Raw genomic sequence first — 72089 nt, 5'->3', positions numbered from 1 at the left:
ATTTTGTGTTGTTTTGTTGAGCGCTCAGCCCGGCCAGAGATAGACTGCGTGAGAACTAAGAACATGTGCAACATTTTCGTTTTCATGAAATCTAAATCCCGAAAGCGTTTGGCGCACTATTCCGTTCCGATGACGGGTCGTCGTCGGTTGATTCATGCATACAGCATAAAGGGAGTTGGAAAAAAGAAGCCTAGAAGACCGACTCGCATAACCTTCGTCAGGTTTGAAGCTGGTGGGCGCTGGTGGTGAAGAGTGGAGGAGTAAAGCAATTCTTACATATTAGCAGTTACTGAACCGAACGGGTGTTCTCTGACGTGGCCTAGATGCATTCTCCGTTGTTGTCGCAGTGACAAACCGGTGCTGGAGTTTGAATTTTCCCATAACCGCTCAAGAACACCCGCTGGCTGGCTGACTGTGCGGCTCTTGCATATGTGCTGCGGATAATGGATTTTTTTCAAGCATTTTCTTCTTTACGCTCGATCCTGGATCAATTGTAATCCTGAACGATTGCCCGGGGTGAGGGTAATTGCGAGGTTTGTTTTTATTGATATGCTGAAGGATTTAGGCCATATGATGCATGCAAGTTATTGGAACTAATTGTTTTCTTCTGTTGGTAGTTAGTCATGCAAACACGGTTATGTGTAATATATTACTGATTTTATATATTAATTAAAATATTTCGAAAAATGCTGTTACCGTATTCAAGCTGAATTAAAGATCAGGTCAAACCACTACTGTTAGCAACCTGTCTTCACTCCATTCGGAAATCTTCTTGGTTTATTGGTTTATATATTATGGGAATATCTACAGGTATTTATAAATCTACAGCCATCTAACTGGTAAACCTATTAGTTCCTGGCTGGCCCAGAACAAGAAAGAAGGTGGAGTACGGAACAGACCTTGGTAATCAGTCTTAGTGCTCCAATTTAAAGATTGTTGCCCAATTTTCTGCTCAGTTCAAATGCCGAAATCTAGGGGAAGAAAAAACCGAAAAAAAAATTAAATATGAATAGATGGGCATTGACATGTGTAAAGGATTGAAAATGCGAATGAGTTCATTTTCTCATACAGTGGACCCCCGTTCGTTTGAACGATACCTCATGCAAACTATCGGGGTTAGTTTTTAATTTGAACAACTGGTAACCCTAAATATATTGAAACTTGTATGAACTGCCCGCCCTGCTCTGTGTTATTGTTTCGGTGGTTTGATTTAGTTGGCATTTGCATGCATCGAATATTTTATTCTCCGATCAAATTTCTATCGTAATCGTTGGGAAACGAAATGTGAAACTGATTAAACACGCTAGATCAGTACAAACAAATCGTGTTTATGTGCATTGTCTGTAAAAGCAAATAATGCCATGTTGACAATGACATTTGAACCATTTGCAATTTGCACGTCGTGCAAACCAGCGGGGCTCAAATTAAAAACTGTTCAGATTAAAAACGGTCAAACGAACGGGGGTTCACGGTATAAATTTATACTAATTTCGAACTAATTTGGTGCATCTGGAACCACGGTGCTTCCCTAGACCGTTATTATAAAAAAAAGCTAAATGGAATCGGACCTCACCAGTCGATTCGTGAGGTTGTACTGCATCTCTGGTGAAATTTTCAAAATCCTCCCGCGGTGTAAATTTGAGTTACGCCCTTTTAAGTTTGTATTGTTTTGTTCTTTTCTATATGGAACTAACTAACATTAATAGTAGTCGAATTTCTACGTTTAACATATTAGATGTTTAATAAAATGCATCCTTTAAACGCCCTTTAAACTTTCAAACAAGAGTTACCAGCAGCTGTAAAGATCATGGAATGTTGTACCTGAAATGTGTAGAGCACTTTCTACAGGGTTTTTCGTGAACTGGTGGTTTAACACGTGGTTTGCAATGAGTGTTTCGTCGTTTTTACAGCGTTTTTAATACTTACGGCACTTAAAAGGGCGTAACTCAAATTTCTACCGATTTTGAAAATTTCACCAAAGATGCAATACAACCTCACAAATCGATTGGTAAGGTCCGATTTTATGGAACATTTTTTATAATAAAACGGCCGCACTGTTATAATAAACGGAGCACTGTGGGGATCGCTCATGCAATCAAAAAAGACTAGCGCTGGAAAAATCATCATTTTTCCCATCTTCAAGTATATTTATGGCGCTGGTTTTGTACTATTTCTTCAATTCAATCTCGTTTCCTTAATGTCTGAGTTTTTCTGCATATAATTAATTAGATTTGCAAACATTATCCTTTGTTTCTATTAACCACGTAAATATTATAAAAATAAAGGGCGTTGATTAAGTAAGTTAAATGTCATTTACGAATATTTACGAACCGTAGGTAAGAAAATGCAATTCTTGCACGCATTACGTTCTTGCGAAATTTACTGTTAAATAAGGATTTTGATAACTGATATTTAAAATTGTATTCAGTTTAATTATAAATGTTCCCGAGAAATTAAAAACCACTTTATGTTCCAGTAGAAAGCTCGATCTTCCCGCTAGGTGAATAATTAAAGTTTGCACCTTTGCCACATTCAGTAAATTTTTCTTAGCAGTTCAGATTTAATGTAAAGTGAGGAAATGCTCAATGCCTGCCCACTAAAAACCTCATTGCTCTAGGCACGAAATCTGCCTGGGATTGCTAGGCGACTACTCCGCGCGCGCGCCGGCGGTGTGTGTGTGTGTGTGTGTCCTTACTTTCTTCGTCCTTTTCACACTCTCCCGGCATTACCGGCAAGTATTGCTTCGGGAGGAGGATGTGCTCTGGTGGTTTATTGTTACCTATCGAGACTGGTGGCCGGCCGTGGCATCTCGCTTCGCACCGCGGCAAAACTTCGATAATCGAAGACCACGTGCTGTGTCCTCTGCATTTCGGATAGACTGGAGCCGTGGCGTGCCCGCACCGGTGTCTGTCGCCAGCATTTCCACCTCTTTCAGTAACTCATCGGTCACCGATTACTTGATGTCATCGGCAAAGCCGACGATTACCGCACTTCTGGGCAGCTTCAAAGTCAATACACCATTGTATGTCCCGTACCAGAGTGTAGGCCCGAGGATGGAGCCTTGCGGAACTCCCGACGTAATGTTCATCGTCTTGCTCCCCTTGTTGGTCTTGTAGACAAGCACCCGGTTCCGGAAATAACTCTTCAGAATTCTACATAGATATCCCGGGACCTGCATTCTATACAGCAACTCGACAATGACCTCCCAGCTAGCACTGTTAAAGGCGTTTTTTACGTCAATCGTTACAACGGCGCGAAAATGATCTACTCTTCGCTTCTGTTTGGACGACTTCACGGCACGCTCAAATACTGTCCGGATAGCATCCACCGTGGAGAAATCCGGAACCCAAACTGCATCTTCGACAGATCGTCTTCACAGTCCGTGTACCTCGTCAGTCTGTTCAGGATAATCCTCTCCAGGAGTATCTCGCATGTATCTAGTAGACATATTGGCCTATATGACGCCGAAATTCCTGCGGGCTTTCCTGACTTCGGTAACAGCACTAGTTTCTGAAGCTTCCTTTGGTCCGGAAAGTGACCATCTTCTAAGCATTTTTGCATCATTGTCCTGAACATGCCCGAGAATGATTGTATTGCAGTTTTCAGGCTCACGTTAGGGATTCCATTCGGCTTGGGCACTTGCTTGATTTTTGGCCGTCTAGCCACTGGTACTAGTTTCTACGAGACTTCTAACTCCCTCTCCTCTACACTGTACTGTGTTGGTGACTATATCGTACGCTCGTGCATCGGGAAGTCCCTCCATGATAGCCTTCTGTGCCTGGCTGTCTCAGGTTCTAGCTCTGTGCATTATAACCGGATTCTGCCGGCCAATGGTATATTTAATCGCTTGGTGATCACTGTAGGTATAACCTTCACAAACCCTTCAGTTCATGTTCGGCATCAAATATGGGCTACCAAAGGTGACGTCGATGATAGGTACGTGGCTGTCCTTTCGAAAAGTACCTTCGTTGAACAGTGCAACTTCCAGCTTAGCCAGGGCTTCCTACAGGTTCTGCCTTCTGGCGTTAGACCACAGACCACAGCCCAAGCGTCGAAGTCTCCTCCAATAATAATTGGCTTTCGCCCGACGAGTTCCTCGGTCAACGCATCCAGCATCTGGTGGAACTGCCATGTGGTCCATCTTGAGGGTGCATAATAGCTACATATGAAGCACCCGTTGATTTTGACAATCACGAAACTTTCGTTTGAGCTCGAAACTACCACCTCGATGTGGAGCTTCTCCATTACATGTATCGTAGTTCGCAGCTATTGCTGCTCTATCGGCTACCCGGTTACCGTTAATGGATGCAACTCGGCACGACTCTGTAATTATTGCGATGTTACACAACGGTTCCGTTGTCGACAGGCACAATAGGTGCTGTGCTGTGTCACAATCATTGAGATTGATCTGGGTCACTTTCATCACTGCCTGCCCGCCTTCGCCTTTTGATATGCTGGGTATTGGAAGCCTCCCGTCATGTGGTTATTTCCCTCTCTGTTTTGCAGAGTATGCACCCCGAAAGCTTTGCGCAGTCGCTTGTAAAATGGCCTTTCTTACCATGTTTCCGGCACGATTTAGACCTGTCCGGTCCATCACAGGCTCATCTCCAGTTGGGGGTTTGGTGTTTTGGATTTTTCCGGTAAGTGTTTTCATTCTCTTGGGTTCTTCACTCGTGTAGCTATCTCCCCTCGTGGTTCGTAGTTACCTTGTTGTGATCCCATGGTTATCTGTGCAAGCAATGATGCCATGCTAGCGTTGATTCGGATCCTTCATGGGGACCCGAGCCAGACCCAGAATCCAGATCGGTACAAGTCAGGAATTGTCATCTGAGCCTGCTACAACAACAACAACAACAACAACAACAACAACAACAACAACAACAACAACAACAACAACAACAACAACAACAACAACAACAACAACAACAACAACAACAACAACAACAACAACAACAACAACAACAACAACAACAACAACAACAACAACAACAACAACAACAACAACAACAGCAACAACAACAACAACAACAACAGCAGCAACAACAACACAAACAACAACAACAACAACAACAACAACAACAACAACAACAACAACAACAACAACAACAACAACAACAACAACAACAACAACAACAACAACAACAACAACAACAATATTCAACAGAGCCCACTGTCAAACCCCGCCGCATCCTATCAGCATCTTTGGCTCGAGCAGCACGTTCCGCATCCTAGGCAAAGTCCCTAACTCGCAAAAGACCACGAGGGGGGGGGGGGTAACCGTCAAGCCCCTGAACTCTTGCCCTTGCTGCAGAGAATCTGCTGAGCACTTGGAGCCCTTTGAATATGACAAAGAGAATCTGCTGAGCACTTGGAGTAAATAGGGTACGGGAGGGTATTCCTATCACGCTTCTAATTTCAGCATACATTACCTTTTTTGGCTACACTTTCCCAAATAAACACTTTGCCTCTAAATAACAATACTGAAACGAATGTAGCACTCAGGGTTTAATGTGTTATAACTATTTTTATAAAAATGTAAGTAATTTGCTAAATTTTACCACTGTTTTTCCACTAGCACGTAACCAGGCTGAAAAAACCAGCAGCAATCGCTTACGCGTATCCGCTCTTGATGATGGTTTGGAAAACACACAATTCTGATCACGTTTACTTTTTCTAGAAACTAAACAGCTGTGAATATGCTATCACAGAACAATTCTACTTCTTTTTATCACGGAAGAACACAAAAATTCCCCTCTGATATGAAAATATAAATCAATTCTCATTCACTAGCCATTAGCAGCATTTTGTTTTTAATTCCAGCATATGGTGCGTTGTTTACACTACTACCAATATGTAAGGCCTGAAATGCTTCTATCGTGTTGACATAGCTAGTATTTGAGTGACAACCGGCGCTAATGTATATGAACGATTCAATGATACACTAGCGCCAGCAGCAAGCTGTTGTCACTACAAAACTAATTATCTTCAATGATCCCGAAATGTAGGCAATAGCGACACGTTATCCATCGATCTCTCTTTTGATCGCTGAATTTAGCCGCAGCGACTTCATCATTTCTCGCGACTATAACTCAAATTCAGTAGCGTTTTATTAAGACCCAAATACACGCCGATATTCAGTAAATATTATTCTATCAACTGGTATAAAAATCTTGTCTCGAATAAATATAGTTTCAACGTAATTCCTGAATATTGTTCAGGCTACCGCTCAATGGGTTGGAAATACCCTCCCGTACCCTACATAGAAATTTGAGCTCTAATTCAAACTACTACGCAACCAAAAATGTGCTTTTTGTGCAATTTGGATAGCCTGTGCACACGGTATAACGAATATATGCATAGATTTTTGTAAACAATTGTATTTGTCTTTACCAAATCTTCAAAAGCAAATCTTATTGATGACGAACTGCCGCTGAACAAGCAAATTTGCTTCTGTAAAATTTGTCTAAATGGATGTACATATACAGGCAAGAAGTGAAAGATTCATCTCGTGCCAAAACCCAAAGTACTTGTGGATATATTCTTTTGAAAAATCGAAATAAAATGTGAATCGTGGTTACGTATGACGGGGTGACTCCGTCACCGTATTAAGATTTCATTAAATTTCGGTTATTCTTAAATTCATTTCTGAATTATCCTTCTTTTTTTGCAGGGCGCACCCTTACTCCGATGAAAAACCAGTTGTCGATCAAGAACCACGAATAGTACGATGACTTGTACGCTGCGCACAAGCCGAACAAGTTCCAACGAACCACGAAACCGACAACCGACCGACCTGCAATCCGACCGGCCCGGCAAGTCACGACTTCAGGAAATCCAACAACAATCAACCGTCGTAGTTAGTTATTTATGGAACGTGAATTTACAGGACTGCCGCGTGCTCTCTCATATCAGCCAGCACGTATCACAGCACAGCCTCCGCACAATGCGCCGTTAGTTGATCTGCTATAGGTGTCGGACCGGTCCGGATCGACGCTCTAAAGTGGCGTTTGACGTTTTGTGGGGCGAGGGAGGGACTTTACGGAAGAAATTGAAAGTTCTGGCAGGGACTGACTGACTGACACTGGCTAGCGATGTAAATTTTCGTCTCATTTCGAGCCGTGGTAGGGAGGGAAGGTGCGAAGGTTGACGAGATTTCAATCTGCCAACTTCTCGAACCGTGACAGGTTCCAACGTGACGCGACAAAGTGATCGCCAGTGAAGTAGCCACTTGGCCGGTGCGGTGGTGGTGGTGGTGCTGATCGGAATTCACCCGATCATAGAAGTTAGATACAGTTGAGTGTTCCTTCATTGCGGGCTGTTTCCTCGAGTAGATTGATACGGCACTGTAATGAATGTTGTATTGTCTGGTGTACTTCTGGCCAGCCAGTGGTGGTGCCACCTTCGGTGGAAAATTTATCCGAACTCCGGACAGTCACTGTCTAGTCCGCGCTGTTTTACAATTCATTGCACGGTTGTTGTTTCTTTTTTTCGGTACACTCAGGTGAAGAAGTTTTTCTTGTCTCTTCACCTCTTGGATGGATGAAACTCGAGACAAGTTGTTTTGAATTGGAAATTGTTCTTGGTTGTGGTTGGAAGAAATTTACGTGACTGTATTCTGTACATCGTATTCCGGGGGCGCGTAAGGGAGAAGTTTTGACGCAATCAGCGTTTGCTAGAAGTTTACTGGCCATAATTTCTGAAAATTATTTCTCATGACATTCTTATAAAGCCAATTTCAAGATAGTAGGATGCCGTACATCCCACTGCTCGGGAACTGCCACCAGCTTTTCCGCGCCGAATTTCACTCTCAAGTGGCCCTCGTTCGGGCGAGCGACCACCAGAAAATGAAGTGTCTCTCATTACAAACGGCATACAGAGCCGAGGGGAAAACTATCTCATAAGCTGTTTTCATTACCGTCAGCCGTGGTGTTTGCCAACCGTGGTCCTACTTTGTCTGATGGCGGTTGAAAACACAGAGAGCGCACAATCAACAAATAATCCAATTGATCACTCCTGCTGGGTGACTTTCGACCGACCGACCGACCAGCAAAAGGGGGAAAGCGATCACGCACGATTTCCAGATTTTCCCCCTGCTAGGTTGACGTTGCGCTTGCTCTGCACCAGCCATCAGGGTGAAAATATATATTCTCACCGCGTGATTCATTGAAAAATTTCTTCCCGCTGCAGCACGCACTGCTGGAGGGCATCAACACTTGGCAGTTGATGATGACGCTGGTGCTGGCGATGGCGGTGACGGCATACCGTCAGCCAACACGCAAAGGGAAATTCTTGCAATAGTAACTTCCTCATCAAGGCAACGGACAACAACATACGGTTGGCTGTGGGAGCATTACGGGTGGAAGGAAAGCACTGCGGCACCGTTGTCATCGAGTTCGCCGAGGGAGGTCACTTGATTACGACAACGAACCGTGTAGTACTGAAAACTGGGATGCCCGCATATTATCATAAATCTATTAGGGTGTCAATCAAAACGGACTACAATGGCTACAAGCTGGAACCATTCCGGGTTTGCACGTTCCGTACGATGATTTCATTTATTGGGAAATGGTAAATTTCAAAGTTAAAATAGACGTTTAGACTAATTAGGATAATACAGTCGAACAAAGAAAATTCAAACGCAAGAAAACCTCCAACCAGATGGACATCCAGAAACGAAAAGAAAAACACAACCTCTCATTAACGCCTGATTGCTTGGCAGCTACTGTTTCGAAGCTGTCCGAGTAGCTTTTAGCTACTCGAAAAAACTTTTCGGCTTCCGCAGACCGTATGGCGTTGTGGCTTCTTCCACGGAACGGAAGACCTCAAGCGACTGACCGTCGTTCGCCAATCCTTTGTCTGTTCGTATCCTTTCCATACATGGTAAACTAATTGTGGCGACGCACAACATAAAATTGGGCATTTATTTTTTTTTTTTTTTGGCAAACTGCAAAACGTCTTGCAATTGGACAGAACAATTTGAACATCACGCATGTTTGTACGATCCCGGGGCTGACAGTTGAAATGTCTATGTTTTCGTAACAAACGAAAAACGTTTAATTAAGCGCTCTGCTACATACGCTCGTTTCGCATCTTTCTTCAGGTTTTTGGTAAGAACTAAACAGAATACCGTGCAGGAATCTTCTTAGAATCGAAATTATTGTGTCACGCTTCTTTTTCAAGCGAAAGCACTATCATTAGCGATGTTGTGTTAAAGAAGAAATTAACATGAATTTTGCCCTACAATAATAATGCGCACTAAAGGAAGAAAAACATATTGCAAGTCATCTTTTCAATCCGTAAAGTAATATTTTTCGGTCATTCGGAGAATCTACTTGTATCATTTTGTGGGATTTAAGGGTAATATTGAAATAATTATTATACCATTTTGTTTATCTATGCTGAATAGCATTAACTGAGAAACGTACGGCTACGTGCCCCACGTTCACTGTAAAATCGAGGGTAAAACAAAATAATTTCTGTAACCCAGAAGACCGTAGATTTTTATTAAGTCGGCTATCATTTTTGTGGGTAAAACATTTCTAGTTTCAAGTTCAATTTCAAGTCAAGTTAAAAATTAAATTACAAGTTTAGTTTCAGTAGCCTAAGCTCAATTTTAATTCTAATTTCATGCCCAATTTTAACACCGAATTCAAGTCGAATTTTTAGTCTACTTTCAAGTCCATTCCAAATACAATTCAATTCCTACTCTATGTTCAACATTTCAACATTGATTTGACTTTTATCGTTAAACGATAAAATTAGCAGGATGAGACATTTTTTCTTAATCCCAAGTTATGGTGGTTTCCTGAATAGAGGTTTGCCGTTAAAAATTTTTTTGTTATTAAATGTTCGGTTTTGGTTCGGCTGTTCGGCTCTTTCTTTCTTTAATAAAGCCTCTTTTTTACGAGTAGGGAAATCTGCTAAGCACCTTAGAAGATACGGTACTATCAGACACCTGAGAAGACAGCTCAGGGAGTGGGGTTAGGTATCCCGACCCCTTCAATGGAGCTTGAGAATCCAGATCCACTAAAACCCTACTCGAGTCTCCAGCCTCAATCCCCTCTGGCACCATTTTATCGGTATTACTTCAGGGAGGGGCTATTGTGCTTAACGCACCCTTTCAGATAACTACTGGACTATGGTAGTTAGGCTGTTTATTCGCCGTTGATTTGGTTTTGTAGCTCAAGTACTATCCGGGTTGCGGCCGCATTGACCGCTCCCCAGACGTCCGAGCTGGAACACATCCTTTGGACTAAGTTATCTGGAGTAGTGTCCGGTCCGCTCACTGCCATCATGTTGCTTCTCGCGCCCACGAAATGAGGGCATATGAAGAAAGCATGTTCTGCAGTTTCCTCAACTTCCACGCATTCGGGACACGCGGGGAACTCCGCATGCCCAAACTTGTGCAAATACTGTCTAAAACAACTATGCCCTGACAGAATCTGTATCAGGTGGAAGTTGACTTCGCCGTGGCGCCTGTTGACCCACCCGGATAGTTCCGGGATAAGTCGATGTGTCCACCGGCCTTTTGTGGAATTAGACCATGCCCGCTGCCATGTGGTCATCGAGGCCGATCTTGTGGTACTCCATATGCCTCTAGTTCCACGTTGGTTGAAGCACTCTACGTCCTCGCTGATGATGATGCCAATAGGAATCATACCCGGTAAGACGCAGATTGCGTCGTGTGAAACTGTGCAATACGCACTCGTCACTTTCAAGCACATGAGACGATAGGTGCTTTCTAGCTTCGCTAGATAGCTTTTGGTACCTAACGCCGATGACTACACCGGCCCGCCATACCTGAGTATGTACTGGACCACGTTGGCTAATAGCCTTCGCTTGCTGCCATATACCGCAGAGCTATTAGACATCATACGAGACAATGCCGAAATAGCTGTGGAAGCCTTCTTGCAGGCATAGTCGACGTGGCTCCCGAACTTGAGCTTCTCGTCGACCATGGCCTCCAGGAGTTTTAAGGACCGCATTGACGAAATAGTGCAGTCTCCGACGCTAATATCTGCTTGTTGCATCGGCTTGCAGTTGTCCGCCACGATAACCTCCGTTTTATGATGCGCTAGCTCCAGTTTCCTGGATCGCATCCAATCTTCGACAATATTTATAGAGTGGACAGCCGTCAACTCAACTTCTCTGATAGATTCACCGTAGACTTCCGAGGTGATGTCGTCCGCAAAGCCGACAATTACCACCCCTACCGGGAACTTTAGCTACAACACCTCGTCATACATGACGTTCCACAGCACCGGGCCCAGTATGGAACCTTGCGGAACCCCTGCGGTGATTGGAACACACTTCTGACCCGCACTTCCTCCGTGTAGCAGCATAGCACACGATTCTGGAAATAATTTTCCAGAATCCTGTACACTCTTGGCTGTCGCAGTGACAGACAAGATGGCATCCACCGTAGATTTGCCTTTTCGGAAGACGAATTGGTTGCTTGATAGACCGTATGTACCTTCAGTGTACTGTACGAGTCTGTTAAGGACAACCCTCTCCAGCACCTTGCCGGCAGTATCGATCAGACAGATCGGCCTATATGACGTGGGGACACCCGGAGGTTTTCCCGCCTTCGCTAATAGGACCAGGTTCTGTCGCTTCCATCTGTCCGGGAAGTAGCCAGCTGCCAGGCATCTACTCATTACAGGCCCGAATAATTCGGAAGCCTCTAGAATAGCCGCTTTAATGGCCATATGCGGGATTCCGTCTGGCCCCGGTGCATTGCTCACCTTTAGAGATTTAGCGATCTCAATGAGTTCGTAACCGTCACTTCCTTCCCGACCTCTAATCGCTCCGCCGTCGCCCACGTTACTTTGGATGTTTGGCTGGGACGCCGACCATCCTACTCTATGGTCTGAGATACTGGAACGTCGGCTGTGGAACGACTCAGCGGCCTGAGGCCAGGGCCTTGGCTCGTGGCGCGGAAAGAGGCCCTCGATGATCCGCTCCATCATCTCTGGCGATTGCTCTGCGAGCTCCATCACGCCCTTGGTCTTTGCCATTACGATCTTGTAGGCATCACCCCACGGGTTCGCATTGGCACTAGCACATAACCTTTCAAAGCAGGCTCGTTTACTAACTTTTATCCTACTCTAAAGCGCTGCGCATGCAGCAACAAGTGCTACTCGACATTCAGCTCTTTGCATAATTCTCCTCGCACGAAAGCACGCTTCGTGGAGTTCCGCAATTTCATCTGTCCACCAGTAAGCCGGTGACCTGCCATACCTAGGTCGACCTTTCCTAGGCATGATAGCTTCACACGCTCGCGACAGTACCTCAATCAAATGATCAGCGTTCGGATCTGGCATATCGCGATCACCGCACTCTCTTCGGATCGCTTCCACAAATACTTCGGGATTGAAGTATGATGTCTTCCATCCACGGGTGGTTGGAGTGTCGGCTCTACTCGCCGCCTACCGCCTCGTGATCTGACCGCATGATGATCACTGTGAGTGTAGCCATTGTCTACCCTCCAGTCTCCTATCAGACCAGGACTGCCGAAAGTCACGTCGATGATAGGCTCCGTACTGTTCCTACTGAAGGCACTTGTGGTGCCGTCGTTGACCAGATCTACGTTAAGCCTGCTTGGCACTTTGGGCCTCCTGTTGTGTGCTTAGCGTCCCGTTGGCCGATACATATGAGGGCATTTGGGCGGCCCAGTACAATCTCTCGCTATATGGCTCGTACCGCCACATCTCCTACACAGGTTGCTTCGGTCTGGCCCCTTACGGCTCCAGGACTTGTGCCCTCTCTCAAAGCACTGGAAGCAGGCCTCCGGCGGCTGGAACATGCTCATACGACCCATCCATCTTCAGCTTAGCCACTTTCAAGGCTGCATTTCCGTCTACCAGTGGAAGTCTTATAGTTGCTACCTGGGTTCCCGCCGGTGTCTTGCGCAGATGAATTGCCTCGGTAGTCACCACCACGTTACATTGCTCCTTGAGAGCTCGTGCTAGTTCGCCCGGATCAGTGATCTCGTCCAGGTTTTTAAGCTGGAGAGTCATCTCGGGCGTTATCTGTACGCTATCGCCAAGGACCTTTTCTGCTAGCACTTTGTAAGCAGAACCCTTTTCAGTAGCATTCTTTTTGAACTCAAGGATCATGTCGCCTGTGCGAGAGCGGCGGATACTTCGCACATCCGCGCCAAGACACTTCAACTGATTATCCCCTCTCATGGCCTTTGAAACTTCCGAATATTTCGGCCTCTCAGTTTTGAGGATGAGGGCATCGCCTTTGCTCCTCTTTTTTCTGGCCACTTTCGGTGGAGCTCAATACTCCTCTTTCTTCCTGGCCTTCTTCTTTTTCACCAACTTCCACTGGTTGTCGGATGCTAACAGCGTCTTGTTACCCTCAGTGGGTTCTTCGGTTGGCTTACGACCGTTTGCTATCAGGCACTTCTTCGGACCCGTGGGGATTTCTTTCCCTGGGGACTGCCTTGCGCGTTTGGTGGATGCCTTGTTGACGTTGGACTGCTCCGTAGTCGCGAGGGCCACGGTGTGGTCAGTCATTGACAGGCAGGCATCCGTTTGCGCAGACCTCGATTCAAACGTCTTCTCGGTCTCTTTCTTTGTTACTTTTACTCGCGCTGCGAGTTCGCTATGCTCCTGCCTATGCTATGTGCCTGCGCTATGCTATGTGCTGCGACCTGCCACGAACTCGATAATGGATTCGAGTTGATGAGACGCCGCTACCACTCTTGGTAACATGTCTCTCTTTCCTGCCACTGCTTTTATTAGCGACGGGCCGTTCATTACTGTGTCCGGCGTAGATGCGGTTGGAGCGACAGGTGTGCCGTTTCCCTTTTCGCTTACGCTGGCGCTTCTACTCGTATCCATCGGCGGAGATCTCTGGATACTACCTCTTGCGAACGGATTATCTAATCCGTCCGCGCTCACTGAAGTTAATGTTTTATTATTGATTACTCATATAGAATCCCACGAGTTGAGGGGAAAGAAGAGTCCGCCGCATCAGAGCCACTCATGATGCGGTAAGGGGTGATTACTGTGGAGAGCGCTCTGGTACTCCTCAGGCTCCGTTTGAGGCTGAGTATTTATAGAACCCGCATGGGTCGCACGACACCTTGGATTAGGGGTTTATCCATTCACGTTTTTACTTTTAGCCAGGGATAACAGATTATAAAACCATCCTCGTTTGGGGGCTTTGGACCCTCTGCTCTGCTGGAACTCCATAACCTTGATACCACTGTGAAACCACCTTTGAGATGTGCTTCGGATCTCCATCTTATTGGAATATATATCTGCGCCTCACCTAAAGCTTTTGTGCAGACGCTGGAAGTTTTGGTTTCAAAATGTCCAAATAAACCTCCTTGGTCATGGTCACTACTTCTTCGAACTTTCACCGATTCACAGCCATTTTCTATAACAGACTTCCATAATCAGACCCAAATAGCATTACTTTTGTTTCGTCTGATCAAATCACCTTATTCCAGTCATCACTGGTTCATGAAATATGGTCCTGGACCCACTTCAATCTTTTTTTACCTTTGTTATACTATATAACAAAGGTTTAGAAATTGGTCGAAAAACACGAAGTTGATCTAAGGCCCGGAGGGCCGAGTCACATATACCAATCGATAGGGTTCGACGAATTGAGCAATGTCTGTGTGTGTGTGTGTGTGCGCTGCTTATTTTCTATCGCTTATTTCTCGGAGATGGCTGAACCGATTCGTCTGCTATTACTTTCATTTGATAGGTATTATTACCTAGTATATCACTTTAAAAATTGTTTCGTGATCCGACTATTAGTTTCAAAGTTATAAGCAAAAATGTGAAAATTACGTGACACGATTTTCTCCGGAACTACATGACCGATTTCATCGATCTTAATACCAAATGGAAGCTCTTACTATCGCTAAACTTCACACTAATTTTTATTGAAAACAAACAAGTGGTTTAAAAGTTAGCCTTAAAAAACCAGTTTTGACAAGGTTCAAATGATCGCCTGTTTCTCAGAGATGGCCCAACCGATTTACCCGCTACTAGTTTCATTTGGCAGATAATATAGCCGGATAGATCACTATTGAATTGTTTAATTTGAATGTTTAATTTGAAAGTTATGAGTATTTGAATACACCACACCAAAATTGACAATAATTTATAATGATTTTAACCAAGAAAAATAACTTAATTTCAATTATTTTAATATCAAACGGGAGGTTTTCACACTACGAATATATATGCAAAATTTCATAAGAATTGGTTTTGCCGGTCAAAAGATATTAACCCTCGAACACTAGCACCAACTTTTATAACACAGTTACTCGCGCGCACAATAGCCCAAAACCAAAGAAAACGTGCGCACTAGAGCTTTGACTAGGAAAACTTGGTTTTAAGTTTATCAAACCTTTGGAAGAGTTTCTTAAAATTGAAAGCTCTATCGTCTGGTAGAATCTGAATTTTGATTAATCCCCCTAAAAGTGAAATAAAAAAATATTTTCCATTAGTTTCAATATGACACATTGATGTGTTCTGCAAAGTTTTAGAGCATATTATCACAAGAAATTTTGCCGAGGATAGTAACCTTCTATCTCTTCAACGAAGAGATCTTATTTATTGTATATAAGTTTGTAAAATCAGTTTTTCAATTTTAGCTCTTTTTGTAATTGTTTTATGACTTTTTCAAGTATTACAAAGTTGTATAAATAATAAAAAACTTTGCTGAACATAGTATAGCTCTATGTTTGCTTGTTTACGAACTGTAGAACTTTGATTTTAAAAAATACCCTGATTTTGACCCCGAATTACTCAACTACCAACAGACGGATACATTTTACATTTGCTGGTGGTTTTGCTGCATACAGACACCATTTTTCCATATGAAGAAACGAGAGAAAATTCCAGTTGGGACCAATTGCGGTACACCTCACATGCTACTTGCTTCGTTTCTGTGATGACGGGTTATGCTAATCTATTTTCCTAACAATTTAAAGTATTAATGCATTGAATAATTCTGACATTTTGCTCATAACAAGTTGATTGAAGAATATACGTTAGTATATACGTAATACACGATTTGTAACTTTATAACGATATGGCATTCAAAAACGTACACATGGTGTACAAAATACAACAACGTGAGTAACGTGAGTGAGTAATAAAAATTGATAAAATTTATTCGAGAAAACTTTATTGTTGTGAATCAAATAGAATGGCAATACAGGAAATTATGCATAGTTCAAACCTATAAACTAGACCTTTACTACGCAATGTATATGTTAAAGAATAATATTTCATCTTACAACTTACTTTTTCTTGCACTTACCCTCATTAGCAACAACTTGCACAGCAATTTCATGAGAAAAGGAACTATCAAAATTTATAAGTGCTTCTATTTGGTTCAAATTTTGTAAACTTATTCAATTTCCAAAAATTTCATGTAAACCAACCGTGTCGATTTCTATCTCAAATAGCAAGTAAGACCGTATAACAAAGGTTCCTTTCACCACTAGGTGGATTAAATCAGGTTTTTTCTTTTGATATTTGTTGCGGACAATCATGGCTTCTTAAGTACTATTGTGCCCTTAAGACCTTTCTTATGAAAACCATTTCGTACGGATTGTGATGTCAGATGAATGGAAAACTCGCTTTCAATCTTTTCACAATTTTCGGAGCTGGTAGTCCCCGGTCCAGCTCCGCCTTCATCGCAATAGATCTGTCAATTTGGCCAGTTATCTTTGAAGGACGCCCGATCGCTGGTGAGATAGGACGACGCATTTTGTACATCTGCACAATCCTAGCGACCGTATCTTTGTGAAGCTGGACAAAGTCGGCAATATTACGTTTTATGATGTTCAATAATCAAATTTCGGATGCTGATCGAAAGTCGTGCAATTTGTGAGCATTTTGCAACAAAAAACTTTCAATTGTAAACACGAAACTGAAATTTTGAGCGAGAAAACTTCAAGAGCACTAAATGACAGCTAGCCACATCAATGTTTACATTCGAGAACAGAGATGCCAATGTTCCTGATTTTTCAGGATTATCCAGATTTTTTGGTGTATCTCCTGATATCCTGACCAGTCGCTCTTTTATCCTGATTTTGGAAAAAAATCCTGATTTTTCCTGATTTTTATACATTTGAACTAAAAACCTGTAGAAACTTAACCCTCATTTCTCTTCTCTCCAGCGTTATGCTCTTGAGGAGTCTATCTCTATTTTTCTATAACTCTTTACTTTGTGGCCACTTCCGTTTTGCTGAGGAAAATGAACCCTGCGAAGATGAAACTGGAAACGTCAATGCCGTCTTAACTCACGATTACTCGCGATGTTGTATTATGTACAACACCTGTGGAACGTTAACTTTAACTCGGTATATCTCGAAACTCTGGCAATAAAGAAAATCACTGTTTTCAGCCAGGTTCATCTGCAAGTTTCATAAGTTTTTTGCCATGTGGCGTTAGTATTCAAGTGAATTTCGTTCTGTTTTATCTTGCCGATGTTGGCGCGAGTAACGCAAGGTTAAGGACGTACATTTTCATTCCAAATTTGCGTGTAATTGCAACTGTGATAGATAGTCAATGCATAAGCAGCAATGTGAGAGAATTTTTAGAATGAAAATTTGTACATATTGCTTTCCTAAAAATATTGAAACATAAATCCTGAATTATCCTGATTTTTATTTCCTTTGCATCCTGAGTTCTGAAAAAAAATGTTGGCATCTCTGTTCGAGAAAGTTGCAGAATACACACTAAAACTTTACAGAGTTTACACACTTAAATCATAGTATCCGTTTGGGGGTGGATAAACTTTTTTTTCGATATTTTTACCCTTTTTCATAATTCATCACTTAAAATCTCAAGAAAAGATTAATCGTTTGTTTGAGAAACCTCTCAAGCGCCATTTGACATGAGTCAGTCAACACAGACAGACTGTGTTGAATCCTCGGGGATTCCTTTGGTTGGGGTTGAAAATATTTCGAGAAAATCAGTTTTTAGTTGTTCTCTTCCAATTGTGTCAAAAGCACATGTGGGGTTTCTCGAACAAACGATTCAGATATGTAACCTCGTGCTAGCCAGCAGAAATCCCTGGTAGGGAGATAGGTCAAAGATATTTACAGGGGTGTCTGATGTAATCCCTCTGCATCAAACACCTATACTTACTTCAGTAGGGAGGTCCCCGTGTCACTCGCTGACAACTATCAAGGTGAAGCAACAGGAAGTGGAATCTCACGACAATATGAATCTCACAGACGCTTCTGAATATTCCCGATTTGTGAACCTAGACAGATAGAGGATTGTTGACTCCTTTTATGAGTCCGACTAGCGAAAAGCAAACGAGGTGTAAAATCTATCAATTTCAAGGCTGCACTCAGATATGACTAACTATCTTGTAACTTTAACATTGTACAATTTATTCTACAAGGTACCATTTTGAGCTCATTTTGGTTTGTGACTTAACTAATTTACTTGCGGTTTTGGGCATTGATGGTGGTATACTTCCGGAACGCTGCTCCAATAAGACAATGGCTGTCGTAGCCACCGCCGATGACTACTCTGGTCGCTGAATGATGGATGCACTGGACAAAGCGTGCACAAGATGGCTGATACACGGCATGACGAGGCATGCCTAAGATGGCAGATGCACTAGACGGGACCAAGTGTGCACTGGTTTAAAGAGGCACTGGTCACAGCATGCACTAGATGACGGATGCACAGGTCCAAGTAGGCACTAGAGGACTGGCGCACTGGATGACGGAGGCACTAATCGACGGATGCACCGGTTGAAAGAGGCACCGGCCTATTGTACACGTGTTCCTGGATCTGGTCGGTGCTACGACGAATAATTGACACGTTGAACGCAGCCGACAGTTGGGCCGGCCTTCACTGATTATCGAAGACAGTTGAAGCGGTTTTCACGGAAAACCCGCCAAACGGAACGCAACCCGGGGTAGTAGCAGTTGCTAGCAGTGGTAAGCCAGGATAACCACCGCCGCGACTCGCTGCGTTCGATTGAAGCCACTCACGTCACCAGTTAGTGATGAATTTAGCGTATCACCAAAGACCATTCACCAGCTCGTTACTGGCCGTCCACAAGATGATTAGATACCGGTGTGCGTCCGGGTTGTCCACTGTGCCCATGGAAATCTCGAAAAAGATCAATAATACAAAAGAAAAAGGTCCGCTGGACCTGTCCAGCGCTATTAGTTTCATTTAGTGTCACTAGTTTTACCACCTTTAGCCCATTCCGCATATCAACGTTACTTATAAGTATTACAATGGAGTTACCTTTTTCTAACACAATAGTTATTTTAACACGAAACAATAACAGGATTGTCCATATTCAAAGATGATAATTCTCTTTTCAGCCCTTTTGATCTGGCTAAACAATAAACAAAGCATTAACTATTCTCCGCCATCACTCAATAGTCATTATTACTGACCGTACTAATCACTTTCCTAAGCACTCTATTAATAGCTTGTTTCAGGCTTAATTCTTACTTAGTCACGCTTTAATCACACTTTTAGGCTTAGTGTGCAACTTATCTGTAAGCAAACTCTAATTAATCGAAATTCCACCTATTTAAATTAAACTTTTACCACTTTACGAACACGGCGCGCACTTCTATCATCTGTCCTAGCTTCTGACAGATCAAAAAGATTCATACTGTGCGTCGAGTATTTATGGGCTAACTTGGCGGAAGTCGTGAGACGAGACACTATCAACCCGAGTATCGTCGAGAGCGATACTTTGTCTACCTCCACTTCGTAAAACTTCTCTAGCGTAATTCTCAGACGAATATGATCTGCGATTTCTCCCTCACACCCACTATTGTAAGTTTGATGTCTGCATGAAAGTGAGATTACTCGGTGAGTGACTTCTCATTTTAGTACAACTTAGATGATCATCACTCACCGAGTCCATCTAACACCAGGGAAGGACTTAGGGAAATCGACGGAAAATTCCCGCTTAGCACTTAGTGGCAATTCACGTTAATATTGTGGCGGACGCCATAACTTAAATTTGTAACCAACTGGTTACAGATATAAACGCCGTATTTTCAGTGGCAATGTGATAAATAAACATAAATAAATAAATCTGGGTAGAAATTTAATAAATTTGGCTCAAATTCTTTTTAAAGTGACCTGTTTACAACCTGTAAATTTCGCAGTTGCGCATTTTGTTGTGGCCAAATTAGCTGAAATTTTTGTATAATACTCGAGTTCTTCATTTCATGTCGGATTATCACGGGATCCTGCCTGATAATAAAGATCGATCGCTAGGTCAAGCCCTTTCGTTTGCTGGTGGCGATAAATTCATGATGAGAGTGTTTATATTGAACATTCTTTCAGTTTAGCCACAACTAGATTCTGGATTTTAATTTGTTACAAGTTCTATTATTTAAACTGAAACTGATGAGTTATGAATAAAGTTTTCCATAAAATATGAAAACCATTACGATTTGTCTGAGCCATTTGAGCTAGAATAGCACCCTTCTCGAGATGGCTTTCTTGTCTCGCACCATTAAGTTTATTCTGTCGCTGACTAATCCTAAAAAATGCCCCCAAACTCGTTGCGCGCCAGAAAGTCTCAACAGAAACTCTGAAGCACTGAATCACCAGCACCATCGGGGATGGATCGGGAAGAGAAGATCGCGTCTACTGCCTTGCCTGTGACAAGCAATCTCGAGCGATATAAATGACTAACGAAACGGCTAATTAAGTACATCCTGTGTTCCCACCTTTCGTGGCACGATCGAACGGGCGAACGATCGGCAATCGCTATATAAATTATCGCGTCGTTCTCGAGTGAATAGGACACCTACGGCAGCAATAAGCAACAAGAACATGATCGCTGTGACGTGGTGGCGTGGCGTGGCGTGGCGTGGCGTGGTGCCTATCCATCGCGTAAAACGATCAACCCGCCGATCTCGAATATGATTCATCTTAGAGTCAGCGAAACGGGTAATTTCTTTGCGCGCCTCTCCTAGGCCGTCCTGACGGACGACGACGCAAGTCGGGTCGGTCCGGGACTTTTTTTTTCTGATGGTGGTAGGACTGACTGGTAGGACCGAAACAATCGTGTAGGTTTCGTTGTTGGTTGTTTTCTTTTTTTTACCACTATTACTCAGTCATGGCACGTGTCTTTGTTTTGATTATGATCGTTGCAATATTCCTGGACTCGATTGAGTTATACTTTACAAAACGTGTTGTTTGCTTTTACGGGACTTCGTAATGAGATATATACCTCCTTAGTAGATTCTTCATCGTGCCGTCCGATCGCAGATCGCACGCCCAAGCTGACTCATTTCTCTTGTCAGCTATAAAAGAAAAATTATTCTTTTTGTTTGTTGACTTAGGCCGTAAAGTGAATTTGCTGATAACTAACGCATTTGACATTGAAGATCTATGTTCTGGTTTTCACTCATAGTTTACAGTTGATGTTTGTTTTGAGAAACCTCTATTACCAAACAGGACGCAGAAAAATAAACGATTTTTTAAAAGAGCACAATATTTTGTACTCGATGTCACCACGCAGAGCAAAATTTTTCCTACTAGGGGAGATGCCAAACTAGGAACCCGCACAGTTTTGATAGCCCACATATTTAAACGATCGTTACGGTACTCATGTTTCTCATATACAACTGAAATAAAACCATAATTTCTACTTCCCCTAATTTATAATAACTGGTGGAATCACCTCTCCGAGCAAATACACCCAAGGGGTGCTGGGAAAATGCATCTCAACGCTGGTAGGGTGGAAACCATCCGCCGGGTGTCCACGTGTGTGACACGAGAAACCACCGCATAAACCAACAATCAGCAAAAAGTGCAACTTTCTAAATTGCGCCTTAGAACAGCCATCAAAATACTGCAAAACACCGGATCGGCTCGCGAACAACGAACGGACGACGGTGTCAAAAACCTGTTCGAGCAAAGCTCACACACCCTCGCGATACACCGTCGTCCAACCCGACGAAACGACAATCCATCCATTTAGTAAACAACTCGGGTTCACATGTGTACAAATCAAAAAAAAAGCAACGTCAGAACAGCGAACTGAAGAAGAACTTTTGAAAATCACACCCGTGTCGGTCACCGCCGCTGCCGCCGCTGCCGCCGTGGCCGCGGCCACCAGGCCATCCACCGTCATCGCTCGCCAGGCAGCAAGCAAGCAAGCAAGCAATAGATGGCCATTATTCTGGCATCCAGCGAAAGAATCTTTGTCATTCAGCCGATAATGTTCACATCATGTTGTGCATCGGTAAATAGGAATATTTAACTGGCTGGCATATAATGTGTGTAATTTAAATTGTTAATGAAATTCACTTGAGACACGCTTCGCCTTACTAATCAACTCGGCACCGACCACGGGTAAGCTGGACGAACCGACGACGATGAGTGGTTTATCGGCTTCAACCGACCGACCCGACCGACCGACCGACAGGTATTCTTGCTTGGCTCTAGAACAGGATGTAGCCATAGGCCGTCCAAGACGCTGCTGATGGGTTCTCCTCGCACAACAATCAACTCAGCCGTTCGTTGGCTGTTTGTTTATTCTGGAGATGATGATGATACTACAAATGCTAAATTGAAAGGTGAGTTGACGGTTTGCCCGGTCTCAGTGCATCTACGGATGCTCCAGCACACACAATCGGAAAAGAAACGAAAAATAACCGATATTTTTCAAACGCTTTCTACCACTATTCCCACAATGTAAATCATCACCCCTTGTTGAAACAATGTACCCGCAGAAAGTAACATTTAGCAAAAAAAACGTTCAAAACCACCCCATCTATCCAATTAGGAGCGATTACCGGTGTTGGGGTGTTAATAAACCTCTCACAACCCTCCTCGTGCTGTACTCGAGTCACCCGCTTGCCTATGCCGTCATCAATTGATGACCCGAACCGAACCGAATCGGAGCGTGTGACCCCTATCTACCGGTATGCTGTTCCCTGAGAATCGTTCCCTAGTGAAGTGGGATAATAAAATTGCAACTATTTTTGGTTCTCTCGCGCTTTACTAAAATTCTCTTCATTAATCTAAGGGCTCGAATTTAGGGCCAACAGAAGTGGGAAACTGATAAAATCGGTTATTTTTGTTTCCGGAAAATTATTCAAAATCAGCAATTTTAAACTTCCGTTACCTTGTACTATCGAGGATTACTGTTAAAAGTTAAACTTGAAAAGACTAACTCGAAATTATTGCGACACAGTAAATTTACTATCAATTCTCTTCTATTTATCGGATCAGAATCAAATGTGTAGGACCGACTTATACAAGATAACAAGTATTAAGTTTAAATTTACGCAAATTGGATTTGTCTTGAATAAACATTGTCTTAAGGTGAAATTAGTCGTCATCGATTCTGCTAATTTCAAAAGCAGTTTTTTTGTTTGAACCAAAAATTCTGATTATGAAAATATATTCGCAATGTTCAGATTGGCAAGAAGAATGCAGTATACACATTTTTATAAACAAAATCCCGCTTTTAGTCCGAAAAACTGTTTCCGAATTAGGCTTTTCGACGAAAAGTTAATGACTGCTAGTTTCCCGTTAATGCCATTCATAAGAGTTTGTACCTACAGTCATTATCCGGTACGTTTTGCTCATTTTTCCCACTTCCGTGGTTAACGTGTCCTTGTATTTTTCACTTTCTCCTTAGTCTTTCTGAGTTCCTATTTTTTCAACAGGTTTCAATCCGCCGAATTTCAGAGCAGTTCGGTAGGTTCATGCCATTGGGAACAAAATATGTACATCGAATTAGTTTAATTCCATTTCAACACGCTTTTAGAATAGTGACATGTCACTAAATCCAGCCAAAATAGTAGTTTTCCATTGTGGTGCGCCAGGAATGGTTCGATCACTTTGACTCAATTTTGATTCATTTGACAGTACCGTCTTAGCCAAGCAAAATTTGGCAAAGTGATGTATGGAGTATTTGTAGAACTAATTATTGTCTACAATTTTGCTGAACAAGGATTTATTGTATCTTTTATAGTTACGGCGCTACAATGTTAGTAACTTATTAGTGACTAAATGAACGTTCATTTAGTTACTAAAGAGGTACACTAGCAATGTAGCACCATAACCACATAAGATACAGCAAAACTTTATTCAGCAAAATTGTAAATAATAGCTAGTTCTACAAATGTCCCATACATCAATTTGTCCAGTTTTGCTCGGTTGAGACGGTAATGTCTAATGAAAGAAAATTGAGTCAAAGTGATCGAACCATCCCTGGTGATGCCCTAAAAAAAGCAACAAAAAAATCTTTTTCGAGGCACTCAGTTTTGCAATTTTCACTATTGATGATACATTGTATGACGAAAATTGCACTGCGCTTGCCACAGCTGCAGTACAGTGCAGATAGCCTGCCAAATGAAGCATTTCGATGCGAATTTCAACATTTTCTACTTTTTTAAACGATCATCCTTTTCAAACTTATCTTTCCGTTACTTATATGCATGTGATCCATCTTTTTCTTGACTATTTGGACACCGCTATTTGAAACGCCGACATTCTTGACAACATCACGTGTTGAAATATTGGAATTCTGGATAAAATTAACCCTCGGCCTTTTCCTCTGTCTTCCTGCCACCTACTCCACCTAACTCCGACACTCACTGGACGCCTTCCTTGGCAATTTGGCTCTTCACTTTGAGACTTTGACAATCGCCACCATTCGAAAGCATAACGCCTATCGCTAGGCAACAAGTGTGGCGGCCGTACTTACTAGCCGTTACGGGTTAGAGAACGAAACCGTCAAGGACACTGAGGAAAGGAATTCCACGTGATTGACGAGCAGCTATTGTTGTTGCAGTTGAAAACCGTAATAATCGACGTGCGACATTCGGTGTCATTCTTGTTCTGTGTGTCGCAACTACGTCGCAGGTGGTGCGCTGTATAGCGCATCAATGTGCGAACACAGCGCACCACGTGTGACGTAGTTGCGACACACAGAACAAGAATAAAACCAAATATCGCACGTCAATTATTACGGTTTTCAACTGCAACAACAATATTATTGTTTGTCCGGCATTGATTTTTTTTTAATCGTGCCAGTTGAATGTCGAAACGCTCAGAGGAATGCTACATATGAGTTCTAAGAGATTATGAAGTTTCCTATTTATGAATTACTAGCTGACCCGACAAACTTCGTATTGCCACAAATAAAACTGTGTTGTACATAAATCATGAATCTCGCATGACCTTTGTCACAATCTTGAGTTTTGCAAGTTTCTGAGGAGTTCATGGGTGTTTTAATATACAAATTTTCCTCACAGTAAAGTAGAAAACGCGGAATATAGAGTTTCGCAGAATACCATTTCGCGAAAAACCTTACGCGGGATGTACCATTTCACGGAAAATCTTTTCGTAGAAAGTACCATTTCGCAGGGGTGACCCAACTGAAGGAAAGTAATAGTGGTCAGTAGATCTAGGAGAATAAATAAACCTAGATAGAGGTGATCTCTACCAGAGTGCCAGTGGCCGGCGCTTCCGACGGCAGGTCGCCGGCAACACTCACGGCCTATGGCCGACTCGCGCTGAATTATCTAATGTTATTTACTATTGATAGTTTTTGTTGGTCTTGTTATTGACTAATGTTTTATGAGTCTAAAATTTCTCGAGTTTGATTAGTTTTTGAGTTACGCAAAAATTTCTGTTTTATTTGTATGATAGTCCTTATCCCCCTACCACAGGGGTGAGGGGTCTCAAACCATCATTAAAAAAAATCCTGCCTCCAAAACCCTCCACATGCCAAATTTGGTTCCATTTGCTTGATTACTTCTAGAGTTATGAGGAAATTTGTATTTCATTTGTATAGGAGTCCCCCCCCCCCTCCTAAAGCAGGGAGAGGTTTCAATTCACCATAGAAAACATTCTTGTCTCCAAAAACACCCACATGTCAAATTTGGTTCCATTTGCTTGATTAGTTCTCGAGTTCTGAGGAAATTTGTATTTCATTTGTGTGGAAGCCCCCCTCTTAAAAGGGAGTGGGGTCATTATTCCCCTCCTATCAGAGGTGGGCACCGCTAACCGATAACAGCTAAACCGCTAATTCAAAACGTTAGCTTCGATAACCGCTAACCGCTAAATTAACCAAAAATTTAGCGGAAGCTAACGCTAACCGCTAACCGCTAAATTGGTTAACGGCGCAAATTTAGCAATACTTTTTAAACACCAATTTTAGAAAAACCAAAATCTTCGTTGCAAAGCTTTAAGAAAAAATATATACCTGGAAAAACATGAAATAATTTCGTGAAAAAATTGCAGGCATTCACTTATTCTTCTTATTCTTATTCTTATTCTTATTAATACCATCACAGCCACAATGAAGGATTCCTGGAAATAATTTTAATTATTTCTTATAGAAATATTTTAAATTATTTTCTTGTCAGTATTGACATTTGCAAGACATCTAAGATGTATTATAAATGTTAAATCGGCCAGGCCAACTGTGAAGTATTGCCGCAAAGACGATTCTGTGAAATGGATCTTGTGTGAATAGGTTATTCATACATAAATACATTTCTGAACCAACAGGGGAAGAAGAAACGGGGACGTCTCGTACCAACCGTTTCTGATTAATTTTTAAATTATAATTTTTTATTTCCGTTGGGAGTATTTAGCTAGTAAGGGTTAAAACAATACTCCGGACCTTCGAGGATGAACTTAAGGCATTTGACCAAAAGTCCGGCCGCAATAGGCCAAGGTTATAGCGCCTTATTTCGCTCTCTGAGAATAAATAAAATACGCGAGCTACCAATTTTATGATAGTGTAGATTATAGATTGCTTAATAATTATGATGATGAAGAATTGTTCAAAAAGATATGATGAATAATAATAATATTACGAAACGATCTCACCGGCATTTCCTGTATGTCTCGTCTGTGTCATCAGTTCAATGTTCTATGAATTTCGTGTCACCCAAAGGGAAGATACATATACCTATACATATACTACTTGCGGAAGAATTCAGCCCGGAACAGCAAAACATCAGTTTTTTTCAGCATGGACCAATTCGGGATGGGAATGCCCATCCACTCCGGCACTGCTCACAGTGTTCTTCGTTGTTGGTTTAACTTTTTTCCTTTCGCCGCTCCTCCGGAATCTCCGCTGGATGTGATTCTGGGATTGTATTTTGGCGTCCAAAACCTGCTGCCGGTCGGTCACACAATCATCAAGTAACTATTCAACACTTATCACTTTCCCGAAATATATAATTTCAAAGGCTTCGAGCAGAAAATTCTTGACACGAAAAAAATATTGCGACCATGCGCGGTCGCAGTTTGCTGCGATATCGTGAAAAAAATTGCAGGCATTCACAAAAAAAAACTGTTTTGAAGAACATAACCACATTTAAAAATGGTGAAGTGGAATTATAGTTTTCTCGATTTTTCTTTGGAGTTTTCCATCACTGGAAAATTTTGTATAACATCTTTCCCAATTATATTTTTTCTGGATTGCCAATAAAATTTACTTAGGGGAATGTCCCCGGTTATGAAACAAGTTTTGTTTTTCATCATAGCTTTTGAACGGGTTATTTAATTCCATATCTTTTTAAAGGATTTGAAAGATTGAAGACTTATGTATGTTTTCGCTAAAGACAGCATATATTTTTAGCTTGAAACAAAAAAGTTGTAGCGAAATTGGGAGACATAGAATTTTTTGACCAAAAACAAAGTGTCCCCGGTTGTGAAACACTTCGAAAAATCCATAAAAGAAAATAAAAATAAAGAAGAAAATAAGGAAATATGAAATGAAAATAAAATATTACATTCATTTATTAACGGAAAACACCTTAAATGCAAAATAATTTATCAGTTTCTTAATTTAATCGTCTAAATCTAAATTGTAATCAATGTATGTAAAAAAAGGAAGTTCGAGATCTCAAATATGCGGATTTGGCTCTCATGTGCCTGAAAAGTGTGTTGAAAATGTTTGTGATCATTAATGTATTGAATAATCGTTGTTCTGAAATTTTCATAACCGGAGAACCTCACTGTTTCACAACCGGGGCGAACGACGAGTTTGTAAAAATTTATGCAAAATTTTTTGAGAAAATTATTTTACTTAAAATTTGTCTGTGTATTGAAATAGAGGTTCAAAAGTAAGGTTAAATGCATTTTACTGCCTTTTTCTATTTTATTTGATAGACAAACGAATCAATCCCAAAATATTCCAAAAAACTTTTTCTTGCAGGTTTTTCGAACACATTTCCTACAAAACATTCTAAAAGCTGTATTTTGATAGTTGTTCGCTCAAAAGGTAGAGTACAATGAGACGAGCCGTTGGTAGTAATTTGATAGTGCTAGTTTAATAAACACGTCAAAAACGATGGGTGTTTCACAACCGGGGCCGTTTCACAACAGGGGACAATCCCCTACGTATTCACTTAAAAATATATGCTCTAATACATGCTTGGTTGCGTGCTTGAATTATCGAAGTAGTACAGGAGATCTCCGAATAAGGCGATGGGTAACGCTGTCCATACACCGGGATTTCTCAGCTAGCTATCGACCAAGAAAACTGATTTTTGATATATTGTTAGAGCTCGTTATAAGCTTGCTAACTACCAAAAACCCACTAATTTGACTAAAAGAAAACTGATAAAATGCAGTGGGCATGATAGCACCACTCACCACCTTATTCGGGGGACTGCTGTTTATGAATATTTTATGAATTCGAATTTTTTGGTCATCACTCAGAAATAACACTATCGTGAAATTTTAATCCCTAACAAGCACACAGTTATCAGCTTGTGAAACAAGAAAGTAATATTTTGGAAATGTTCCATAAGGTAGAGTATAATCACAGACAAACAGACATAACTCTTGGAAGAAAAATCAACAAAAATTATCGTACCTCACATTTAGCCTGAACACTAGCACCATCTATGATCGACATTCCCAAATATCAAATAGCAACATGGGTATCCCTCGAAGTACCCAAGTAACCACGAAACTTTATATCAATTCAATTGTAATGCTTTATAGTGCGCTACAAAGCATATCATATAATGTATTATTTTCTTACATGTACAATAAATGCAGTAATAAAGTGGAAAAGGACCCCACTATTGTCAAATTATAGCTGCATTATAATAGCAATTGCTAAAGCACCATTACGGCATGAATTAAACATCGCTTCGCCTGTATTATCGACATATAATTATTTTTAGCTTGTTTGCGAAAAAAATATAAAAACATCAATTCGGCCGGCGTGTCAAAAGACAAAAATAAATATATTTCATTAAACGCTGGTTCTAGCAGCTTCTCAAGCTATGCGATACTTCATTATTTACGACGAATGGATTTTTTTTGCATTTCAAATGTTACCTTTAATGAGACTTGAACCTGATGGGTGCGTGTATCCCTGCATGGTTCATTTGCTGGCGCCTTTGATATCTTAACCACAGCTGTTATAGATGAGTGGGTTGTAATTAGTCGTACTTAAATCGTCGTTCGTAGTTGATTTTAGAATTCAATTGGTTGAAAAAAGACAGCAGCAGTTAGGTGAAACAGAGCATGAGTAGTGGCCGTAAATAAGCAAAAACGAAGTCAGGTATAAGCATTTTATTAACATTTACGGTACGTTTTAAAGATTTGTTGTAAAGCTTGTAAGCAACATATTGTAACATTATATACGCAAATAGTGTTTTTAATAATGCTAATTTACGATAATGCTTAAACGCATTAGCAATGTTTATACAAAAGTTTTAACCATGCGAGTTGCTGATATACCGCTGTCTGGTATTAGCGATGCCGAGCTACAGCCAATATGGGGTATGGCGTTAATGCTTGTGGTTACTTGGGTAGTAAGCATTTTTTATGGGGAATTCCCCTTCTTTCGTCAAAAAGCGCCACTTTGACCTAAACGGAGACATTCCCAACTAAACCCAAATTTGAAATGACGGTTTAATCGGTACAATGAATGGAAAACGAGTGTTATGTCTGTTTGTCTGTGGTATAGTTTTTCTAAGTTTACTTTGAAATTTTTTGCTTCCATGGAAAATTTTGTGAAACTGTTTTCCAGATAATATTTTTGCTGGATTATTGAGAAAACTTTGTTACATTTTCATAATACTTCTTCAAAGATACTTGGTTCAAGACTTATGAATTTTCGAAATAATGTATGTGATTGCGATTATAGGTAATCGCAAGTTTTTGAAATATTGATTTATTTTATGAGTCCTTTAACTGTGCCCACGTACAAAAGTTTATGAAGTTTTGGGACTCTTCGATCCAGATCTATGGGTAATATTGATAGATAATTGACACATTCCAGCGTTACGGGAAACCATCCCTACTATGTAAATCAGTTGCTATTTCATCAAATCCTTGGAATTCAAGTGGAAGATCATGTCTTCTTTAATCAACTATTTTACGAGGTATTTGCCAAAAAGCTGGTGAAACAGGAAGCATTTCTCACAGTAAAAATGGGTGCTAATTGTATCCCGTAACGCTGGAATATGTCAATTGCTCTAAAGAAAATTTAGGAAATTCATATTTCACAATTTTCCTTTTGCTAAAAAAAAGTTAGCGGTTTATTTCGCGGCACATAAATTTAGCGGAAGCTAACGAAAACGCTAACGGTTTTAAAAATTAGCGAAAACGCTAACCGCTAACCAAAATGTTAGCTGAGCTAATTAGCTGTTAACGGATTAGCGGAATTGTGCCCACCTCTGCCTCCTATAGAGGGGATGGTTCCATTTGATTAATTAGTTTTCGAGTTATGAGAAAATTTGTATTTCATTTGTATGGGAGTCCCCCCTCCTAAAGTGGGGAGGAATCTCAATTCACTAAAGAAAAAAAATTTTTGTTTCCAAAAACACCCACATGTAAAATTTTGTTCCATTTGCTTGATTAATTCTCGAGTTATGCAGAAATTTGTGTTTCATTTGTATGGGAGCTCCCCCTCTTAGTGGCAGGAGGGGTCTCTAACCATCATAAGAACCTTCCCTGGCCCCAAAAACCCCTACATGCAAATTTTCACTCCGATCGGTTCAGTAGTTTTCGATTCTATAAGAAACATAGAGCAGACAGAAATCCATTATTATAGGTATAGATTTGTATGGGAGCCCCCCTCTTAGTGGGGGAGGGGTCTTTTGCCATCGAGAGAACCTTCCGTAGCCCCAAAAATCCCTACATGTAAATTTTCACGCCGATCGGTTCAGTATAGTTTTCGATTCTAAAAGGGACAGACAGACAGACAGACAGTCAGACAAACAGAAATCCATTTTTATAGGTATAGATAGATAACATACTAGACAGAGGTTAAATAAATCAACTTTAAGAGCTTTTGATCTGCGTGAAATTGTTGCTGAGGTAATTTGATTTGACCACAATTGGAACGCAACCCTAATTGAGGAGTTCTTGCAGTTCTTGGGAGACCTCTGGCGTGCAGTAGGTGCATTTCACTGACAGTCTCGAAAAACTCGATACTTTTATATCGACGGTATCGACAAGCGGATGAGAAAGCGGATAATCAAAACAAACTGAATCTGAAACTGGCCCGGAAGGAGGGCGCAATTTTATTCTTCTGTTATAATGGCAAATTACACACCGGCAGATGTGGTTAAAGGATTATTAAACCGTTACGGAACCGGTTATCGAGAAAAAGATGATGAATTTTTCAGTGAAGGTAATTTCTATTTGAAAAAGTTTGTCCGGCTCGGTGTGCTTAGCGAAATTGATTCGAAGGATAGCGATCAATCGGAAGAACCGTAAGTAGTCTAATTGGAATTCTCAGATCTGTTCGGTAATAATTTAACACGTTAATGTTGTAACGGATAAACTAGGGCAGTGGTTTGTAATATTCCGAACTGCAAATACAGTTCCACCTCCGTGCAGGACTATGAGGCTCACTATAATGCCCAGCACCGGTACTCGTGTCGGGAGTGTAAAAAGACACTACCGAGCGCTCACCTTTTGGATTTGCATCTATCGGAAACGCACGATTTCTATTTTGCTGCACAGGTTCAAGCTGGTAGGAAACCAATGGTAGGCTATTGTTGATAGTTATAGCAAATAGGAGTTTGTCTTAATCAACTTAATTATTCTAGTATGCTTGCTTCCTAGAGGAGTGCTCTCAACGTAGTAAAGATCCGGCGGAGCGACGTGACCACTGCATCAAGGAGCACAAATTTCCTCATAATTTTCGTTTCGATAAGCAAGTGCCATCGCAGAACAGGTCCAAACAGCGTTCGTCGGTGGTTGAGTCGGTTTCTTCCGAAATGGAAGTTGATGTAGCATCAAGTTTGGACAAAGTAGTTGCTCCGAAATGCACGAAAAATTTCAACTTTGGCCACTCCAAAGTAAGATCCTTTAAATCTCAAAAAGCTCATAAGAAGACTGATATTTTAGAAAGCAATAAAATGGTGGTAGATCTGTTGGAAAGTTTACCGAAGGATTAGAAAGTAATCTACTATTTAAGTGGCGAAATAGGTTTGTTTAATAAATATGTTCCATAAATAATAATAAATAAGTAAATGCTCTTTCGTGTTAGAGAAACTTTGATGCACGGCGTTAGGCTTCATTGTCAACATCTTCAGCGCTGAACTCATCGCTCAGATCATCGTCGGCGGGAAACTGAGTCGTCACGTTACCGATCTGCAGCCTCAAACTGGTCATTTGTTCGTTCTCTTGCTCCTCGTTACTGTCAGGCAGCTCGGTAGTGCTCGTAGTAGCGGCTGTCGTAGTCGTCGAACTGACAGTCATCGAAGGGGGCAGAATTTCACAGTTGGCTCCCTTGTAGCCAGATGGGCACTCGCAGCGATAGAAGCCGTCAGCCTTTATTAGAGAGGTGCACTTTCCACCGTTCTGGCAAGTGTTCGGATTCTTTTCGCAATAGTTTAGTTCTTCATCGCACAGCATTCCTCCCCAACCTGGTCGGCAGTTGCATTCCCACGGTCTTCGACAGTCACCGTTTTTACAACCTGGATACGGGTGGCATTTGCCGCATTCATCTCCCATCCAACCAACACGACAGCGGCATTCGCCGGGACGGCGACAGTATCCGTGGTCCCGACTGCAGTTAGTGGTGCAAATTGCTGTAACGAAGACAGTTCAATAGATGCGGTTTTAAATTGGATAACAGTTGCGAACATACGCGTTTGACATAGAATTCCGGTCCAACCTGGAAGACATTTACACTCCAACGGTTTCGTGCACGTTCCATGCTGGCATCCTGGTAGGACTTGACAGTCCCGGCAAGTTGGCCCCGACCAACCCAGACGACAGCGGCATTCACCAGGTTTCTCACAATATCCACGCGAAGGATGGCAGTCTTCTCGGCACGTTGCTGAAAATATTTGAAACAAATCAATGCTCGGTGGAAAATGGTTCTTTTTGCCAGCACTTACGTTCGGAACAGAAAATTCCATCCCAACCTTTGTGACAGACACATTCGAAGGACATCTGACAACCGCCGTGCTGACAACCGGGCAGTGGAATGCAGCGATTGCAATTGTCTCCGTAGAAACCTAGCTTGCAGCGGCACTCGTTCGGTCGCTTACAGTAACCGTTCAGAGGATCGCATCCCTTTTTGCAGATCGGGACGTCACACAGATCTCCAGTCCAACCGGGCAAGCATTTTACGTCGCCATTGTCGTCGCACACGTAGTGTGAGTATTCGTTCTGCGCAGACGGCAGCTCGCAGGCCTGTAAAATAGGGGAGTCATTCATAAAGAGGTGAGTACCTGTTTGAATATTTTGCTGTTAACAACAATTAAGTTCCATTTGGTTGGTGAATGACTAGATCCCAGGCGCAATACAGACCCCACTTAGCTTACTTTAGCCTTCCAGTTACCGAATCCTGCTCGATCGTGGTACAAACTGCGATGCAAGCATTCAACAAGAAGATCGGATATCCAACCCCGGTGGGACTGCTGGTCATATGCTGACAGTGGAAGCAGATTTTCTTCGGAATAGAATTTTCAGGCTCTGCTGAGATCTTGCTAATTTTGGAGATCATAAATTCTTTTGACGAAAAAATTGGGTTCATTGGGAAACGAAGCCTTGCGTGCGTGGTATCCTACATATTAGACAAATTTCATTCCAATCTGAAATGGTCGAGATAAAAGTTGCTTTTTTCAGCGTTTTGAGCTGAAAATGCTCTTTCACAAGCCATCTTTCATCGACTGCCGCCAATAGCAAATAGATTCGTAAAAAGTTTACAAAATTGCGGTTCCATTTCCCATGACGTGTTCATTGATTTCAAAGCAGCGTATAATAGTGTAAACCGACAACTGCTATGGAAAATCTTGGACCAAAACGGAAGCTTTCTTCGGCAGATGTAACTAGATTTATCATGGCTATATGATGTTTGATCACTCTGACATAGAATTACGTCTTTGAGTTCTATACTGGGGAGCACTTTAGAAGAATGAAAAAGGGAGTAGGTTACGTTTTGCACACTTATAACTCGTTCATTCCTTATCAGTTCTAGAGACATTGGTATCAATCGATTGCAAATTTTTTGTAACTACAACACTAGGGTAACCAACCTATTTTGGACCCCTTCAGCAGCTGTACATAATTTGGACACTTCCATTTGATTTTGCTGTAAGTGTCCAAATTATGTACAGCTGTTGCGGGGGTCCAAAATACGTTGGTTACCCTACTACATATAGCACAGGTTATTATATATTTCTCTAACAAACTTTTAAATAATTGAAAAACATTGGGCAGAGATTAACTAAAAATTCTCGCTCTGTGATTTGTCGGAATGAGCATTGATGATTCCATACCACAAACAATGTGGTTGTATAAGTGTGAGTGTACACTCATTCCAGTTTGGACTGTCAATGGATCAAGTGATTTCTGTACCATCGATATCTATCTGCTTTCGCCACTACTTAAGAAAGTAGCGGTCAGGTTTAGTTCAGTACTGGAATTGATGGAAAAGGATGGCTTGTGTTTGGTCGTCGTAAAGCCAATCTCAGGCCCACTCCGCTGCCATCGTTGAGTATTTTAAAGTCCAGAAGTTGTTTTTTTAGGACTTCCATAATTCATTATCGAAGAATTTCGCTGAGTTTTTCAAATGAAAAAATTTACAGAGGAATGTTTTAGACCCGCAAAAACTGTTATAATGACCAAAGAAAATAGTTTTTTTTATGGTTTTCCTGAGCAATTTCTTGGTTTAATTTTGATGTATTTTGTGTTTCATTTTCAATTCATTGGAAATTTACCTAGAGGTCTATTGCAATATATTAAATTGTAAAATTGCACATTGTAAATTTTCAGTAACTACTGAGCAATAGAATTATCGGCATTGAATGGGTCAGTAAACGTTATTTTATTAAAACGTTATTTTATCGTTATTATAACAAAAGTAGTCTATGGAGTACTTTAAATTTCTGGAACATTAGTAGAACCAGAACTCACAGAAACTAAAATAATTGGTGGGTCCCAAATTTATGCGTGTGTAGGTACTAACTGGCAATGGTGGCATCTCTGAACAGGAGCTCCCGGTGCCGATACCGTTGCCTTCTCTCGCCTTTGCCAGTAGCTGAAGGCAGAGCAGATGGCCGTGAAATTGAACATTTAGTGCCTGGGTCAAGAATGGATTGGGTACTAGGCGTTTTGAAATCAAGCGTTCCGGTTTAATTACAAAATGACGTGGCGAATGTTGGTTATTTTGCCTGCCAGCGCAGATATATAAAGCATAAGGCGAAGCAAACAACCGGAATTGTTCGAGAAGCCAAGTTAATGGAAACTCCGATGGGGTCCAGGTTTCATTTTCCTGGTTTTGCCTCTGTTTATTCTAACACCAACTAGGGTTCGGATGATAATAGGCCCTCAAAAAGTGATTTTAGTGACTAAATGAATTGAAATAGTGACCAAAAATGAACTAAATTTAAAATTTCGATGGCAACGTTATTGAACCAACGAATCACGCTGTTTTTCAAAAAAAGGTCTTTTATCTCAATTTTTCCAAATGTCGTTGAACCAGCTTCAATCTTTTGATGTCAAATAAAAGATATTTTTCCGAGAACTCCGAGACATTTTCAGGGCACGCGTGTGCTACTATCATTTCTCGGCAAATAAGGTGACTACCGTCCGTGGAAGGCGTGCGTTATCTCCTTTAAACCTCTTTCTTTCATGTATTTAGTCTTCGACTTCGCTTTTATTTTCATTTATTATTAGATTTTCAGTTCAGACTTTCAGTCTGGCGTAGATTGCCTCCGCCGTCGCAAAGTTCTAGGCTACTTTTACTGAAAATCTTGCCTCACGTTTCGATACCCGCTAGTAAGATCATCCACCTTGTCACCTTGTCTCAAGCCTAGTCGTGTCTCTAAGGAACTCGACAGTGTCTCCGAGTTACGCACGAAACACATCACTCGATCCAATGTAGCTCTGACCAGTCGCGTAAGTTTATCCGAAAAACCGTGTTCGCGCATTATCTACCATAGCTGGTCTCGATCGACTGTATCGTATGCTGCTTTGAAGTCAATAAAAATACGATGCGAGTGCTCGTTCTCCCGACATTTCTGCAAGATCTCTCGGATCGAATCATGCATGATTCGTACACTGTCGCTTATCGAATTCTTCGCTACACTTATTATTTTTAGTTCATTACTGAAGTTCAAGCTCTTTTTGGTGTTCTTGGCGAGCGTTCTAGGCGGGGGCCTGCGTAGCCAACCGTAGGCTTTCTCATACCAAGTAAATCGAGCAGAAAATTCTCTCAACTCTCAGTTTACCGTTACCCTGGAAAGTAAAGCCCATTTGATTATAAGAAATATACATATAATTTCAAAACGTAAAAATTATCCCTTTAGCCTTATAAAATGTGATAGGAAACCAAAAGGCTGCTAAGCTCCACGAAATTAGTCAGTAACTAGTTTAAGTGCACAATGATCAAATTTAAACTGTTACATATGATAAGGGTAGCAATCTGGTGGCTTTTGTTAGCTGGTTATATGGAACAATCTTGGCGGAACAAGCTACAACAGTATACATGCGCGAGGAATTTATGGTAATTTGATTCAACAGATGTAACAATTTAAAATGGTAACAGATGTAAAATTGTTATATTTTAAGATAAAATTTCCCATCGAGACGCCGTGATTACCAATAGCTCCAATGCACGATCGGACTTGTCTCCGTTGTTCTGCTATATTTCGAAGTTCCACGCGGTTACCATTCCGGCTCTGAAGTGACGTTGAGAAGCCTACTATCGTTGTGTCGCGAAATGCCGTGCGTGACCAGAATTGTTTGAAACCACCAAACTTCGATCCGTCATTCCGGACGAGATTCGCGGAACTCCTGTAGAGTGAAACGACCATCAGTAGGCCGTGAAGTGCGCGACGAGAAAATTTCCCCAATGCAGTGTCCAAAACAAGCATTCACGTTCAGGTGCACCAGCCCGCAAGTGTAAGCGTTATACGCTACGTCGTAGTGAGTTCTGTTCAAACGCTAAAGTGAAATCCCAATGCCACGAGCCGCTTTGTAGCCTGGAAAGCTGTTAAAATCTCCCAAAGTCACCGAGAAGCATCCTCCCGTCGAGCGGCGGTCCGTTGCTACTCTAGATTGCTTTCGCCTCCGACGATCATCGTCCAGCAGTGCAACGGTCACGTGTTCAGCCAAACTGACAACGTGCGCCCGGGAAAAGTAACGATCTTTAAAATCGGTTCGATAGGCAGCCCCCTGAGTTTTCCGGTAAGTCTGCGTGCGCAAATCAACATAAGTAGAACCTTTACTTACACAGAATTCCGACGGACATCTAAATTTAGATGAAATGGATGAAGTAATTGGCGAATAGGAAGGTACGCGCAGTGACTAGAATGTTAATTATGAGATCCTCAATGATTCCGATCACACTCAATATGATGCAAATTGATAATAGACTGAATGTGAGCAATTTAAAGACAATAAATTCATGATTATCCTGGGTAGGACTCGCTGCGCTCACACATGCCAACTAGCGGTGTGGGATGTGTTAAAAAAGTATAATTCTCGAATTGTTAGGGTGAAGGAGTTGGTCAAATTGACGCGTTTATCAAAATACAAGGAAACATCAATAGAACATAAAGCTCGTCTTGGTCCTATCAGTAATATGACATGATGGAATGCCGTGTAAAGCTCTTCGAGAGCAGAAACCATTTTATTTGATTAGGCAAAGCAAATTTCCAGGGTTGAGTAAGTATGAAAATTATTTTATTTCATTCATTTTGTTTAAAGTAGTTGGTCTGGTTGTTGCATGATTTTTGTACATGGCCATTCTTTGGTTTACGAAATCGAAGTCTGTGACAGGAAAGTCATCGAAAAACGTCATGTTGACACACGCTGTAAGCATTAGCAGGAAATTTAAGCATCAAAATCCATAGCAACTGGAGTTCATTGTCTGCAAACTAATGTTTAATCATTACACCACCAATCGCATGCCGTCAGAATTTAATGATAAACGGTGTCCCACATCAAATTGCACCACGGAAGAAACGCTGTAGAAAATTACCTAATTGACCGATCCTTTTCAAACTTTCAGACAACAAAATATTAGCCATTAGTAAGCTTTTGGCATATTTGTTTCATTCAACTTCAATACCATAACCGTACGCTTGCCCCTTACGCTTAACTCCACTCAAAAAGTTTTGTACAACCTAGCTGCAGCTTCATCAATACGGAAATCCACTTTTTCTTCATGTCTTCCTCAAACTTGACCTCCTTGGGATGCTTCTGTAGTACCTGCTTCATGACAGCCTAGTATTTTTCGATGGGCCTTAGTTCCGGTGCGTTGGAGACGTTCATGTTCCAGGCGCTCCTTGGGTACGAAAGAGACTCCATTGGCTTCGTACCATTCCAATACATGGTTTAAATATTGGCACGAAGATAGATCCGGCCAGAAGATTGTAGGGCCCTCGTGTTGCTTCGACAGAGAAGACAGCTGCTTCTGTAAACATTCCTTGAGGTAGATCTGCCCATTTACAGTCCCGGTAGTCACGAACGTCGAACTCTGCCACATTATGTATTTCTTTGCCAAATTATGTATTTCCTGGCAAACTATGTAAGTTTCTGCAGTAAGGAAGTAAGGAACTTCCTCCGGAATACCAAACTTGTGCTGGGTGGTGAAGTACAAAAGCCGCGGAAGCTGCTGGAAGTCCGCCTTGACGTAAGTCTCATCATTCATGATGAGAGAATTGAGGATTTTCCAGGTGTTTGCGCAAAATAAATTCCCGACGTTGCTTTTCTGGGTGACGCCATTTTTTCCAATTTTCGAAAAACTGATCGCGATAAAAATAGAGTGTAAACAGTACAACCTGAACTACTCAAATTTTCAAGAGAAAATATCTAATGGGTAATTTTCTACAATTCAACCCTTCCCTTTCACCCCACCCTTTAGGAAACTTCAGGAAATTTTAAGTGCTGAAGCATTCGCACTAGGTGGTGCACTAGGGGCTAGCCGATGAGTATTTTAAAATATTTTCTTAGCTCTCTATAAAAGGAAGGACAAATGTAGAGTGCCTAGGACATGACATGGAGATAGTCATCGGGGATATGAATGCACAGGTCACCCCGTCACTGGTAGAGAAAGTCTCCATCCTATCACAAACGACAATGGCCTGAGGCTAATCTACTTCGTTGCAGCCAGAGAAATGGCTAAATGTAGTACCTTTTTTGCACGACGAAACATTCGGAAGCACGCCTGGAAACACTCTAATGGAGAGGCTTGCTCTGAGATCGACCACGTTCTGGTTGATTGCCGGCACTTTTCTGATGTCGCAGACATGCAGTCCTTCCGGGGACCAAACGTCGACTCGGATTACTATTTCGTAGTAAGCAAGATTCGCGCTCGGTTGTCCAACGTATTCAAATCGAGACCAACGAGAAAGATATCAACGGGAGGAGTTGCTGCAGAGTACTCTCGAAAAACTGATAGGCGGATCGGTGAGCAAGTAGAAGGGAACCTGAACGAGCAGTGGAAGCACATCCACGATGCGATCAGTACTACAGCGCGAGAAGTGTTAGGTACTACTGCTACAGCTACTTCCAGTGAGTGATTTGACGCAGGGTGCCAACGGGTGATTGACAAGAAGAATCGAGCCAGAGGTTAGCTATTGGCTGTGACTGTGACATGCCAGAGCAGATGCTAGAGCTGCCGAAAAGAGACTTCACCATCGTGAGAAAGGTCAGTACAGGGGTTGCATTCTTGCGGTGGCGGAGGATTGCTTCGAGAGGCACGATACGAGAAGGTTCTCTAAAACGATCCATCAGGATATTCCAAAGGCATGGACTGAGAAACAAAGCTACATAGGAACTGGTTGGATATTTGCAAAAGAGCAACCGACTCGAATGCAGCAATTATCGGGGCATTACTCTCCTCAATTCTGCATACAAAATTCTCTCCCGCATCCTGTTTCATAGACTGAGGCCGCTGTAGGAAATCTTTGTTGGCGAATACCGGTGCGGTTCGAGAGGGATGCTCCACGACGGACCAAATTTATCATCATTTGTTTATAACTTCAAGGCGACATGCGGTTTAGCTAAACGAAATGGGCTGCGGTGGAATATGCTTTAACATGGTTTTTCAACAGAACTGAGTAGGCTGATCCGTACTACCCCATCGTACTAGCATCCATCAAAATAGTTCGCTAACCGCACAGACCAGCTCGCAGGATTGAATGTATTACCTACTGGTTTATTTTGGAATAGAAAATGTAGTTTTCTTCTACATCTGCAGAGTTAAATATTGCAGCTTATGTTAGGAACTTCCATGTTTGTAGATATGATGTTATTATCGTCTTGTTAAAGATGTGCGCTGTGAGCATAGCTGTGTTGTTCCGATGAAATAATCCAAAGATTTCACGTGTAAGGCTCAGATAGCTTTCAAAATTTGGACGCATTTTCAGCTTGAACAGTCGAGCACTATGGCTGTTTATTTTGATTTCAACAAACAGCTAATGTTTAGGCAGACGCGAGCCGAATACAAACAGTTAGTGAAAAACTTTACTGTAGGAGCGATGCTCCATTAAATTTTGCTTCGAAACGTGCATATAAGAGGTTTTTGTGTGCAATCAAAATTTATTGACGATCCATAGTGAGAGCATCGCAAAATATTGAGGGAAGCCCAGTTGTTTGAACATGTGTAAAAACTTATTGTTAAACTTTTCTATAAAAACCAATGCTTACCACGTGGTAGTAACATCGGTTGTACTAGACGATGATATCAAGATACTTTCAATCAATAGTTAGTAGTTAATCGCAATATTTATATACATAACAACAGTCAGTTCTGTTTGCTTGGAAAATAATTAGGTGAACACCTAGCTAATCAGTATAACATCACGATCGTTCAGCCTGTTAAAATTGGCAAAACAAAGCACAGTGAGCTTTCCAGTGATGAGTCATGACCATGGAGAAATGTGCCCAATTTGGCCAAGTGACGATCGGCAAAGGACGCGATGATGGAATAAACAATTAGCAACTCTTTCTGAACCGGCCACGGGCCTATATGTATTTTTCTCCTGACACAGTCACTCGTCGTCGAGGAGTCAAAGCCGATCAATAAACGATACGGAGACCCAGATAGACAGGAACTGGTAATATAACAGTACACACTGATTTGCTGAATTTAACCTTTCTAATACCGTCGCACTGTACGTATAGGCATATGATCAACGTGATCAACACTTGTTGGGAGATGACTTCCCCGTTCTCCACCGGGCGTTGATCTTCGCTTGCTTCTAAGCGCGGAAATTTTTCATTCACTTCCCAAGATCAACTTAAAGCAGCAGACGCTTAAGAGGCGTAGATCTTTTTAAATGCGTCCACGAACCGACCGCTGCTGGTCAGTTGGTTATGCTTTCTTTTTATTGCCTTTTCCACGTCCGAGTCTTTGAACACTTGAGAGCCCACAGGAACTGGTTGCAAGCAGAAATAGAATGACCGGTAATTACTCATCATTTTGTCGCAGGTACTTATTTCTAAGGAATTTAGTTTTCACAGAACATCAATCACGGAAATTACTAGATCATATCAAATTGATCTCACATCGGTCAATAAACACTGAGAGCGGTCACCCTAATGAATGATAAAATAAACATAACGGTGTTTTGCATGTATCAGGAAGGATCTGGGGGTCAAATAACTATGAAGTAATAAAAGAAGATCACCGCACTTTTGGCTCCACCACTTTTGCATACACAAATTTCACCTCCAAAAACACTGAACAACTCAACCGACGTTGTGTAATTACGAACAATCGCACGCACGTGAAAGGTGAAATTGCTCGGCATTTTTGGTCCATTACAACAACCGCTTATTCAATGGTAGCATGACAGGTTTCTAATAGAAGCCGTCCCACGCCGCGGTGCGCGGGTGGCTGAATAAGACGTGACGCAAAGCAATAGTGCAATGGAGTAGAGTGATAAACTTTCTTCCAACCTGTTTCTTCCATTTGGGCACATAACGAACGGCTTCCGTCGTGGGCCAGCTGAAAATGTTACCGCCGATCGCCACCGCCACGATTATGATCTGATAGTAGCAGTTATTGCCCATTATCGGAGCATTTAGCTGAACTAGGACGCCGTTGCTATTGTACTACACTACTGCTCTAAGCTGGAGCGTGAGAAAGTCTGAACTAGAGCTGCTGTAAACTTTTGTTATTGTTAGGAGGATAGGCACTGTTCGGTTTGCACGCGAGGACCACCTGATCGTACGTACGTTTGACGCGGACGGAATCTGGACTGAAACTAACTGGCCTTGAAGAGGTCTCAAGCTGGGAAACCCGAACCGGTTAGTTCGGAGCGGTGAAATGCTCTCTACATTTCACTCGCAATGATGACCGGCGTGTGTGTGTCTGCCGACACTCGTGACGTGACGGCTCATGGGCTCTTCATTTTAGATTGTTTCTTTCTCTTGCGGAGCTGAGGATGACCATGAACTTCAATAGCAGGGAAGATAATAACTTTAGATTTAAATTGCCTCTTTTTTTAGTTTTTATGTTATTCAAAATTTCACTGGTCATCAATCTCGAAACGCGTTTCGACTTCTCTGTTCTGTTACGCACTTCTACAGCTTTACCAAACTTTCTAGAATCTAGAGAATTATACAATACCAAATTAACTTTTAGGAATTGAATTTGTTCAATTTCTGTGAAATTAAGCGACATTGTTTTTTCAGTGTAAATTTTGAAGCATATTCTAAAAACAATACAACAACGTGCAACGTCTAAAAACAAACAATACAAGAATAACATCCAAGCCAGGTGAATCTGAGATTTTGAGAATATGCAAACTAGAATAATTAAAAATTTAGACCTCCAAAGCAAATTAAATTCAAATCTCATTTTTTATGAATTTTATGAAGTACTTCTGATAAAATTTGAGCAAAGCTTGTCAATAAACTAAACACTTGACAATAGCGACTGCTATTACGAGGCTCTTAAGCAGCTGAGGAAAAACAGAGGATCTACTAAAAATTCATTCCAAATACAGTCAACATACAATCATTGACGAACTGACATGACACGTAGAAGAAAATTCTTCAAAAACCATCGTCATACACATTTTGCTTGCACAGTAGCACCCTCTGTTATGCATGTTGCGGAGTAGCTTGCATATGCTGGCTTTTATACTGTAGGTTTTCTACATTTCTCGCGTAACTTTTCAAAATGACCTAAGTAACATTGAGAGATTCTCTTTGGTCTTCCTCTCTTCCGATTATTATGGCGACATAAAGGTATTTCAACAAAAGTTTTCTTGACGATTAGGTAGGTAGTGACACCAGCAACCGATTTATGCAAGGCTGATGTATTAAAGTGCATTTGTATCGCCGTGGCAACCGAAAGAGAAGAGGCACAAAGAAAGTCTCTCATTGTTACTTAGGTTCTTTTGAAAAGATACGCGAGATTTGTATGATTGTATACTGAAAACTCGAAGTAACACTCGAGCGCCGCGGTGTGGCCATGTTGCGAAACATGCTTTTTTGAAAAATATGTGATTTTGGAATGGTATTAACGCGAGTGTCACGTCTGTTTGTCTGTGATACAATTATCTATAAGATCCAATTCATTTCTCGGCGTATGCGCATGTTGGTATTTTACGAAATGACATAGTTTCAATGTACGTAGCAGAATCCTATGTGAGCAATTTGGCTTTTTTTGTTACAAGCTTCACCTTTGCTCTTCAAGGCAGCAACATCAGATCTCTCCTGTTTGTGTTGTTGATTGGTGATACGCTGATGACTGGAAATTATATTCGGTAGTTCGTTCTATAGATGATTGTATTTGGCTTCAGAGGCTTTTGACTGTCTAGTTTAATCGCTAAAGTTGTTCGTGATTTCACTGATCTTCACTGTCTAAAGGCGCTTGTTTGTCAGTTAGTTGCTCAATGATTGAAAATGTTTCCTGGGTTTGGTGCCCTTATCAGTTGGCATGTAATGTGCTTATAGAACGTGTGCAAACCCGTTTTTTGGCTTGTCTTGAGAAATTTACCTTGGCGCAACTCAGCAACCCGAAAATTCTACGTTACAGAACATGAAAAAAAATCGATCTGGATTATCCGATCACGAATCGGAACATAGAATATACTGACCCTTGCCCAGCAGGGCAAGCTGGCCGCCTGAAGCTTAAAGCCCTAGGACTGAGCGAGGTTCGCTGGCCAGGTACCGGCAAACACAAGACATCTTCTGGGCAAGTCTTGCTCTACTCTAGCATACGAGGTAAAAATGCTACTCGAGAAAGAGGAGTTGGATTTTTGCTGAGCTCAGGGGCACATGCGGCCCTGATGACGTGGGAACCGATAAACGAAAGAATAATCGTTGCCAGATTCAGAACACGGGTTAGAAACCTTACAGCAATCCAGTGCTATGCGCCAACAGATGCTGCCGACCTGCAGGAGAAGCAGAGTTTTTACAGCCAGCTGCACAGCGTGGTTGAGAAGATCCCGCAGGGGGACATCAAAATCCACTCGGGCGACTTCAACGCGAAGATTGGCTCAAACAACGCGGACCTTGAACGCGTCATGGGATGCAACGGTCTAGGAGAGACGAACGAAAAGGTGGAGCAGTTTACATAATTTTGTGGTTATAATGACATGGTCATTGGTGGATCGCTCTTTCGTCATGAACTAGCGCATATCATCACGTGGGCTTCCCACGACGGCCAAACAGAAAACTAAATTGACCACATCTGCATCCACCGAACATAGCGAATGAGCCTTCTTGATGTAGGGTGCTGGATGGGTTCATCTACGGCGGGTCTTCGCTACTTTATATAGACATATAGACAAGAAACCAACATTAAAACCAATTTTGATGCGAATTACATTCAAACTAACCTGGTATTGATATTTATGGATTTTCTCTTCGCTATCGAGGAAAAGAATATATTAGAAAATTACTATATTTCACTATTTGTTCAAAAAATAGAAGTCCTCTTGGTTTTTCTACCAATTTTGAGACTGACGAAGAGAATCTGCTGATCGCTCTGAGTAACTACTTGAAATGTTGAGCTGTGATTCAAACTATTTCCACTTTTTTATACTAGTTGGGTAGCTCTTGCACACGGTTCAAAGAATACATGCATAGATTTTTTGTAAATAATTGCTGTCTATCCATGATCAACGAAAGAAATCTTCCTCATGACGAAGTAAATTTTCGTATGATGAACTCCCGCTGGAGCAGGATAAACTGTTCGATTGAGAAATGTAAGTTCCGAAATAATTTTTCGGGCTGAATGGGTATACATGGGGCCTCCCAGTTGGCCTCGAGGTAAGACGTTGGTCTAATAAGCCAGTCGTCGTATGTTCGAATCTCGGCTGAGAGAAGCTGTTAGAGTCAATAGGATCGTAGCACTGACCCCGCACTGTCCTGTATTCTAACAGCTGGTTGCGAAGTCTGTCGTATAAAAACAGAAGGTCAAATTTCGATAACGGAATTAGCACCCAGGCTTTGCTTTGAGTATACATGTACAGGCAAGATGTGTCCGATTTATCTGGTGTAAAAAACTTGAGTACTTGCTGATTAATTCTTATAAAAACTCGCAGTAAAGTATGGATCGTGTTTACGTATGACGAACAGGGGCCGTAACCCTACGCAACAAACGCAGCGCATCCGACCATCGTCTTGTTACCGCTGAGATAAGTTTGCGCATCGCACGTCTCCAATGACGGGAAGAGAAAGTTGGGTACCGTTACGATGTCCACCGATTAAAACGTCCGAAGGTAAAAAACGACCTTTGTTGAACAACTTGAACCCCGTGGCTCGGAGTTGCCACTTGGTGTAACGGCGAAGAGCAATGGATAAGGATTAAGAACACCCTCATCACGGCCAGTGATGAAATCCTCAACAAAGCGCGCAGAGAGTGGATTTCGGATGAAACTTGGAGGAAGATCGACGAGCGGAGGGAGGCGAAAGCCGGCATTGAGCGAGCGCGAACTACATCGGGTACAACAATCAGAGAATCGAAAGAAAGCTCGGTTCCGGACGGTTGACGACCCTGAGCGACAAGAGACTCTAAAGGATGCTGAAGAGGAAGGCCGAGGGAAAAGTGGCTACATCACTGCGTGTGCTTGGTCGGGAGTGGCAAAAAAGTGTAAAAATACTTGGTGAACATGAACATACATATCAGGAATACATGTCCCGTCCATTGGTCTCGGAGCTGGAGGCAATGATACAGCGGTAGCGGTTGAATAAGATGGTCAAGACGATTTTCCCGGCGAATCGCGACGTGGCGGTAGTGATGGTCGACGTGACCTATCTCACTTTGGATGGCAACGATTGGCAGCACAGAACAGAAGTGGAAGTCCGAATGATTCGGCGATCAAAACTGGTGACAGAGTCTTTTTTGTTTTTGTTTTCTTTGGGAAGGTTTTCGTATAGAAGCGAATAACAGCAATATAAGCAGAACGCTCGCTGCCAATCGCATAGCAGCTTTCATATGCTTTCGTGTGCATTCGTAAGCGTTCGGGTGTTTTCGTGGAAAAAAGTAACTCGCCACAGCCAGGTTCGCTAGTATCTGCAGAAAGTAGCATGTACGTGTTTTGGATTTTAACTTACACTTTTGTTTTGTGCTGGCAGGGCACTTCGTATTTTACTTCCCCCACGAAGGAAGTGAGCTCCGAGGTGAAGTTCATTTCACACACCAAGTTCCCCAAGAAGGTGCTGCTGTGGCTGACAATCAGCGAAAAGGGGATGCCGCTCTTCTGGTCGTGAACGGGGAATTTTATAATACGAAGTGACTGCCGGAAGTTGGGTCGTTCATCTAGAAATACCATAAGGGCGAAAACGTGGTGTTGTGGCCGGATTTGGCGTCGGCCCACTACTCGAAGCGATTGTTGGAGGATATGGAGCAGCTGCGTCCCACCAAGAATTTTTGGACAAACCTAAAGCGTAAGATCTACCCCAACAATTTTGTCGCGAAAACTGAGGAAGCATTGAAATATAAAACGAAGAAAGAACTCAAAAACCTGCCTACACGCATGGTTTCGTCCGCCATGGCGAATATTCCGGTTAACTGCCGGAAGACCGCTCGCAAGGGCGTAGTTTTTTTGTAAGTAAACTAATTCAATAACCTTCCATGGGATATTTACCACACTCAATTAGCTGTCTTAGTTTTTTGTATCACCATCCGAGAAAAGTCCGTTTTTTTAATGCAACCGTTATATACCAAATTTTGAAATTGGTAAACTGTTCCACAACATACAGTGTATCTGTAAAAATCTGTGCAATTAGAAAATATTTGTCATCTGTGATCGAAGATTCAGTGCTTTTGAAATGCTTGAAAAAATTTGTGAAAGTTGTAACTCTGTTGTTATATTTATTGTCGCATATAAAAGGGGGTGAGCTGGATGAAGCCCCTCTTGAGGACTGTTGGAATGCAGTGAAAACAGTCATTAACAGCGTTGCAGAGAACGTCCTAGGCCGTGTGGCACCGAATTGACGTAACGAATGGTTTGACGAGGAATGCCAGCAGATATTGGTAGAGAAGAACGCAGCGTGGGTACAAATGCTGCGTAGAGCCACCCGTCAGAATGTGGAGCGATACAAACAGAAGCGGAGGTAGCAAACCCGACTCTTCAAGGAGAAGAAGCGCCACAAAGAGGAGAAAGAGTACGAAGAACTTGAACAGCTGTACCGCTTTCACGACACACAGAAGTTCTATCAGAGACTCAACGGATCTCGCAAAGGCTTTTTGCCGCGGGCCGAAATGTGCAGAGATAAAGATGGAGGTATCTTGACTGACAACCGTGCGGTGATCGAAAGGTGGAAGCAGCACTACGATGAACACCTAAATGGCGTGCAGGCGGAAGACCATGATTGCGAAGGAAGTGACCACATTGGTGTAGCAAGTAACGAAGATGTGCCACACCCATCGATAAAGGAAGTTTAAAAAACTATTCAGCGGCTGAAGAACAACATAGCAGCGGGAAAGGATGGCATTGGAGCGGAACTTGTTAATATGGGCCCGGACAAGTTGGTCGGTAGTCTGCATTAACTGATTGTCAAGATTTGGGATACGGAACGACTACCGGAGGAGTGGAAAGACGGGGTTATCTGCCCTATCTACAAGAAAGGTGATAAGCTGGATTATGAGAACTACCGAGCGATCACTATCCTGAAAGTACTGTCCCAAGTCATCTTTCATCGACTATCGCCAATAGCCAATAGATTTGTGGGAAGTAGGCCGGCTTCATGGAGGGTCGGTCTACAACGGACCCAATCTTCACCCTGCGGCAGATTCTCCAGAAGTACCGCGTATGATAGCGTAAACCGACAAGAGCTATGGAAAATCTTGGACGAAAACGGTTTTCCGGGTAAGCTTGCTAGACTTATCATGGCTACGATGGATGGGATCCAGTGCTGTGTGAGAATCTCGGGTGGATTGCCGGACCCATTCGAATCTCGCAGGAGACTTCGACAAGGAGATGGTTTTTCCTGCCTGCAATTCAACATTCCGCTTGAAGATGTTATAAGACGAGCGGCGATCGAAATGCGGGGCACGATTTTCAATAAATCCAGTCAATTTATCTGCTCTGCTTTGTTTTGCAGACTAAAATGCGAAGCAGAGAAGATTGGATTAAAGATAAATACGTCTAAAACGAAGTATACGCTGGCGGGCGGGACCGAGCGCGACGGGGCCCGCTTGGGCAGTACCGTGGTAATCGACGGGGATGAGTTCGAGATAGTCGACGAGTTTGTATACCTTAGCTCACTGGCAAAGAGGACAACAATACCAGCCGTGAGATTAAAAGGCGTATTATCAGCGGAAGTCGGGCCTACTACGGACTCCACAAAAACTTGCGGCCGAACAATTTGAACCCACGTACAAAGTACTAAACGCTAATTAGACCGGTTGTCCTCTACGAGCACAAAACGTGCACACTGCTAGAAGAGGACCTACGAGCACTCGGAGTTTTCGAACGGCGGGTGCTAAGAACTATCTTTGGTGGAGTGCAAGAGAACGGTGTATGGAGGCGAAGAATGAACTTCGAGCTCGCGCGTCTCTACGGCGAACCAAGTATTAAGAAAGTGGTTAAAACTGGACGGATACGTTGGGCAGGACATGTTGCTAGAAAGCCGGGCAACTATCCTGCAAAAATGGGTTTCGCATCAAATCCGGTAGGAACAAGACGAAGAGGGACACAGCGAGCGAGGTGGCAAGACCAGGTGGAGCGAGATCTGGCGAGTATTGGGTGCCCGCGGAACTGGAGACCAGCTGCCATGGACCGAAATAGATGGAGAAATTATACCGCGCAGGCCCTGTCGAAGACGTTAGGCCAATTAAGTAAGTAAGTAAGTAAGTAAGTAAACGGAGGCCGCCCATTTGGCATAAAGTCATTTACTGAAGTTTTTGGAGCAGACACTGAGGAAGCCTGCAAGTCGTAGGCGAAATACGTATCTGTCAAGAATAAAATATGCATAGTAGAATTAAATTGGATAAGTTTTCTTTTTATTAAATTTCCAGATAAAGCCATTTGCCATAATGCTATTTGACATAATTCCAATTGGTATAATCCATTTCGCATAACCATGAGATGCCATTCGGCATAATGCCATTTGGTATAACGCCATTTGGCATAACGGCCATTTGGCATAATTATTCAAAAACATCATTCTATGCCCAAATGCTTATTTTCCTAGATGATTGAGGGCAAGACGGCCGCGAGTGTTCACCGATGATCCACTGTTGAAAGCACATCTGTTTAAGTTTATTTGTTCTCCTAGGTCTACGGACTTCTGTTACTTTCCTTCAGTTGGGTCCAAACGAGCGACAGCGAGTAAGGACGGATCATATTTTCTTTGTGAGGAGATCGGAATTGCCATGGCTTGAAGAGTTTGTCTACGGCGACCCTCCGCAGATAGCACTTTTGTCTAGGCTTATTCGTTTTACTAGGTTTACCGACAACGAGTTATTTTTCCTTGGTACTTAAGAATAATTTCCAATTGTCAATTGTTGCCTCTAGTAAGTAAGCACCAAACAACAAAATCTGGCTAAACTATGAATTATGCCAAAAGGTCGTTGTGCCAAATGTTGTTATGTGAAAAGACCGTTATTGTTAAACTGAAGGCACGTGTAAAGTAGGTTCACTTTGCCTTGATTTTACAAAAGAGAAAATCCTTTAAGTTTCTTTAAAATAATATTTAAATTGTTCCTATATAGAGTAGTGTTTAGTTAGTAATTATATGTATTTAGTTAAATAGTTAAATTGATCGAGTCACTTCGCTACAACTCCGAAATGTATCATCCCGCGTCGAGAAGGCAGAGTGTCTGGTGCACAGGATATTCCTCGAGTCTAACAGAAATATTACGCAGGCCTTAATTGCCTGTAGTTACCCAACCCATCCGTTCTACAAATATCAAGGTGGTAGGACAATTCGCTTCGCTTATCACACAATCCACATTCGTCCTCTGCTTAGCTATCGAACAGTGATGGTAAACTATGTTAGACTGTATTATAGAAAACTTTAGTAACAATAATGTTAATGCTTGTTTGTAATTCAATGTGATATTTATTGTGAAATTAGCGGCAAAAACATATTTTTTTAATAAATATATTATAAATGTTTCACTGAAGTGACTCATTATTTCTAAGTCGATCAAAGTCTAATTTTTTGATTCAACTGATAATATCTTCCAGTGAGGTTGATGTAATCACCTCCACCAAACGGTCCTTTGTGCCACGATGCATCTATCAATAAAGAATGAAATTAAATTTTTAAAGTTTACCATTTCGTAACTGGTGTCAGTTAAACATTACATTATTTCATCGTATTTACCGTCGTATTAAGCCCGTCCAGTAGGTCCTCCAGCTTTTCTACGGGCGATCGTTTATCGACGCGCTACAGAAGTGGGTGAAGAGTTTTTCTTTATTTTTTTCCTAATAGGATTTCACATTTTGCATACATACCATAGGTTGTCTTTTGGCTCTGTTGGTTTCACGTTTCGCTAACAGAAACGGTGGTTCAGGATATATGTTTCCAAGACGCCGCTGTTTCTAGAACAAAACAAAGTAAAAATTTAGTGAATTGGATTAGTTTAAGCAAATTGGAAAAATTTGGTTTTAGTGGCAATAAGTTGTTTTTTCATGGGTTTGTCTCTTTGCATGTACATATAAATATTTATTTGATTCTATAATGAGTTTTCAACCATAGGTTTTTAGCAAGAATTCTGGCACTCGTACATTTCGATAATAGGAATTTCTTAAAGTCTAGGTTTTCGCTGAGTAGAATCGTGATTTTTGATCAACCATGAGGACGTCTTTTTAGGTTCTTTTCCACTTGATTCGTATTTAAAAAGTTCATGTTTAAGTGTTGTTGTATTCACAAGTATGAGTTCAGTTACCTGTACAACTCCTACTGGCTGATATGCGATATCTTCATAGGAAGCTGGGTCCGCATACTAGAAGAAAACATTATAGAAATTTAGTTGGGATTCTTTTTTACTGCTTTTTGCTAGCTATGAAAAATATGTGAAAGATAAACATTAATTCCTGCAACTCATCGACTTGTGCACAGTAGTGGCTTCCGATAATTATTTTCGCACAATATTTACAATGTATCCTGAAGTCGACATTTTCCATTCGAAAATTGGCATCAAGTTTTGGTTTTATGTTTTTTTTCAGCGCGATGAATAAATCTATTTGGATTAGTTACCTGTATCACAGTATTATGGCTTCATTTGGAAAACACATTACACGTAGTGTCGGAAGTAGTGCGCTGTATGGCAAATGAGACGTGCTTTACAGCGCACTACTTTTGACACTAGGTGTAAAGCACAGTACGAAAGAAAAATCAATCGTCGCTAGTCAAAAAATTCGGTTTTCAACTGAAGCCATAATATCTTGTACATATGGAACCTCTTCGTGTGATTGTGAGTTTCTATGCTAAAAATTGTTTCATATGAGCGAAACCCTATTTATCAATTCGAATTTGGTGTAAAACATGTGTGCATCTATCTTATTTTGAAAGTATACATTTATTGAAAATTTTTAAGCCTGAAATCAGTTACCTGTCCCACTATTTCTGGTGAATACGGGTCAGCTTCATAAGAACGTGAGTCCATATGCTAAAAAAATGGAAAAGTTTAGTAGGAATTATTATTTAGATACCAAATGGCGGTTTCTCAAGTAAAAACCTAAAATTATCAACTCAACTTTCAGTTTTAAAAATGTTCTCCCTTTTTTGTTAATCAGAACTTGCAATTTTAATTGGAATATAATACAAGATATTTATTTTTAACTTCAAATGTTCGTAGCGTGCGTAACTTATAATATTGTCAAATGTTGCTTCAAAACTATCTCTACCGCGTATCCATGTAGTGCATCGGATACCACTTTATTTTACTTATATTAGGCCATTACAAATATTTTATGAAGTTTTTGTCCTTCCGGTGTTGAGCCTGGAGAAGTGGGTGGGGGGGGTGTTGCGAAAAAAAACAAAGTGAATTTTTTAATCGAGCAAAAAAAACATGGGTTTTAGGCATTTTTATTTAAAGTTTAAACGTGTAAACCGAATCTATTCTTGCTTATAATACATACGTTTTTGTTTTCTATGCAAAAATCTACGAAAAAAGACAAAAATTTAGAAAAAAAAATTTTTGGACGATTTTCGGAAATTCCATTGTTCGAATTTCCATTTCTGTTTCGTGCTAGAAGCGTTAACTTAACTTGTACACTCATTTTTCGAGTTTTTCAGACTGTAGAGCCCACAGACGATTGATTTAAAAAAAAATTTGACTCATATCCTACAAATTATTTTTTTGCCCCCCGATGTTTCAAGCCAATTTCCAAGGGCGGGGAGACAAAAACTTTCAAAATGATTTGCAATGGCCTTATTTTAATTCCATAAATTTCGAACAACCGTCGATGATTCACTCTGACCAAAGTTTAGATCCCTTGGTCAGTATAACTACACTGCCTTCGATCTGTTTCTGCCTTCCTAGTAGTTGTTTTTGTAATTCTTTGGTAAACGTCCATTGTTAAATTGTTTAATCTTTGGTAAACGGCGATTATTTAATTGTTTAATATTCGGTAAACGTCTGTTGTTAAATTTCTTTCCCCTCAGTCGTCGCTGGTTATGAGATTTCCTCGGTATCGGCATCGGGCGGTTTACCTGCAAGTACAAACGTGAAAACAGCATTAATCCTGCACAATACTGTGCAGAATCCAACGTAGGTAATAGGGTTTCGAAAATTATTGATCCGAAATAAACTTGTTCACTATTCTTTAATCTGCAGTCCACCAAGCACAAAATCACTGTAAACAGTTAAATTAATTAATTAATATAGAAGCCGCGAGCCGGGGTGGCTCTTGCCGTATCGAGAATTTCTCTCCATTGTACCCGGTCCTGGGCTATTCGTTGCCAATTCGTTGCGCGTCTCGACACACGCAATTCTTCTTCAACTTGGTCGAGCCATCTAGCACGTTGGACTCCTCTATTCCTGGTGCCGGTGGGGTTCTTGAAGAGAACGGATTCCACTGCACAGTCTTCCGGCATCCTTGCGACGCGGTCCACCCACCGTAGTCTACCAACTTTCACCAGGTGTACGATGGTAATCTCTCCAAGTAGTGCCTGAAACTCGTGGCTCATACGCCTACGCCTCTCTTCGCTATCCGATTGTGCTCCGCCAAAAATAGTTTGCAACACCTTTCGTTCAAATACGGCAAGTATGTATGTATGTCGGAATGTATGTCTTTCGTAAGCAAAGTTGCCGTCTCAAGGACTACTGCTCTGATTAGCGTTTTGTTCATCGTCAGCTTTGTGCTGCGGCGAATGCTGCTTGATCGAAGATGTGAGATCACATCAACGTGTATACATGAGCTCTTTTTCTCCGCCCTCTCCCAATCGGTCTAGGCACTTGGGCCTTTGCGAAGCAGACTAGGCCTCTTTCTATATACCGTCGAGCAGACAGGACGCGTGAGTAAGGAGCTCTCGCTCTGGTGGTACACCACAGAAGCATCTTGCGGAGGGAAAAATAGGCTCAATTTGCAGCTTGAATGCGTCAACCACTTTCAGTTTATCGCCGTTAATAGTCACTGTCCGTGGGAGGCAAACGTTTCTTTCTCTGAAGCCTCTTCCTACCATATTCCTACGCGGTTTGCAACGCATTGATTTGTAACCTTACCCTCCTAGCCTCCGCTTTTAGTCAGGCGTAGATTGCCTCCGCCGTCCCAAGGTTTCTATTCATGATATTAAGGTCGTCTGCGAAGGCTAGGAGTTTGTTACTTTTGCTGAAGGTACAGATGTTGTGCTTGGAGGTACAGGCTGAGAGATCCGACTTGAGTGCTCTGGGTAAGGAATTGAAACACTTTCTGCTAAAATTTGAAGCCGATCTCTTCGCCATTTCTGTATGTGTTCGCGCCATAAGTAGAACTGCAGGATTCCTTAATGAATATCTGTATGATGGGCATTCCAAGGTTTGCTTATGATGCGCTTTTTGGTTGTGCATGTTATTGTTTATTTATTTATTTATTTACTAGTCTTCGATATTTCGTACAGACAGTTCTTAGTAATTACTTATTCTAAGTTTGAAAGTAGTCCGAGTAACATTAAAATCATATTGTGAATCTGAAGCAAACATTGGAGTTCTCTCAAGGCATGTACAGGTAACACTGAGTTAGGACTACTGTTGTACAAATCGGTAGTTCAGTACAACCTCGATTTTTTAAGTACAGCTTTCAGACAGCAGGTTTGGACGGTTTGCAATGGTTTCAGGCGAGACTTTGTTGCAGCTCCCCAGGTGGAGACTAGATATTGTAGTCTAGACTGTATAAACGCGTGATACATAAGTATTAATGCTTTGGATGGTATAAACTTAGAGACCTTCCATAGTATGCCATACATTTAGTCCGTTGCAACGAGTTTACGTGAACACCCCATGTCAGTTTTGAATCTATTACCAAACCGAGATGTTTGAAACTTTCAACTTTCTCTATCGTTGTCGATTGCACAACTAGATCACTATGTGGGATCACAGTACGACGAGGCGAGTGCACTATCATATATTTCGTCTTAGATAAGTTCAGTGACAGCAAATTTTCGTTAAAAAAATCTTGGAGCTTAACCAGATCTTCCTCCATTCGACGAATTATGCTGTTGGGGCTTGGACCCTCGTATGATAACGAAGTATCGTCAGCAAATAATCGAGGTTTTCCGTGTAGATTGAGTCTGGGTAGATCTACGTAAATGAAGGAATAACAGGTCCAAGGTTTCTACCTTGGGGAACGCCAACAGTCGATGGACGCAGAAAGCTATTTATTCCGGTTACGTTAACAAATTGGCTTCTCCCAGAAAGGTAGTTGCGGATCAACTCATTTGGAATCCCTCTGACTCCATAATACTTTAGCCTCTGCAGCAACATCTCATGGTCGATAGTGTCGAACGCTTTCTGTAAATCAAGATAGAGTGCTCCCACTAGTTTTTTAGATCTATTGCAGTATAAATCTCATCAACTAGCTCACTGGCTGCTGTTAGTGTACTGGAACCTGTCCTGAATCCATATTAGTGACTGTCATAAAACCCTGTTTATAACAGCTTAGAAAATTCAGCAGTCTAGTCGAGGGCAGTTTTTCTAATATCTTACTCAAAACTGATAGTATAGATATTGGCCAGTAGTTGTTGACGTTAGTGTTGCATCCACCTTTATGTATAGGAGTTACTCGTGCTACTTTCAAACAGTCCGGGAAAGTACCCGCGCTTATTGATTGATTGAAAACATCTCTCAATAGTGTTGAGAAAGTCTGATGATGATCCTTGACGAATTTCACGGATATTCCATCTGGTCCACAGCTCTTGTTTGCATCCAGGTTTTTTTTACTTCGATTACAACCTCTTGCTCTGTTGAAGGTCGCAGGGAAATCGAAGCATTGAGTGGTGTGAGCCTATCGTATTTCGCGGCGACTGTTTATCGTAGAGGCAAGCTGGAGTCCAATGGTACAAAAGAAATCATTAAATGCATTCGCTACCGGTTGTCCACTAGTTAACCGTCCATTTACTGTCAATTTTATGTCAGACGAGCCATCGGTTTCTCTCCCCAATATTCTATTTAGGTTAGTCCAGTTTTTTTATGGTTGTTTGAACGAAACAAATTTTCGTAGCAGTCCTTTTTACATTTATCTTTGACTTTTTGCACCATCCTGGAGATGTGCGTCAAAAGTTTTCTTGGTCCACTTTCAGACGGTCGCCGCTTAGGTTGTGTTTATGTAGGTTGTCTTACTAAGGCCATGCTACCGAGTCTTTTAATTTAGGCGCCCGCTTCGAGTCAGACGCGGTCGTGAGCCGCTCCTAACCTGGAGTGCAGGCGCTCACAAGATTGAGGAATGGAGAGTCGCCAAGAGTCGCTCCGAATGGTACGCATTATCTAGCCGTACACCAACCAACCCAACACTGATAGCATCGATTTCGACCTAATTAGATGTACACCATCAGTTAAAGTAGAAGAACGGTTGTAAAGAACCTTTCGTTTCATTTTTATTTTTTTGAGTTTGCGTGATGTCCAAAGGGAGGAGGTGGGGTTAACCTCAAGATTCTTTTAAAGCATCGTTTACTGTTTTAAAAGTCTTTGGAAAGCTAGATCAACGTAGAGAATCTAGAATAAGAGAATGGCTAAGGCATTCAATAGCTCGCATTATTAAATCAATGACACTCATTGACGATGGAAATTCCAGTAAAAGTGTCATCAAAGAGTGTCGCTGGTTTAACGATGACAAGTACTCGCTAGCTACTGAGTTACATTGGTCATTCTCTTAATGGAGTTTCTTTAGATCAACGAAGGTTAAAAAATTATTTTTTAATACATTAATTTTGTTTAAACAACAAAATTTGCAGAATTTCAATGACGCGTTGATTTTGTCCTCCTATCATTCCAATATGCAAGATAAAATTTAATGCGCATATGTCGCACAGCAACGGAAACTGCTGAAAATTTATAATTTTTTCTATCGAATATTTTATTATGGTTCCTAGATCAATGAAGTTTCAAATTTTGCTGGAGCACAATAAATATTTGAACTAGTAACTAAATCAAATCGATATCAAGGGTAATTTCTCGTTATATTAGGAAGAGAGGAACTCCGAAGACAGCACTCGATGTTGCTTAGGTCCCTTTGAAGGTTGTATAACATTTTGCCGAGGACCATATCGCGGAGTACTGTTTCGCGGAAAACGGAGCGGAGTAAACCATGCTGCGGAAACCTTTATATTAATTTGTTCAATGTGCTGTACACGTTTTAGATGATTCAGGTTGAGTTGACCGCAGGTCGAGAGTGTTACCGGTAACCCCCCCCCCCCCGTCTTGCAGTAATCACCTCTATCTAGCTTTATTTGTTATTTTAGTATAATCAATGTATATATAATGCCAGTGTCGCTGGTGTTTCGTGGATATTTTGGTGGCAAACATGTTGATGGTTCGTGTCTTGGATACGGGAACAACATTGTCAAATTGCCCAATAGAAAATTTTCCTGCCGCCGAAATACCCCAAAACGATCAAATCGGGTGGTTTATTCTACGTGATTTACGGAAAAGCAGAAGGATTTTTTATTGGGTTGCCCGTTTTAGTTTGACAATCAGATTCCCGTTTCGAATCAATTACTCACACATATGCGCATACAATGTAAATACATAATTTTCAAACGTGTGATGTTTACCACGAGCACTGCAGCGACACTGGCATTCTATATATATTGATTCTACTGTTATTCTAGGTCTACTGACTTTTAATTGGTTTAGCTGGTTTATTTCCTTTAGTTGGAAATACAGTTTCCGAAAAAAGGTATTTTCTGCGTAATAGTTTTCCGAAAAAAAATTCTTTTCGTTAATATATTTTCCACCAAATGGTATTTTCCGTGAAACAGTATTTTTCGCATTATGGTCAATAATGTATATAATCCTTTTTGATAAGTTACTTGACATTTTTCAGCTTCATTTTAAAAGTATTACACTAGCAACTTACCATTGCCATTACCGGTGCAGCCACTCGTTTTTTCATAGCCCTCGGAGTGGCTTCGTCTGCTGCAGCTCGTTTTTCGACCCCTAAATCAGTGTCAACAGCCGCGGATCGTCGCACGTTTGTATCTCCTTCGATGGCATCCTGTGACACAATTACCAAACTTTATAAACTACCTACAGTACTTCAACCTTTGAAAAAACCGACCTGGACCAGTGATAGCACGCCACACACTAGAGCAAGAATGACTAGAAGCACACGAAATACTGCCATTGTTGTTGTTCTTGTTCTTTTTTTTGACTTCGACAAACCAACTAAACTAGTGCAGCGGTAGGCTGCGTGGCAGGTTGCTTAAATAGTCAAACTAAAGCTTAGCAGTATGGTACCTGTGTAATTTCACGCCGAACTGTAATTTGTTTCTGTTCAATTAGCAGAGGAATAACATGGTTGGGAAGTTGAGTGTCGAACTTCGAACAAAAATACATTGGAAGATTTTAATCTTATCTTGGAAAGGTATTTTCAAACAGTAGGCAGGAAAATTTCATGGCGCTCCTAATGTTTTGATATAGTGCCTTCGCTTGAGATTTTCACATCGAAAAAAAAAACAAAGTGAATATGGAACACCAGCAATAAAGTGGGTTTAGACTACTACTATGCTACCCTAATCGTTAGTCTTTAGGAAAATTCAAGGCAAATTTTCGGCTTGTTTTCTTTTGTTATACCATTTTATTTTGTTAAAACCATATTTTTATTGAATTTAATTGAATATCATTTATAATAACCTTCTTACGATGGCTATTATGACCAGTTTTGGTCATTAGAACTATTATAAGGGCTTAATAAAACCGATTTGGTTACTTTGAATGGAACTATGCACAATTTATTATTCTCATCACTTCTTCTTTGTTATAAAGCCATAAAGCGGATGTAGGTATGCAAGTTTTATGCTTCTATTTGATAGATTGTGTATTTAAATAGCAAAATTTGTTCTTTGGTACTTTGCCGCAATTGTTCTTCTTCCTATTATTATCCAATTTCAGGGTTGTTCGAGTTGTTCAGGGTAACAAAGCTTGTATTATTCACTGAAAAACAAATTTGTTCATTGAAATATAATTGTGAATATTTGTGGTAAATAATAAAAGGGCTTGATCCGCGATCCAGGCGATGGTCTAAATAATATCTGTTCTAAGATTCTCGACACTAGCGTGCTCAGATGTATTGGGTCAGATAAGTTTTGGCATGGAAAATTGTGTAATCGTAGAATGGCGAAAATATTAATTACTTATCACAAAAATACAGGCCGATTAGGTTAGGTTAGGTGAAAACTCCAGACTTTCGGGTGCAATTAGATTTGAAATTAAAGCTAAAATTGGACTAGCTATTAGATTTGTATAAATTGAACCCGAAATTGGTATTAAATTAGATTTGAAATTGGGATTCAAATTGGACATGCAATTGAACTTGAAATTGAGCTTGATATTGGACTTTAAATTGAATTTGGACTTATTTTAATTTGAAGTTTTAATTCAAACCGGACACGAAATTAATCGCGTAGATGCGTTTGAAATTAGGATTGTCATTTTTCCGTTCCGTTTTTACACTTTTTGTTCACTTTTTTCCTTTTCTGTATCGTTTTTGCCTTTGTTTTTTTTGGTTTTCACTTTAGTTTTTCCACAGACAAACAGACGAGACACTCGCGTTAATTCCATCGTCCAATCAAAAACCAGTTATTTTTCAAAATAGCATGTTTCGCAACATGGCCAAACCGCGGCGTGCGAGTATTGCTTCGAATTTTCAGTTAAAAACCATACAAATGTATAAACCCTACAGCTTAAAACCCTTCAAATGCAAGTTACTCCGCAAATGCATAACAGAGGGTGCTAGTGTGCTAGCAAAATGTGTAGGACGATGGTTGTTAAAGAATTTGCTTTTATGTGCCATGTCAGTTTGTCAGTGGTTTTTCTTTCGTTTTTCTGCTTTTTCTCTCGTTTTCCTTTTTTTCTTTCTCGTGTTTCCTATTTTATTGTTCTGTTGTCTTCTTATCTATTTTTTTTCTTATTTTCAGACCTGTTTTTCTTCATGTTTTTAATGGTTTTTATTATATTTTTATCTCGTTTTCCGTCTTCCTTCTCCTTCTCCTCTTTCTTTTTCTCATTTTTCGTTTTCGGCTAAATTTACCTCTTTTTATCTACTTCTCTTCTCGTTTTCTTGATTTCTCGTCTTTTCGTCTTCGACTGTACGTTTTTCCTCGTTTTGCTGCTGTCCCGTTACGTGTAATCTGTTTAATCTGTGCTCCCTTTCTTGTCTTTCCTGTCCGGTTTTTTTACCATTACTCCCATTTGCGGCTTTTCCTCTTTCGTTTTACCTTTTACTTTAGTCCGTTTTTTGTATTTCATTTCTGTTTTTTTCTGTCGCATTTTCCCGTTTTTTTCATCTTCTGCCTTTTATATTCCGTTTGACCTTCTTTTTTCGATTGGTTTTCTTTTTTCTCTTTTGCTACTCTTGTTTTCCCTTTTCGATTCTTTTGTTTTCTGTTACGTTTTCTTGTCTCGTTTTACTGTTTTTCTCTCGTTGTCCTTTTTTTTCTGACCGTTGTTTTCTCTTCTTCTGTTTCTTTTTCTTCTTTTTCGATCTCGTTTTCGCCCTTTTCCTGAGTCCTAATGGTTCTTTTCCGTTTTCTGTCTTTTTTATTTTATTTTTTCTCGTTTCCAGTTCCATTTTTCCTCTTGATCTATCTCATTTTTTGTCAATTTCTGTCCTGTTTCAACTTTTTTCTTTTCCTCGGTCTCGATTTTCGTCTTTTTATTTTTCGTCGAAGTTTTTTTTGTTTTCGTCTTCCATGTTCGTCCTGTTATTATGTACTTCCGCCTTTTCTGTCACATTCTGATTTTCTTTTCCGATCGCTTTTTGCCTTCCGTTTTTTTATTATGTTTCTGTCACTCTTTTTTGCTAGTTTTTTCTTTTTTTGTCCGTCTTTTCTCTTCTTCTGTACCTCTTTTCTTCTTTTCCTGTCCCGCTTTCGCCCTTTCCTTGAGTCTTGATTGTTCTTTTCTACGTTTTACCTCTTTTCTTCCGTTTTTTCTCGTTTCCAGATCCATTCTTCCTTATTTCCAATCTCGTTTTTTTGTCATTTTCGGTCCGTTTCGACTGTTTCCTTTTTTTCGGTCCCAATTTCATCTTTTTTTTGCTTTCATCTATTCCGTTCTTCTTCTTATTAGGTTTTGCTATACCTCCTTTTCTGGAAACGCTGTTCTTCTTTTTTGACTGCTTTTTGTCTCGGAAAAGAACGGAAGTTCTTATTTTTCTGTCCCGATTTTCCTTCTTTTCATTTCGTGCTTGTTTCTTCATCTTCATCTGTTCGTCTTTTCATTTTTCACTTCGTTTTCCCTCCCGTTTTCTATCATTCCACTTCTCGTTTGATGTCCCGTTTTTTCCCATTCTGTCGTTTTTTCTGTTGGTTTACTTTTTTCATGGTAGGTTTTATATTTTTCACTCGCGTTTTCTTTTTTTTTCTACGCTGCTTACAAAGTTTGTAAGAACGATAAGTGTTATGCCCTGTGTTAATAGTGTCATCAGTTCTTACGTTAGTGCAAAAAGTGAAGTTAAAAGCTGTTCGTGCTGTTTTTATATGACGGTTTAATGTTATTGAGTTGAGTGTTTTAAGAATTTACATAAAATACTGACCGGAAAACGACCCCCAGAGATTACTCCCGTCAATGGCAATCGGCCCTAAAGTGAAACAAATGGAGAAAAATAGTATTTAATGGTTTTAATTTAATTTTATTCAAGGAATTTCATAGCAGAATAGGTACTAATAAGACATAATACAAACAAGTTATGTCCATTGATGATTTTCAATGGATTCAAACTAGTTTTAATTTCAATACAGTAGGGGAATGTCGTTGTGGTCGGGCCGCCTTTTGGCGTCCGTCCATAACTTCCGTTTCAAAAGAAATTTCAGAAATCTAAATACGTCGTTAGAAAAGTTTAAGAATAAGATATATTTCTGGAAAACCTTGAACTTGAAACCAAAAACAAAGCTTGAAAAACAAAAAGGTCATAGGCATTTACGTGGAGACAAAAAATGTTGTCTTAGTCGGGCCTTGTTGTACAGGTTGGGCCACCGCTGAAAATCTAAGAAATTCTACATAGAGACATGAAAAGAATGAATTCCGTGAACAACGACCCATATAAGTACAACCCTATTTTCAGTTACATCTTTGCGAAATTTTGGCGATTTTGTAAAATCAATATTACAGGCCGGACTCGATTATCCGGGGATTCGATTAACCGGGGATTCGATTATCCGGGGATTCGATTATCCGGGTTTTTAGACTCGATTATCCGGGTGGAAAAAAAAAATTTTTTTTCGATAATTTATTTTAAACCTTAATGTTATAGTTTTCATGCTACATGATGATTTTCCGAATGAATGACAAGTATTGATTCACCTCCCTAAAGCTACAAAATTCCTTTCTTATATCCCTTTTATCGGCGAACAAAACAAAAATAAATCCTGTGATAATGAAATCAATTTTTTTACTTAAAAATTATCATCATCATCATGATCATCATCAGCATCATTATCGTAATCAATAATAAAAAATATTGCAAAAAAGGTATCTTATGACTTTAGGCGAGATTGATCAATAATAAAAAAAAAACATTTATAACACCTAAATATTGAAAAGCATAACACACAAAAAATAATTTTGTATCAAAAAAATCATCAGTGGAAAAAATCGTAAGAAAGAAATTTTCTGACTTTTGGGAAGATTTGAATACTCGATTGAAACTCACAATATTGTGAAAAGTTAGCTGTCACAGTAAGAAGTTTTTGAATGCCTGTACATAGATATCACAAGTTACTAAAACTGAAAAAATCGTTGTGGACCGACCATAATTAACAGTAGGGATGGGAATCGAAAGCCAAAGTATCGATATCAGGTATCGCAATATATCGGACCGTTCCGATACTAAGTAATGAGTATATCGCAACCAAAATATCGATACTTCGATATTCACCGATATCGAAACCCGAAATATTCAGAAAGTTTTCAGATACGATCCGTCACGGGCTCGCGATGCGGCCACCTGCCTCGTTTATGTCGCCGGCATCTCCGCACCTCCAAGATACCGTATATGTTCCACTCGACAATGTTCGCTGCAGAGATATTGGTCAGGCGGGCGCTTTTTAACTAGAAACACAAGGACTAGAACTGATCAGTTTCAAACAATTTTTCAATAGATTGTTCTAAAATGCAACTAAATATCCGGGCAAGATTTTGTTTTGAAAACCCCGCTTATTTGCTACATAGTTTGTTGTATTCCAACAGAAGCAGCGTCATAAATGCTTACATTAACTTTTATAATCAGAAAAGTGTTAGATGTAATTTAGATTCGCATAAGTTTACCTTCTCATATTATTTATTATTCACATTGTGCTGTTCTAGGGGGGAAAATATTAAAAATAATCCACATCACAAGAAATAAAATTCCAAATTAGAATCAGACATTGGCAAAACACCGAGCGTAGATTATACGGTCGTTACCGTTTCCTAAAACGACGCAACCAAGTTCATCTCTTTTGCATACATGCAAACAAACACGAAGTGTGGCTAGGAATTTATCGGTGGTGTTGAATTTGTCATACTTTTAGCACCAGTTTTCAATGCACTCGGTTAACACATTTCCGAGTTAACTGATATCGGCCAACGCGCTGGCAAGACTGCCATCTGCATATAATTTGAGTGAAGCCGAAATGTTTGGTCTTGGGGTCCAAGTTGAAAGCTCTCCTTTCAGTCCTATATATCCGGAAACATCTTAGGGATTACGAAAACCTAACGCTAGCAAAAAGACACACATCCAGCATATATCCGAGGATCTTTTACGAAGTTGGCACACGCAATCCCGGGTGTTACCGAAGTGCTAAAAACCGGCGTCTGAAAGACAACACCGAAACGGGTTGCGGTTGCTTTTTTGAGCGTGAAGTTCATTTTATCAGGCACGACAGCAGCGTACCGCCTCAAATAAACTTTGTAACTTTGTAAACTTTGTATTTTTCAAATGCGGCATGCAGTATGGTTCAGCTGTTAGACATGCCTGTTTGGAAGCTTGAAAACTGAAAAACGCTAGTTCGATAATTTGGCAAAAAGTTATGCGTGAAGAAACTGGCCTTTTTGTAGCTTTCGATACCTATAATATCAGATGAAAAGGTATCGATATCCGATAATATCGCATGGTAAAATATCGATGCCGGATACTCGATATATCGAATGAAAATATCGATACCGGAAATATCGCACATCCCTAATTAACAGTGGCCCGACGCTAACGACATTACCCTACATCCTCGAATAAATTAGAAATTTGAGAAATTTTACTTTAAATTTTTCATCAATTTGTTAGACAAAGAGGTAGTTAAATATTAATATACTAATATACTAACCGGCTTTCTGGACGGTTTGCGGTTCAACCAGGGTTTTTTGTTATTCTGAAATTAACAAAATTAATTAACTCAATTAGAAGATATTATGGATTGACACACGTGAAAGAAGGTGAATAAAAAATGATTAAAAAAGTACAGAAAATATCACAAAAAGTGCAAAATACGAACCACAGCCGCAGCCCAGATCTAAAAATTGAGAGAAAATACAATTTTATAGAATCGTTGTAGAGAAGAAATCAATTTCTTAACGCTTAAATAAATTTGAAATTTGAAAAATTGCTTTGAATTTTTTATCAGTTTGTTGAACAAAACAAGTAAATAAAATACTAACCACATCTTGAGACGGTTTGCGAGCCAAAGAGGATCTTACGTTGTTCTGAAAATAACAATAGTATTAAATTGTTAATCTTAATTTCGGCATTTCATAACAGAATAGATACTAATAATGTGAAACAAAAAATTACCAATTAAAATCATTGATCAGTTTTAACTTTCAATTTAAGTTTTAATACACCGTAGAATAAATTTAACATTTAAGAAAAAATTGCTATAAAATGACATAAAGCTAGACAAAATACTAACCCTCATTTCAGACGGTTTGCGGTCCAGCCAGGATCTTTTGATATTCTGAAAATAACAAAATTGAATAACTCAATTAGGGCAGGCTTTATGGATTGGTACGGAAAAGAATGTGAATAAATAATGATTATAATAAGTATAAAAAAATTCACAAAATAACGCAAAATACCAACCGCAGCCGGGGTTTGAACCACGATCTGAAAATTTATAGAAAACGTAATATTTTAAAAAGATTTTAAGGAATCATTGCGGAGAGAAAAAATTAATTGTCCGAATTTTTCCAGAAAGCAAGTCTTCTTACGAGTAAACACAAAATCCTTACCTGTACGAGTGGATTTTTGTTGGCATTAATGTTATCCAATTGAGGCGATTCCTGAGAAACAAAGAAAAGAATTGTAGCGTGTGAAGTAAAGAACGATTTTTCAAGCACAATTCACAACTAAAAAGCAAGTGTGACCTTATGAAGGAAATAACCTATTTAATAAGAAAAAAAAAACATTGCTTTTGTTGAGAAGATACACTAACCTGCGCGATTAAATCCGCTCCGATAGTCTAAAAATAGTCAAAAAAGTAAGATAAGAAACAATGTCAAGTGTAAAATGTTAAAGTGCTGACCCTTAGCGCTGCTTTTTGTCCATCTATCCATTCTTTAATCACATCCACTATTAAACCCGCAACGGGAAACCATGGAAAAGTTCTAGCATTGTCATTCTGAAAATGAAATAACAATTGTTTTTAAAAATTGTGTCTAGTAATTGTGTTTGGTTAATGGTTCAAGGGTTTACTGTTGAAAAATGTTTACCTTCAGACCGCGCTCGTTTTTCACTTCTTTTATTATTTGGACAATTAAATTTCCCAGCTCCTTCCACGGGAAAGATCGTGAATCTCCCATGTCAAGGGTCTGAAAATGATCAAATTGAATGTTTTTATTAGAAACTAAAAAACCAAGTATATGATTGTTTAAAACTTATAAGGATAGAAGGGTTTAACGTTTGCTAACCTTCTTTTTTGAATTTTTCTCCTCCTCGATTTCCTTCTTTATCGCAGTTAGTATCTCAATCATTAAATCACCCACTTCCTTCCATTGAATGGATGTATTTTCCGTGTCCGGCTTACCGACCTCGGGTTTTGGAAGATCCTGGAAATGGTTAAAGTCATACAATTGTTTTAGAAAACTTCAATACAAAAACATGTAAGCAAACTTGTGGTACTGACTGAAGTATTTGGAGCGTATTAGTAGAATACGAAACCTGAAATCAAAAAAAGAAGAAAACTTTTTCCGAATTAATTTCTACTATAAATTTCCGACAGATACGTATTTCGCCTACGACTTGCAGGCTTTATCAGTGTCTGTTTTCGAACCCAAACACACTGATGAAGCCTACAAGTCGTAGGCGAAATACGTATCTGCCGGGAATAAATGTTAATAGTAGAATTTAATTTGGAAAGTTTTTTTTTCTTTTCTTTAACTTCAGGCTCTGGCATTGTTGAAAGCCTTTAACAGTGTTTAAGGGAAATATGCTGACCCAAAATACGAACCTCAACCTCTGCTGGTCCTTCGCTAGATTTTGGCCATTGCTGAAAATAAAGCAGTAACATAATTCACTAAATAGAAGATTTCATCAACTAAAATCTATCAAATAATTGGAAAAATTGTAATTCAGCCGGATTCTTGTTTACATTCGAATTATAAACGGCTCAAATTCTTGGACTTTTTCAAAATTATCATTCAAAATGGACCGAAGAGTCTTAAAATTTCTTGAAATTCCGTACACAGACATAATGGATAGACTTATGAAATGATTTTAAAAAAAATTCTACCGTCAAAAAATTCTCTCGCTGTGTCTTATTTTTCCAAAAAACTTTAAAGATGCTTTATTGATTTTTTCGGCCGTCGCGCTTATTTAGAAAGTTCATAACTCTTGAACCATATATCGTATAACAAACATTTTATTATGAAAATGCATGGAAAATTTCTCAGAAATTCAGAAAAAACATTGTCTTGAGAATTTTTTCCATAAAATTTTTCCGACGCTGGGAAACTTTAAATCATGCACCGATTTAAATTGCTTAAATTTCACGCAAGAGTTGTTATTTGTTCCTGAGCTATGACCGATTAACTAATTTTTCCAGATAATATTTTGCCAGAAATGCTGATAAAATTTGCTTATTTTTCGTGAATAAATGTTTGTCCGATCATGATTGGTTCTAGAATTATAACTTTTTGAAATATGTGTTCGAGAAAACCGGAAAACTTCCCCCTTCTCGCGATCTTTTCAAATAGACATATTATTTTCGTTCATAAGTCAATGATCTATGCCCGTCGGATGCAAACTTTTATGGAATTCCGGGTCTTTTCTAAGTGTTCAACAAGGGGGTTTAATGTAGAAATGCTAACCTTTAAAACGGGACTTTGCTGTTTCTGTATTTCTTGAATCAATCCATTTATTAATTTACCCGCTTCCTCAATTTGGCGTGGACTAGAATTTGGCCAGTCCTGAAAATAATGAAATTGAACAATTTACTAAACAAAGCATTTTTATTAACCTAGCCAAAGTATTTTATATACGGTCGTATTTTACGGACTTATGAACGAAGGTAATGTTTTAGAAAAATGAGCTTTCTTTTTTTGCTAGAAAACTTCAAGGGAAATCACCCGATTTTCTCCAGTATTGTTTGTTTCAAAAATTCACAATGCATCATAGAACATGCAAACCAATTTACACAGCAATCCACATAACATTTTTTTTTGTTTATGAATCTCATTAAATCTTTTAATGCCATTCGCGACCGAAAAACGAGCAACCATGTGCTGTCGTTTGTCGTTAATCGTAATTTAGTAATAACAAAACACTGACCCAGATTTTTGTATCTCCCGGCAGAAGATCATCTCCAGCACCCTGGAAAAGTCCAATAAAATATTAAAGATATGCATTATTAAGAGAAATGGTATATTGAAATGGCTATCAAAAAGTGGTGGGAGATAGGTGCGACTACATCTACAATCACCACGATCGCTTCAACTTAATCTACAATCACCAGTGCGGGTTACGGTGAAGTTTTATTTAAAGGGTGTCCCACACCACGGAAGAAACGCTGTAGAAAATTACCAATTTTCTTTTGAAAATTTGAGTAGAAGTAGTTTAGAGTGTATTGTTTACTCCCTATGTTTATCGCGATCAGTTTTTCGAAAATTGGAAAAAATGCGCACGCACCTGGAAAATCTTCAATTCTCTTATCATGAATGATGAGACTTACGTCAAGGTGGACTTCCGGCAGCTTCCGGAGCTACTGTACTTCACCATCCAGTACAAGTCTGATGTTCCGGAGGAAGTAAGCATGCATAAACTTACATAGTTTGCCAAGAAATACAAGATTTGGCCAAGAAATACATCATGTGGTAAACGGAGTGCGCTGTTCGTGACTACCGGGACTGTAAACGGGCAGATCTACCTCAAAGAGTGTTAACAGAAGCATCTACCCTCTCTGTCGAAGCAACACGAGGGCACTTCTGGCCGGATCTATCTTCGTGCCAATATTCAAAGGATGTATTGGAGTGGTACGAAACCAACGAAATCACTTTCGTACCTAAGGACATGAGCGCCTCCAATGCACTGGAACCAAGGCCCATCGGGAAATACTAGGCTATCATGAAGCAGGTACTACGGAAGCATCCCAAGGAGGTCGAGTCTGAGGAAGACATGAAGAAAAAGTGGATTTCCGTACAGATGAAGCTGCAGCTAGGTTGCACAAAACTTTTTGAGTGGAGCTAAGCGTAAGGGGCGAGCATACGGTTATGGTATTAAAGTTGATTGAAAAAATACGCCAAAAGCTTACTAATGGGTCATATTTTGTTGTCTGAAAGTTTGAAAAGGATCGGTCAATTAGGTAATTTTTTACAGCGTTTCTTCGGTGGTGCAATTTGATTAAAAATGATCGGAAAAAAGCATTCGACGCCGTGTTGGTCAGAATTTGCTGGTGTAAAAGCTTGAATCCTGCGGAATAAGGGAAGCGACCAAGATGTATTGGAAAGTTACCTGATGAACCGAACTCAAAATATATCTATTAGAAACAACTCCAGTCCCCAGCATCCCATGTCGATTGGGGTGCCGCAAGGCAGTAATTTAGATCACAGGCTCTTTTGATCATTAAACAATGACTTCTGCAAATTCAAGCTGCACGGAAAAGTTTGACTGTTTTCGTTGATAATATTTCTGTCCTTTATCCGCTTGTTCGTCTCTAGAAGGATTGTAAGACAAATCCTGGAGGTTGTCGCGCTACTTATGGAATTCTGCCACGTAAACAAATCATCACTCAATCTCAGTAAGACCAAATACTTGCTGATACGCTCCCAGCACAGGCTAGGATAGCAGACCTTGTTTCTGTGTCAGTTCAAGGCGTGACGCAGCAAAATGTTAACGGCTATTGTGACTATTTGGGATTGATAATGGACGCTGCACAGAGCTGGACTGTACATATTGGCTCATTGAACAAAATAGCTAAGCTCATTGTGCTGAATACTGCGAAGAGTCTCACCGTGCTTGCCGCTAACTTGTCTTTCGATGATGTACTTCTCCTTGGTGCATTTTCAAACCCTGTTGATGTAGATGGTCCTTGGAACTTGGACTTCGTACTCGGAGATGCTTCGTAGCAGGCAACAGTACAACGACTTTAAGTAGTATAGAGTAAAGTTTTGTATAACGTGGTGGGCGATACTGTACGGCCATCGCGATATCTCAATTGCCCTTTAACCAATAAAGTTGATTTTTGGTACATTGTTAGCATGTGGTATAACCTAGCCAACTACCAAAAATCAACTTTATTGGTCTCTAGCAATTCAAAGCAAGTTTTAAGTTAAATTTTGATTACTTGATTTTTCCATACCGAAATAATCTTTGGAAAAGTCCCGGTGCTCTACCTTGTGTTTCTGTCTGGGCACAACAGTGATTATTGTTTTTGCAAGCAATCGAAAAAGTTATTTTTTGTTCATGCTTATCATAAACTCATAAGTCATTAATCATCAATTTAATGATTATCACTATTTAGCGATTGAAATTCGACCTTTTCAACACGCGAATCAATTTGTAGGAAAAATTCTGTGAAAGTCTAATAATCCCTCAAGGAATGCATGAGTTAAAAGCGTTTAAATCCACTTTTTGACTTAGATTTTACATTCTTAGCTTCCTCCCAAGCAGCACAGTTAAAGCACTTTTAGTTGCATAAACCTATTTATGACCAGAATCAGTCATATATCAGTTACCACAGCTGCATTGTAACAACTGTGTTAGTAGGGCTCTATGACATAGTCCTACGTTAAGATCGTCAACATTTTTATCTTTATTGGTCTCAAATTAGCCACTATTGTGTGTAGTTTCACACCACTAGTGTTGTTCAAAGTTGTGGAATATAAAAATTTGCTATAGTGTATGATCCTGCTTCGTCGTACTTGCCTGTTCCCGTCCTATCCAAAACAAATTATTAAAAATATCAGCGTTTTTATAACACACAATGCAAAACTAGTTATTCCCTAATATTTTAGTTTGTTGTCTATCATACGCGATCAATCAAAGTGAGCTGAGATCTATTTAAATGCTTTTTATCATTAAAGAAGTCCTACCAGCCAAATTTCCTACGTTTTTTGGTGCGACGAAGAAGAAAATGTCGACTAATCGTTTTAATTTCCGTCATTCATAAATGAAAATAACTCATGCAAGGCATTGTCGTTATTCTACATCCAGGAAAATTTGCCTGACCTGCAGAAATTTTGTAGAATTTCAATAATATGCTTCAATAATCGCTTTTCAGTGATTTCAAAGTTCACGGATCGGAAGGTAAGTGTGTTTTAGTCAAAACAGCACAAGCACTTTTGGAGTATTCATTAAATCCATCCAACAAATGATGAAAATTAGAATGGCTTTACTTACTACGACAGGAATTAAACTCTCTATTATTTTGCTGGGGATAATGTTCGTGATTTAGTAATATTTAGTGATCTAGTTCGAATAATAATAAAACACTAACCTTGCTACCTATATCCTCCACCAAAGGAGCTCCAACTTCCTGGAAACATTCAATAAAATATGAAAAATATAGTATTAAGAGTAATAGTAGATGTGATTGATATAAGTATAACACGGTGCTCCCCCAGACCGTTATTATGAAAAAAAAATGCTCCATGAAATCGGACTTCACCAGCCGATTCGTGAAGTTGTACTGCATCTCTGGTAAAATTTTCAAAATCTTCCTACGGTGGAAATTTGAGTTACGTCCTTTTAAGTGCCGTAAGTACTAAAAACAATGTAAAAACGACGAAACACTCATTGCAAACCACGTGTTAAGCCACCAGTACATGAAAAAACTGTAGAAAGTGCTCTACACATTTCAGATACAACATTACATGATCTTTACAGCTGCTGGTAGGTCTAGTTTGAACGTAAGTGCCTTTTATTGAATATCTAATATGTTAAACGTTTAAATTCGACTACTATTAATGTTAGTTAGTTCCATATAGAAAAGAACAATACAATTTATCAAATTTTACCTTGTGACTATAGTGCCAGTGTTGACAAGTCTCACCAGTTATAATCATATCATATAAATTGAATTGTTGAATTAAACTGTGTCTTTTGAACCAATTCAATCAATATTCAAAACCACAACAATGCATGTCTGCCTGAGTGTAGATTTCTTTAGAACAAA

At 40.4% G+C, this 72089-nt stretch overlaps 3 protein-coding genes across 3 annotated transcripts in view; 2 read left to right on the top strand and 1 right to left on the bottom strand.

Moving 5' to 3' along the window:
• Positions 1–5232, top strand: part of LOC128735218 (uncharacterized) — an 81152-nt gene extending 75920 nt beyond the window's left edge. Inside the window, exon 3 of the mRNA XM_053829711.1 lies at positions 4790–5232. Coding sequence (XP_053685686.1) covers positions 4790–5232 — 443 coding nt within the window. The remainder of the gene's footprint in view (positions 1–4789) is intronic.
• A 26297-nt stretch (positions 5233–31529) lies between these two features.
• Positions 31530–32421, top strand: LOC128737834 (protein lethal(2)k10201). The gene is made up of 3 exons (XM_053832570.1): positions 31530–31705; positions 31781–31982; positions 32045–32421. The coding sequence occupies exons 1-3, from the start codon at positions 31530–31532 to the stop codon at positions 32393–32395; spliced, it is 729 nt and encodes a 242-aa protein (XP_053688545.1). The 3' UTR covers positions 32396–32421.
• An 86-nt stretch (positions 32422–32507) lies between these two features.
• LOC128737881 (delta-like protein 1) lies at positions 32508–42476 on the bottom strand. Its single transcript, XM_053832624.1, has 4 exons — positions 42363–42476; positions 33344–33641; positions 33091–33282; positions 32508–33031 (listed from the first exon to the last, which is right to left on the bottom strand). The coding sequence occupies exons 1-4, from the start codon at positions 42474–42476 to the stop codon at positions 32508–32510; spliced, it is 1128 nt and encodes a 375-aa protein (XP_053688599.1).
• Positions 42477–72089: the final 29613 nt, after the last annotated feature.

Source organism: Sabethes cyaneus, chromosome 2 (genome assembly GCF_943734655.1).
Source record: "Sabethes cyaneus chromosome 2, idSabCyanKW18_F2, whole genome shotgun sequence".
NCBI classification, from domain to species: Eukaryota; Metazoa; Arthropoda; class Insecta; order Diptera; family Culicidae; genus Sabethes; species Sabethes cyaneus.
The sequence above is the reverse complement of the archived record's forward strand: the minus strand, read 5'-3'. Positions and strand labels throughout refer to the sequence as shown.

What these genes read in the sequence shown, in the direction of transcription:
- LOC128737834 (XM_053832570.1), top strand. Translation starts at nt 31,530, where the DNA reads ATGGCAAATTACACACCGGCAGATGTGGTTAAAGGATTATTAAACCGT. An exon ending in AGCGATCAATCGGAAGAACC is followed by an intron (nt 31,706 to 31,780) that starts GTAAGTAGTCTA and finishes CGGATAAACTAG; the next exon opens with GGCAGTGGTTTGTAATATTC. An exon ending in AAGCTGGTAGGAAACCAATG is followed by an intron (nt 31,983 to 32,044) that starts GTAGGCTATTGT and finishes TAATTATTCTAG; the next exon opens with TATGCTTGCTTCCTAGAGGA.
- LOC128737881 (XM_053832624.1), bottom strand. Translation starts at nt 42,476, where the DNA reads ATGGGCAATAACTGCTACTATCAGATCATAATCGTGGCGGTGGCGATC. An exon ending in TGCCCAAATGGAAGAAACAG is followed by an intron (nt 33,642 to 42,362) that starts GTTGGAAGAAAG and finishes CCTATTTTACAG; the next exon opens with GCCTGCGAGCTGCCGTCTGC. An exon ending in TGGAATTTTCTGTTCCGAAC is followed by an intron (nt 33,283 to 33,343) that starts GTAAGTGCTGGC and finishes AAATATTTTCAG; the next exon opens with CAACGTGCCGAGAAGACTGC.